The sequence below is a fragment of the Phoca vitulina genome, unplaced genomic scaffold (genome assembly GCF_004348235.1).
Source record: "Phoca vitulina isolate PV1807 unplaced genomic scaffold, GSC_HSeal_1.0 scaffold9, whole genome shotgun sequence".
Classification (NCBI taxonomy): Eukaryota; Metazoa; Chordata; class Mammalia; order Carnivora; family Phocidae; genus Phoca; species Phoca vitulina.
Window position 1 is genome coordinate 3,888,812 of NW_022589712.1, and position 57,004 is coordinate 3,945,815.

General features: G+C 42.8%; 1 protein-coding gene across 1 annotated transcript; it reads left to right on the plus strand.

The window, feature by feature from the left end:
* The first annotated feature begins 7,119 nt into the window (after window positions 1–7,119).
* On the plus strand, window positions 7,120–42,504 carry CUNH6orf118 (chromosome unknown C6orf118 homolog). The gene is made up of 10 exons (XM_032407508.1): window positions 7,120–7,191; window positions 13,714–14,387; window positions 15,234–15,356; window positions 16,162–16,221; window positions 25,682–25,806; window positions 28,569–28,627; window positions 32,686–32,867; window positions 40,331–40,384; window positions 40,935–40,996; window positions 42,330–42,504. Exons 1-10 carry the CDS (start codon window positions 7,167–7,169, stop codon window positions 42,433–42,435), a joined length of 1,470 nt encoding a protein of 489 aa, XP_032263399.1. The 5' UTR covers window positions 7,120–7,166; the 3' UTR covers window positions 42,436–42,504.
* The last annotated feature ends 14,500 nt before the right edge of the window (window positions 42,505–57,004 follow it).

A 57,004-nucleotide genomic window follows, 5' to 3' on the forward strand; every position in this document is an offset into this window, starting at 1 on the left:
AGGGGGCCAGCGGGGTGCGGCGGGGGTGCGGCGGGCGGAGGGGGCCCAGCGGGGTGCGGCGGGGGTGCGGCGGGCGGAGGGGGCCCGGCGGGCAGAGGGGGCCAGCGGGGTGTGGCGGGGGTGCGGCGGGCGGAGGGGGCCGGCGGGGGTGCGGCGAGCGGAGGGGGCCCGGCGGGCAGAGGGGGCCAGCGGGGTGCGGCGGGGGTGCGGCGGGCGGAGGGGGCCCAGCGGGGTGCGGCGGGGGTGCGGCGGGCGGAGGGGGCCCGGCGGAGGGGGGGCAGGTATGGGCCACGGTGGGGGGAGGTAGAGGGGGGCAGAGCGGGCCCAGTGCGGGGGGTGGGGGCAGAGGGCCCAGCGCCCGGTCGGCTCTCACCCCCGCTCCGCTGCAGGGAGGCCTCAGCCGCACGCGCCGCACCGCGGGCCTGGCTTCCCTCCGCCTCGCTTACACACTTTTCTTCTTACAGTGACTTAAACCCTGGCCCGATGTCTTATTGCAGTAACAGTGTTCCCCCCACCTCAGGAGAATAATCCTTTCGCTGCCACGTTGCCAGGAAAATACCCCTTAGAAACACAACACGAAGAACTACCTCCCCTTCTCTTCACACTCACACCTCCGCGGCGGCCACATCTGCCTTCGAAGGAAAGCATCTGCTCTCGGAAAGGTGGAGAAAACGGCCTTACTTGTTCGGCTTGCAGAGTGGGGCGATCACACCTACACCTCTAGCGAGCTGGGGTCACCACGCCTGCCTATTGTTGCATTCAGGGACGAATAGGCCATCATCATCATCATCATTATTATTAATGTGAGCAACTCGGTTTCCAATTAAAATACAAGCAATGCAAAGTAAGGTTAAGAAACAGGAAGTGATCAGCAACGCCAAGTAGGTTTTAAAAGAGCGATGGAAAATCACACGTCCTCTGGCGCGCCCCTCCCCCTTCATTTGCTGTGGGGGGCTGGGCTGGTTCAGGGTTCATGCTGTGATCCGCTGTGATCTTAGTGACCTTGGCCGGCCTTTGCGCTTGCTCAGTGACTTACCCTGGGGAAATTAAAAGGCCATAATACCAGGGTCTCCAGTTTCTGAAAAAAGACCCTGGAAAGGGTTTTGTGCCTTAAAGGCGCTGCTTCCACGTAATCCCACTTGGGAGCCCGCAGCTCACTTTTATTTGTACTTTTCCCAAGAACTGCCATCAGAATGGCTGGAAAATGTCTGGCAAACTAGATGGAGTACAAGTCTGGTTTTAGTTCTGTTTTCTGCAGGGACAGGGAATTTCCGCCCCACCTCCCTGTGGCAGGTTGCCCGGGCCTTTTAGAGGTGTACCAGTCTAGAATCCAGTGCCCCCCCCTTTTGTGGTTTTGTGGATCATCAGCCCTCCCTACTCCCTTGGCCGGGTTCCTTCAACAAGCTCAGATCTCTCCAATCATAAAAACTCAAAACTCAACAAAGCCCAAGTCTGCGACGATCCCTGGTCCCCTGCTGGAGAGAGGCCTGACCTCTCCTGACCTGTCAGAGACAAGTTTGGGGGCAGTGGGTCCCTAGTCAGCTCCAGCGCCAGCTCAGGGCCTCCCCTGAAGCCAGCAGTCTCCTCCCTGGCTCTGAGCACAGCACATCAGACTGCAGCCTAAGTGTCTCGCCCCTGGTGCTGCTCAGCTGACTTTAAGATCTTAGGATCAAGAGATCGGTCTGCATTGTCCAGGCGGGCCCAGCGCAGTCCCCAGGGTCCTCGTACGTGGGAGAGGGAGGCTCAAGAGCATCTGTGGCGTGGAAAGACTGGACCAGCCGTGGCTCATCACTTGCTTTGAAGGTGGAGGAAGGGGCCAGGAGCCCCGGTATGTAGGCACCTCTGGACCTGGGAAAAGCAAGGGAGCAGATTGTCCCCAGAGCCTCCAGAAGGAACGCAGTCCTTCGGACACCTGGATTTTGTCCAGTGAGATCTGTCTGGAACTTCTGAACTGTGGAACTCTAGGATAATACATCTGTCTTGTTTCAAGCTACCAAATCTCTGGTTGTTACAGTGGCAACAGGAAACACGGAGAAGCCTCTCTGATCAGCCACCTAAAATAGTAAACCTGCCACTGCTTTGAAAAATTATTACATCTTATTTATTTCCTACACAGTTTAATTGTGGATTTTCCCTCTCTCACCAACTAGTTTGCCACTTTGTATTTGCAAAAATCAGGGGTGTGGTAACATACTGATGCATGTCCCACATTCGGTGGTGAGGAAGTGGGGACAGGCACCCTTGATGGGCGAGAAAGGACCACAGGCCAGGCTTCCCTGTGGCTCACAATCTCCAGGCAGGATTCTTGAGGCTAGCAGATGGTCACACTCCTACCGCTCCCTTAAAGGACTTCCTTTAATGTTTTACCACTAGAGCTTTGCTCCTCATAGTGTTGCTTCCCTCTGATCACTGTAAACACCACCCCACCCCCAAGATACCTGTTAGTGATTATCTTTCAAACCTATGGCCCATACATCTGAGGCTCTCAAGACTAATGTTTTACTAGACAGAAGTAAATGACCTTATCTGCACAGCAGTCAGCCCCTCAAGGTCCTGGAAGCCTTGCTTCTAAATTCCTTCGAGGCTTATGCTCTCCCTAACCCCCACTAAATTATAAATATAAATATATACATATATAAATATATAAAAAGTTTATCTATTAAAATTTTTTTTAAGATTTTTAAAATTTATTTTCTTTGAGAGAGAGAGTGAGAGAGAGAGCACACAAGCAGGGGCAGAGAGAGAGGGAGAAGCAGGTCCCCACTGAGCAGGGAGCCCAAACTGGGGCTCCATCCCAAGACCCCAGGATCATGACCTGAGCTGAAGGCAGACGCTTAACCGACTGAGCCACTCAAGTGTGCCCTCCTTTTTAGATTTTTTAATAATATATTTAAATTTATATATTTACTTATATATTTATATAAGTATAAATTCTATAGTTTATAATTATAAACTCAAGTGTACAATCAGTCACTCCTCCCAGTCCCAGTGCACCTCTACCTGCCTGTGGGTCCCATCCCTGTGCTTTAATAAAAACACGTTTTTTGCACCAAAAACATCTCAAGAAATCTTTCTGGACCGTCTACTGCCAGCCCCACATCACCTTCACTGTGGCGGGTACTGGGTGAATCGGCACAGCCTCTGGTCACAAACCCTTTGAGCCCACCTGGCTTCTCAGGTTTACCCGAATATTCTCACACCGAAGAAGGCACCTGAAGGTGAGCACAGGAGTTTAATACAAAAGAGTGGAAACAGAATAAATGTTGGTTGCCTGTTGATTATACATAAAAATGAAATACAATACAGCTATTTAAAAAGTCAGGATCGGGGTGCTGGGTGGGTCAGTGGTTAAGCATCTGCTTTTGGCTCAGGTCTTGTTCCTGGGAGTCCCAGGATGGAGTCCAGCGTTGGGCTCCCTACTCAGTGGGGAGTCTGCTTCTCCCTCTGTCCTTCATCCCGCTCATGCACACTCTCTCTCAAATAAATAAATAAAAATCTAAAAAAAAAAAAAAAAAAAAAAAGCCAGGCTCTTTAGGTACTGGTGTGGAATGATTTCCAAGACATTTATTTATTTATTTATTTATTTATTTATTTATTTATTAGAGAAAGAATCCAGGTGCAGGAACTGGTGAGTGGTGGGCCATCCTCTGCAGAAGTGAAAGCATGGGGTGGGGGGCCCCGTCTGTGGGTGGCCTGCTAAGTAAGAGACCAGATGTGATTTGTTTTGGGGGAGAGAAACTAAAGGCTGGGGTCGGGGGGAGTTTTCATTACTCATCCGTCACTTAATGGCTTAAATTCTGGTTTTCCAGACGTCATTACATCAAAGATATTTTCATTGTTTTTAATGAAACATCCTGACCCAAGATAGCAATTTTCACAGTTGAGAAAACATTTCAGTGGAACATTGAGATGTTTTAGACAAGTGGTAAACGGCAGTTTGGAAGTAAAGAAATGCGGTTTTATGTACCACTGTGAGGAGATGAAGGTTTATTTTACTTTCTGGAGGAGGAAGAGGAGGCTCGTGGAGGACACGGGTGGGAAGAGACGTGGGGGCCCTTCTGGGGAAGTTGTGTTCTTTCTACACCATTTTCTTCATCCCATTTTCAACCTTCTTGGGTCTCGTAATTATTTTGTCCTCAAATGCCACTTAAAAATAAAGTTATAATGCAGAAAAGTCCCTTGAGGGCAACATGGAGGCTACACGCCACAAGGTGGGAGAGGAGCGGAGACAGCGCCCCTTGCGGCAGACTCAGGCGTGGCGGGGACCCCTCCTCCAGCCTCCGGGGCGCCCGCAGAGCTGCGCTAAGTTGCCCGCTGCGCAGACCCGCCCCTTGCCCTCCCTGTGCGGGTCTCCGACTAGGATCTGTGGTGTCAGGTAAATGTGAGGGCGCCTTTGCCTTAGAGAGATGCAGAGTCAAAGCAAAGGTTTTGTTTTTATGTTTTTAAGATTGGAAAAACAAGAGCCCGTTTGTTTTCAGGGAAATGTGCCATCAGATGGAGAGGGAAAGAAGAGGGGAGGGAGGAGGGAGCCTGGGGCAGACGCTTCCCAGCGGGTACGGCCTTGGAAAGCAGGGGGGCAAGGGGTCTCCCAGCACTCGAGGCCTTCCGTGGACGGAGACTTTGCTTCCACGGCGCCAGGACGCGGGAGGAGAATTTGGGGTGTCACGGCGTGTAGCGCTGGAAATGCAATTCTTGGCTCTCAGCGCCGCCGGCATTCTCCGTCTACGGTGTGAACCAGAGTTATCTTTCTAAAATGGAAACTTGTGGTCTCTCTCTGTGTGTTCAGAATTCTTGGCGAACCCCTTGCAGTCTGCAGGACCGACCTGACACTCCCTCCTGACTCGGGCACACTCGCAGCTTCCGGACTCCCCGTCACACCCCGCGTCTCCCTGTCGGGCTGGTGTAGAATTTCAGTCCACAGTCTACCTGGACTTCCTTAAACGCGTCACTCTGTGTCACTCCAGAGCTTAGAAAGCACAAAGGTGCTTAAAAAGTTGTCTTCACTTTGTCTGTTTTTACACAACAAATTCTAACAGCTGGAAAGGCGGTAAATAAATGTTTATTTTTGACCAGTTATATTTCCAATGCGTTGGTTGTTAGGAGCGCACGGGAGGCTCTCCCCTCCTGCTGCTGGCCCGTCGTGGGACCGTGAACGTGGGGTCCTCCCGGAGCACCCCCCCTCCCCCGCCCCTAGCCATCCCCTCTGCGCCAGTTTGCACCTGTCTCCGCCGGCCCTCTCCCCCGCGTATTGCGCTAAAGTGGTTTGTCTCCTCTCCCCTGAGCATCTTTACAACAGGGAATAAATCGTGCGCTTCTGCATTCTTAGCAAAGTTGCAAGAGCAGACAATACTTCTTGTTTTCTCTTTGAATCCTAGCAGGATGAAAGGATGTGTGTGGACGAGTGAATTCGCTGGGATGAGCTCCTTAGGCAGCTTTCAGTAACTCCGACGAGTGTTTTAAGGTGTATTCCAGCGCCACCTAGAGCTGAAAAACAAAATAGCATAATACGAATTCAAATATCTGCTCGCGCAATTTGCATGGTGATCAGTTCTTGGGGATTCCTACATAGAAATCTGGCCTCAAGGTAGATCTCCTGGTTTTGGCAGATCAGTTCATTTCACTGATAATAATATCTTTCTGCCTCAAACACTTTGTTGACATATTTAGCAGTCGGAGAGCTGTAGTGGGTTTTAATGTTTGGTGGTGATTTGACCATTGACTTCCTGAACTTTAGTCTGTGAGAGACGGTTGAATTTAACTGTATATGGGTCCTATCATAGGGATGACTTGGGAGAAATACACTATTTTCTTTCTGATCTGTAATTCCATGCAGAATGAGCCAAATCCATTCTCGTGCCAATGAGCAGTGTGAGTACCACACAAGCTGAACTCTTGGAGGTGCCCCACTGGTCCTGGGGCACACACTTCCATGGCCGTCTCTCCCAGGGCCAGGAGCTCTGTCCTCTGAGCCCATCTGTGGAAGGAGAGAGGAGAAAACCTCTGTCACCTGTCTGCCTGCCACCCAATCACTAAACAATGTGGAGCAGAAAGGCTCATTGTTTCATCTCTAATAGTTGGTAATACAAAAACCTGGATTGCCACAATCTGACCCTAATTTGTAATTAACAGAATGTGGGGAACACTTTTCCCGTCCTGGGCCAATGCTTAGATATCCTTATGCAATGTGGGCATTTTCATGTCAGCATTTCTAGTTATGGTCAGATGCCTAAAGACTGAATGTTGGAGAGAGAAAACTGGGAAACACTTCTGTTATTTTTTTTTCCAGGTCAAATCCAAATGCTCCTATTTATGGAGCCACCTGAGCAACGGTAGAGTCAGGGCAACGTCATGATTTCCAAAACGTTCGCCTACAAAGTGTCTGACCAGCATCAGTGGAGGTGAAAGATTGTGTGCCCAAATTTCTCACACACTCCGTCTAGCCTTATCATCACTTCCTCCCTGAGCTGGGCAGCAGTGAGGGGCTGCCCAAAGTCACGTCTGAGAGTCGCAGCCACCATGCCAGGACACTCGAATCCTCCCTGGCTGGAAGAAATTTAAATAGAGCTACAGTTTTCAAAGATAGGAAACGTAGAGATTTTTTAGCTTTTCTTCCCTTCCCTTCGCTTTTCTTCTTTCCTTAGCAGAGCCTGAGGAAAGAGCACAGACTGCAAAGAGATGTGTGTTTACATTCTTCTACTCTGCTAACTCACTGATCGTGGCCAAGTTATTTTACCTCACGTGATCTCATCTCCCTACTAGGAAAATGACTAAATGATAATTTAGTGACTGACACCTACGATGTGCTAGAACGCCAGGTACAGTTGCATGAGGTGTGCATCGTGCAACCCGAATGTCTCTATAAAGATGCCCAGCCAAGGACCAGTTGCCTTTTCTGTTCCCCAGGCTTTGGTAAAGTATTAGAGTACAAGGGTATTTTGATGTTTCTCAAATGACAGAAAGTGTTTTAATTTAAAAAGTAAAGTAAGCCCGGAAACCTGGTACTCCCCGTTCAGAAGGCGTGCGGGGGGGCGGGGCGGAGGGCGGGGCTGGGGGGGTTGCCCGGCAGCGGAGGAACCCCGCCCCCGCCCCCCCAGCGGGGGGCCTTCGAATGTTTGTCGGTCTCCGCGGTAACTGCGGCCTCGGTCCGGAGCTGCGGTGCCGGAGCCATGGCCGGGGCTTCGGGGCCCGAGTGTAAGTGTGCGCTGAGCGCGCTGTCTGCGTCTGAGCTCCGTCGGACGTGCTCGCCCGGAACCCCACGGCTCCGAACCGGGGGGAATGAAAACCTTTCTGGGGGCTGCACCTCAGCCCCGGGTCACCAGGGTGTAGGACCGCGTCTGGGGACGCCGGGCCTCCTCGGGAAGCCTACCGGTCACACTCAAAGGAACCAGGTCGTGTGCGCGCGCGTGCGTGTGTGTGCGCGCGTGTGCGCGTGTGTGAGTGCGTGTGCGCGTGTGCGTGCGTGTGTTTGCGCGCGCGTGTGTGAGTGCGTGTGCGCGCGTGTGTGAGTGCGCGTGCGTGTGTGTTTGCGCGCGCGTGTGTGAGTGCGTGTGTGCGTGTGCGCGCGTGTGCGTGTGTGAGTGCGCGTGTGTGCGCGTGCGTGCGTGTGAGTGCGTGTGTGTGTGTGTGTGCGTGCGCTTGCGCATGCGTGCGTGTGCCCCGGGAGGAGGAGGGATGAGGGGGCGACTTCCCGACGCGGCTCGGAGGGTGCTTCCTAAAGAGCCTCCCGCCGGCGGGCACGCCCCCTGGCCGCCGCCCCCCTGCAGTCCTCCCGGAGCCGCCGCCACCCACAGGGCAGCCGTCGCGTTTCTTTAGCTTCCGGTCCCCGAAGGCGAGGGTTACTGTTGTGATTTTAGGACCCGGAGGCAGGGGCGTCAGCCGGCCCTTCTGACCCCGCAGCCATCGCGTCCCCCCCCACACCGCGGCCTGCGGGGGAACTCTGAGTTGCGGGAAGGCTTACCGGGGGCAGCAGTACGGTGTGCATGTGACGTGTTGTGACCCAAGTCCCGGGCCGTGCCAGTGCGTGGCGCCCTGCTGCGCGCGCTGCTCGGTGGGCGGCGGGCAGCCCCGAGCGGCCGCCGAGCGCTGACTCCGACCACCTGCCGCTCAGTCCCCCCGGGAGTGAGGTGCCGAGGGCGCTCCTCCGCCGTGAGTTCCCGGCCGTGCGGTCTCTGTGCCTCCTGCGATCGCTCCGCTCGCCGGCTGTGCGCACCAAAGCCCCTTCCCTAAAGCCTGTCCCTGCTCCCGGCCGGCCCGGGGCGCGTGGGCTGAGTTCCCGGCCGTGCGGTCTGAGCGCCCCCGGAGCTCCCCTCGGTCGGCTGGCCGCCCCCGCACAGAGGCCTTCCTCGGGCGGCGCGGGACGCCTCAGCTGCGCAGGGCCCTCGTCTCTGAGCCCAGCGGTGTCTGGTAGCGGGACGGGGGCTGCTGGGTGCGCACAGACGCGGCCCTGTGTGCCCACAACACCCGGGCCCATTCTTGCCTCGCAACATCGGGGGTCGTGGTGCTCAACTTTCAAGAACTGCCCCGTGAGATTTAAATTGCGAGGTGACTGCGTGCCCTCGGCGAAACCTGCGACATGGTGGCTGGAAACAGAGAAGGCTCTCGTCTTATTTTGGTGATTCTTAATAAGTGCATATTCTAGAAAAAGTAGGAGGAAAAAGTAGTCGCCAAATAAATCCCTTACAAGTAAATCGGGTGCAGCGCAAAGGTAAGCACCCAGCAGCCGTGGGGCCCAGGCACCCGCGCCCCGGCTCTGCAGCGGGCCGCGGGAGTACTTTTACAGTCTTCCAGCCTTCGGAGGGTATGTTTTCTTTAATATGGATGGAAAGAAACTGGAGGCTCTCCTCTGTAATGTTGGGCCGTATGACTGCATTCTTCCATTTGGGATCCCTGGGCACGGGGCAGTGGTGTGCTGTGGGTGACCCCCCCCCCCCCCAGGGCTGGCTCTCCCTGAATTGTCAAGACTACTTAGTGATTTTCCTGCCTCTTCTGCTGGCCACTAGCCCTCCCCTCACTGTCATCACCCTCCGGCCCTTCCAGTCCTGGGAACCACGCGCGTATTTGGTTTCTTCTGCTGCTATAACAGACGACCACAGATTTAGTGACTTAAAGCAAACCAAACTTGTCATCGTTCTGGAGGGCAGGAGTCTGGGTTTGCTCTGCTGGGCCCTGCTAGGGTCTCCCTGGGCTGAAATCAGGGTGCCGGCTGGCTACCTTCCTTTCTCAAGGCTCTAGGACACAATTTCCTCCAGGATCACTCAGGCGGTTGCCAGGATCCACTTCCTTGCGGTTGTAGGACTGAGCTCCTGTTCTTGCTGGCTGGCAGCTCCTGGACGCCTCTCTCTAGTGCCTGTGCGTGGGCCCTCCATCCCAGAGCCCCCAACGGCCATGGAACCCTCCTCTCCCTCCAGATCTCTCCGACTCCCCTTCTGCCACTTCTCCCTTCTGAGCCCAGCCAGAGAAGGTTCTCTGCTGTGAGGGACCCATGGGATCAGATTGGGCCCACCCAGATAATTCTGGATAATCTCTTTATTCTAAGGTCATAACTTTAATGAAATCTGCAAAGTCCCTTTGCCAAGAGCATTAATCTGCTTTCCACGTCCAACCAGTTTAAGATAATTAACGTCCGGTGTGGTTTTCCCTTCCTCGCTCCAGCACCGTAGATGTGTGCTGCTCCCACAGCTCCTACCTTCTCCCTATCACGTAGCTCATTCCCTACTGGACTTTCAGATTGCTGCTGGGGAATCCGAGGGAGACAACAGTGTGGTACAGAGTAAAATTTGACCTTATTATTTAAAATTCTAAAAATATGACTTCTTTTCCACATTTATTCATGAAACAAAACAGATACTCTTGGTCTTTTTCTGAAGATGCCGATGTTAATAAAAGAGTTTCTTCCCTTGAGGAAAAGTAGAAATCACAGGAGAAGAGCATTACAGTTGGTGGCCAGTACAAAACCATCCGCAGAATTCAGGGAAGAGAGCTTAAAATCTTGAGAAGAGTTGTAAACATCCTACAGGTGATTAACATGGGGGAGGACCAAACAGCCACAGGGAGAGGATCTGCACAGAGGGGCCCCACATGGATTCTTTTAGGAGTTCAAGCACCCAGCCTGGCCTGCCCTGTTCCCCAAGGCTCTGGGGCTCTCCTCTGGCCATACCTGCCCCACAGGGCAAGGAGTCTGTGGGGCTGGGGATTGGCCTGCTCTTTTCCCTGAATTTTTGCCTCTAACACATACCACAAGGATGTTTGCTGACTTAAGTCTGGAGGTGAGGGAGACAGCACAAGAAGATGTCTGTGGGATTCCAAGGTTCCCTGAGATCACATAACACAGGAAAGTGACTTGTAATAATTTTGACATTAAAGACCTACTGCTTCTGTCTTGGAAAAGGTGAACCACCAAAAACAACATCCTGTATTTAAAAATGTCAAATGCTGATGTTTGAAATATTTATTAATTTAAACCTAGTCCAAAAAACCTATTACTATGTCTTATCAATATCTATTCAACATTGGTTTGGTTTTACTTAAAACAAATTTGTTTCCCAATTATTTGGTAAAGAACGACATTTTCCATTGAATTATTTCAACCTTTTCTGTTCTTTTTCTGTCAGTTTGAGATGGCAGAATATGCAAGTAAACAATGTTTCCAGGTAGAAAAGAAATTAAAATATTTATTGCCAGTATGGGATCCCTGGTACCTACTGTAAGAACTTGGCAGAGAGAAATGGAATCCAGATTCTCTAAATCTAGTGAAGCAAGTCTTGTTGCAATCTAAAGAAAAATATTCTAAGTAGGAAAATGATTTTGCTAATTTTCTGGTGGTTTCAAATCCTTTCCGGAAATAAAATAAACACAACTGAGCTGCCTCCTTCTCCCACTTTCCAAAGAGAATTGGAATAATGCATGTGATGGTGGATTTTAGGTGTCGCCTTAGCTAGGCCACAGTGCCCAGATATTTGGTCACATTTCATTCTGGATATTTCTGTTGAGGATGTTTGTTGGATGAAATTAACATTTATATCAGTAGACTTTGAGTAAAGCAGATTGCTCTCTGAAATGTGGGTGGGCCTCATCTAATCTGTTGAAGACCTTATAGAATAAAGACTGACCTCCCCAGAGCAAGAGGGAATTCTCTAGCAGAAAGCCTTGGGCATGAAGTGGGTATCCAGCATGCTGACCATCGTGCAGATTTTGGACTTGCCAGAGGGCATAACCATGTGAGCCAATTCCTTATAACAAATCTCTTTACATATTCTCTCTCTCTCTATCGTATTGGTTCTGTCCTCTGGAGAAGCCCAACAAGTACAATGTGTGTTTAGTATCTTCTTTAAGTGTTTATGCCTTTGATGAATTATGATTAACTGTCTTGAAAGATGGTTCTATTAATATTTTAACATTTTATAAGTGGTTTCTTTGAAGTAATAAGCTGATCAATAAGGGGAAATTCTCAAGAATCCCACTGCTGGAAGTATTTGCTCTAATATCTGACCACACAGATGGGAAAGGTTGATTTTTCTCTTCATGAGACAAGGCAAAGGGAGACTGTGCTCTGGGTTTGGCAACATCCCTGAGATGGGGAGAACTCTGGGATGGCTCAAGTTTCCCTGACCTCTGGTGTGTACTTGGCATAGTCCTCAAGACTTTGAACATGAGGAGAGAGTGCTCTGTGATTGTGCTATGTCCCATAGCACTAGTGACCTCAAGACAGGTAGTGTGTTGGGTGGGCCTGACCTAATCACATGAAGCTGGTCCTAGAGGAGGGTCAGAGGTTAGGGGCATGAGAAGTATGTGAAGGGGACTCAGGGATGAGGAGTGCATGTGTTCAGGGATGAGGGTAGTCACTGGGAGCTTAGAGTGACCCCCACCAACAGCCAACCAGGAAGTGGGGACCTCAGTCCTACAACCACAAGGAGTTGGATTCTGTCAACAACAGGAATAAGCCTGGAAGCAGGTTTTCTCCCAAAGCCTCCCAGACCTCAACCAGGCCCACATTTTGTTATCTGTGTTGTAATATCCTGAGCAGAGAACCTAACTCCTTCATGCTGGAGTTTGGTCCCATAGAACCGTGATCTAATACATGGGTTTGAAGCTACTTAGTTTATGATAATTTGTTACACAGTGATAGAAGTGATTCTACTTCTTCATATTCTCTGGGCCTTTCTTTTCTTAGGTGAAAACAGAGGAAATCATGTGTCCTGATTTATTGTCATTAAATGCATTGGTCAGGAAAAGGGTTTGGATGTGGCATACGTCCCAGAAAGTCCTCCCCTGCATTACTCAGGTGCTAGTGGAATGAGAGAGATGATCCAGCAGTTTGGGTAAAAATGTTGTATTCAGGAATCAGTTCTGCCACTTGTTAGGTGTCTGGACCTGAGTGGGTCCCAGAACTCCTTCTCAGCTTCCCTTTTACAAAATAGGGACAAAACCAGTTATAGATGGAATCCTTGTGAGGACCAGCGGGTGTGACAGGGTTATGGGCCTGGGTAATGCCCAGTCTGTGGGAGTTCAGAACGGGCCCTTGAGGGCTCCGATGGGCCTGCTTTACCACTCTGCTGCCAGTGTCCATCCCAGCTTGGGTGACATGGTGGGACAGATCTGCTTATTCTTTCCTCCAGGGTTCTCTGGGAAGGTGAAGCTGTGGGCTAGCTGCTCCGTGGCCCTCACAGCACATGGCCAAAAAGAAATCTCATGTTGAAGTCTGGGCCAACTCATGTTCTACCAGAAAAATTTCATAAGGTGTTTCTTGTCCTAGAGTCCTTTCTTAAAATAGATACCATTTATGGAGTATCTGTTCCAGGCCATGGGCTTCTCTGCCAAATGCAGTTCCATTTAGCTGTCAATCAATCCTTTTGAGTAGGATGATTATCCTGATCTTGCAGAGGAAGAAATTGTGATTCAGAGAGATTATGTAAGCTCTGTGAGATCACATGGTTAGGAAACTGACTCAAAAAGCCATGTTTTCCAGTTTTATGTCCTGGACCATGTGCCCAAGTGGAGCCCTACCACTGGGACATGTGAGAAGCAGGGACCTTTGTGGAAGGAGCTGGGGTCCCCATCAACTTACCCACAGGTTTTACTCTGTGGCTCCTTATCTTCCTACAAGTGGGGGTGGGAGCAGAAGGGGTGACTGGCTCAGCAGTCACTGAGGGGTTTGATCAGGGACTCTGAGACCTTTCAATATTAAGAGAGAAAGAAAAACATTTTGTAGGGGTGAATGTCTTTAAGTGCCATCATTATGAATCGTAATTACATTGTTAAAACTTTCCTTTCAGAACTTTTGCTAATATGGTAAGAAACCATCAAAAGTCCCTCCCCCCTTCTTCCTGGCTTTGAAGGGCCCTGGAGGGACTCCTTCCCTCCCTCCCTCACTCCCTTCCTCCCTTCCTTCCTTCCTTCCTGGTTTTATTTTTAAGTAATCTTCACACCCAACATGGGGTTCAAACCTACAACCCCAAGATCAAGAGTTGCATGCTCTATGGACTGAGCAGGCCAGGTGTCCCTGCAGGGCCCTGGGCTTTCTGATCAGAACTGCACTTCATGTGTATCTAGCAGTCCTCTGTTTGCAGCCAGGCCTGGCCTGTGTGCTGTTTTCTGTCTGTGTCTGTCGGCTCCTCCTCTGGGAATGAGATATGCCAGCTCAGCAAATGCACACAGCTGTCTTACTGTCTTATTATGGAACTAATATTTAATAATCTTATTATCTTTTCTGACCAGTTTACATGAGGTGGAAGCACTGTGAGGTGCAAGGTGATAGGACTTTATGCAATCTAACGAAACTACTGAACAAACTTCAGAAAGATCACAGAGATGACATCTATCTCTACACCTCTGGGCACTTGAATTCCAATAAGCTCTACAGGCCACCTGAGACAATCCTATATCACTGGCCCAATGCCAATAGACCAAAAGGGGAAAAAATCTTCAAAATAGAAAAGCCATCTGATAAGAAGATTGCAAAGATGAAAGATGCTTTGGCTTATTTTGCCATCAATACAGCTCTGAGTCCAAAAGATGCCCAGACCACACCACTATTCAGGTATTTGAACCCTCTGGAGCATATTTCCCACACTTCAGAAGAGGACTTCTTTCCAAGGAAGGCTCCAGGAAGAGAGGCTTCTCCAGAACTGCGGAGGAGAGAAGAGCTGAGACTGCCAGAGATGAAGGTTCTCAAGTACAGAACAGTGGAGTCCAGCCGTCAATGTGTGATGTCTCCCCGACCCAAGGATGAGTACCGGTACATCAGCTCCTACTTAGCTGGCATAACAAAGGCAGACAAGTATAAGAAATTCCTGCGTTTCCAAAAAGAAGTTCTTGCAAAGCAAGATCTCATGAAGCACGATTTCACTGGGAGCAAGGCAGCAATATGCCATGAAAAGAAGTTGGAACAGGTAAGGAGGGTGATTTTGCAGTGCTGTGGGGAAACTGCTGTAGTCCTAGGTGTCTAAATGTTGTGGGTGGAGATCCACATTCAGGCACCTCCTTTACATTTCCAGCTAGAAAATAGTGCACCTACCAGTTCTGACATGATGTAGATGATAACAGGGAGAAGTAAAGGAAGGCTAAGTCTGGAAACAGGTCAGTTGGAGGTGACTTCATAGGCAGAGTATCAGATGTTGCCTGGCAGCTGTGGTACATACAATGTTCATGGATAGCAGACATATCTGACGAAAGGTTTGCCTAACTCACTGTGGAAGCATGTGAGGGGAGAGTGAGGCAGGAGTAGACGGTTAGGTAATGTAGGTACAGTCTGCTTGGAGTCACCCATGTCTGTGGAAGGTGGTTAGCATGATGGGAGGAGCTTTGGTGAACTCCCAGGGGCTGTGAGTCGTGCACAGTGACCGCAGATGTGATGCAAGGGTGAGAATGCCAGAATGGAAGAAATAGCAGCATACCCGAGAAATAACCAAACCTGATGAGGGTTTTGGCTGAGAGGGCTAATGGAAAGAGGAAGACCCTGGGGACATTGTGGACAAGTACAGGGTGTAATGGAGTGAATAAAGAAAACATAGACCAACTCCTTTGAAAACAGTGCAATCAGACCTTCTCAGCACTGCTCAGAGGGAATGAGATGCACCTTGGTTTGCTGCCTGGCTCTGTCCAGACCCAGTTCTGGAGTGGTGGGAGATGGACCCTCTGATAGAAAGCCCCGTGGAAATTCTTATTACTCTACCGAGAAGCTATTTGGAAAGGAAAATGAAGACATCTTAAAATGGCTGGTTCTCTTTATCCACCAGGAGCTCCAGAAAGTGTGCGTGTGTGACCCTCAGCAGTTCAATAGACTGCACGTCTTCAGAGAAGTCTTTGAAGATATTTGCAATAGTTCTTTGATATTTGGTGATATCTTGAAAGAAGTTAAGGTAATAAAAAATGTTCATTTCCCACATAACCACTGAGAGCCACACATGATGTTCTGCACACAGGATCGCATTTCTCACAGAAATTCTGCCAAGTATCATGGCCTCCATTCTATAGATGATGAAAATCACTTGCAGACTCAAAGTAACGTGCATATAGCCACATAAATCACAAGTGGGCCCATGTGAATAAACAACCAGCTAGCTCACTCCTTAAGCCCATTTTGCCCCCACTAAAGCTTCCCAATTATTTATAGGCTTTTCTAAATTGTACATATGTAACATATAAACTTTTATAATTATGCATAATTATTTCATATACATTCCTATGGAATTATAAGTTTGCTGTGATTTCATGATGAAAGTGACCTTCATCTCAAAGCTGAGTTGAAATGAGGTTGCTTCCATATCTTTCTATTGCCTAAGGCCTAAATAAGAGCAGCCATACAGTGGCCTGTTCTCCAGAGAACATCCCCAAACCTAGGGAGTAATCCCTGGCAGGTGAGCAGGACCCACAGAGCATCTGTATGGCAGGAGATCATGTGTTGTATGTGTGTCAAGGTATTTTAGGATGCTATTCTGAGGTGATCAACAGTTAACCCTCAAATGTGCTTCAAAGTTAGTGGGGTTTTATACACTTTATTGTATGTATTATTGGTTTTATACTGAAGGAACATTTTATAATTTTTGAAATGATCTAAACCGACATCCTTAACTTCCATATTATTTATCCCTGCAAAGAAACTTACCTTGTGGTGATATAATACATTTTCAGTGGATTTTTTTTTTTTTTTTTTTTTTTGTACAGGATGAATATGAACTCTACATGGCAATACTTCTGCAGTCCCACTCCCCATCACAGTGTAAGGTAACAGCTGATCCTCCAGGTGTCTAAATAAAGCCTATTTCTTCATTGCTTCATATTTCATGAGTAGGAGAAAGCATTCTGAATCCAAAAGCCCCATTTGTGCCTCTACAGCTGAAGGACACCGTGGGTAAAGAATTTACCTCCTGCCCACAGTGAGAGTGAGCGGTGGGGTGAGGGGGGGCATACACATTTCCTGTGTTTTGCCAATGTCTCTGGCCACCCACTGTCAGTGATCTCTCTGGCTCATTCCTCTGTAACCCAGTCCTCACCTGACTGTTTTCCTCAGCATTGATCCTCTCTTTTCTCCCTCTCACCCTGGTTATGAGATACATTTGCATACCCTTACACTGATGACCCCTAGCTCTGTATATGTCACCCAGATATTTCCTGGGAGTTCCAGATTATACCTGTTTCCAGCTTCTTGCTGGACGTTGACACTTAGGTGTCCAAAGCAGGCAGATTACAGACCTAAAAATAGGGAGATTATCCAGAATTACCTGGGTGGGCCCAAACTGATCCCATGGGTCCCTCACAGCAGAGAACCTTCTCTGGCTGGGCTCAGAAGGGAGAAGTGGCAGAAGGGGAGTCGGAGAGATCTGGAGGGAGAGGAGGGTTCCATGGCCGTTGGGGGCTCTGGGGTGGAGGGCCCACGCACAGGCACTAGAGAGAGGCGTCCAGGAGCTGCCAGCCAGCAAGAACAGGAGCTCAGTCCTACAACCGCAAGGAAGTGGGTCCTGGCAACCGCCTGAGTGATCCTGGAGGAAATTGTGTCCTAGAGCCTTGAGAAAGGAAGGTAGCCAGTCGGCACCCTGATTTCAGCCCAGGGAGACCCTAGCAGGGCCCAGCAGAGCAAACCAGACTCCTGCCCTCCAGAATGGTGATGACAAGTTTGTGTTAAGCCACAAAGTTTGTGATGACTGTGTAAAACTTAGAAAATACCCCGTAAATATCTCAAAATAGAGTTTCCAACACTGTTTTTAAGCTGTCCTTTATCGAACTTTAGCTATTGTAGGGTGTGCGTGTGATGCTCATCTCTCTGGTGCCTCCCGGTGGCCTGGATTCCACATCTTCCCCGCATTTTCCCCATGAGTCAGCTGTGCTCGGCTGAATAGTGTCCTCCAAAACATTATGTCCACTTGGAAGCTGTGAGTGTGACCTTACTGGGAAATAGGGTCTGTGCAAATACAATCAAGTGAGGATGAGGTCATTGGGCTGACTGGTGTAGTTCTGGTAGTTCTATTTTTTAACTTTTTGAGGAATATCCGTACTGTTTTCCAGAGTGGCTACACCAGTTGGCATTCCCACCAACAGTTTAACAGCGTTCCCCTTTCTCCACAACCCCACCAATATCTTGTTTCTTGTGTTGTTGATTTTAGCCGTTCTGATAGGTGTGAGGTGATATCTCATTGTAGTTTTGATTTTGCATTTCCCTGATGGTGAGTAGTGTTGAGCATCTTTTCATGTCTGTTGGCCATCTGGATGTCTTCTTTGGAGAAATGTCATTCATTTCTTCTGCCCATTCTTATAAAAGATTTATTTATTTATTTATTTGAGAGAGAGAGAGAGAGAGTGCACGAGCAGGAGAGGTAGAGAGAGAGAGAGAGAGAATCTGAAGGAGTCTCCATGCTGAGCGTTGAGCCGGATGTGGGCCTCCATCCCATGACCCTGAGATCACGACCTGAGCTGAAACCAAGAGTCAGATGCCTAAGTGACTGCCCCACCCAGGCACTCCCCTTCTGCCCATTTTTAATTGGATTATTTGGCTTTTTTGAGTATTGAGTTGTAAGTTCTTTATATATTTTGGATACTAACCGCTTGTTGGATATGTCATTTGCAAATATCTTCTCCCATTCCGTAGGTTGTCTTTATTTTTGTTGATTATTTCCTTCACTGTACAGAAGCTTTATTTTGATATAGTGCCAATATTTTATTTTTGCTTTTATTTCCCTTGCCTCAGGAAACATCTAGAAAAACGTTGCTAGGGCCGATGTCAGAGACCTTACTACCTGTGCTCTCTTCTAGGACTTTTATGACTTCAGGTCTCACATTTAGGTCTTTAATCCATTTTGAATTTATTTTTGTATATGGTATAAGAAAGTGGTCCAGTTTCCTTTTTTCCAATGTAGCTGTCCAGTTTTCCCAACACCATTTGTTGAAGAGACTATCCTTTTCCCATTGGCTATTCTTTCCTGCTTTGTCAAAGATTAATTGACCATATAATTGTGGGTTTGTTTCTGGGCTTTCTATTTTGTTCCATTGATCTATGTGTCTGTTTTTGTGCCAGTACCAGACTGTTTAGATTACTACAGCTCTGTAATATAACTTGAAGTCTGGAATTGTGATACTTCCAGCTTTGCTTTTCTTTTTCAAGATTGACTTGGCAATTTGGATTTTTTGTAGTTCCATATAAATTTTAGGATTTTAAAAATTCTAGTTCTGTGGAAAATGCTATTGGTATTTTGGTAAGGATTGCATTTAATCTGTAGATTGCTTTGGGTAGTATAGACATTTTAACAATATTTTTTCTTCTAATCCATGAGCATGGAATGTCTTTCCATTTCTTTGTGTCCTCTTCAATTTCTTTCATCAATATTTTAGTTTTCAGAGTACAGGTCTTTTACCTCTTTGGTTAGGTTTATTCTAGGTGTCTTATTATTTTTGGTGCAATTGCAAATGGGATTATCTTCTTAATTTCTTTTTCTGCTGCTTCATTATTAGTATATAGAAATGCAACAGATTTCTGCACATTGATTTTGTATGTTGCAACTTTATTGAATTCCTTTATTTGTTCTAGTAGTTTTTTGGTGATCTTTAGGGTTTTCTATATAGAGTATCATGGCATCTACAAATAGTGAGAGTTTTACATCTGCAGTTTGGATGCCTTTTATTTTTTGTTGTCTCATTGCTGTGGCTAGGAATTCTAGTACTGTTTTGAGTAAAAGTGGTGAGAGTGGACATCCTTGTCTTGTTCCTGACATTAGAGGGGAAGCTCTCAGTTTTTCCCCATTGAGTATGATGTTCAGTATATATTTTTTTATATGTGGCCTTTATTATGTTGAGGTATGTTCCCTATAAACCTACCTGAGGGCTTTTATCATGAATGAATGTTATACTTTGTCAAATGCTTTTTCTGCATCTATTGAAATAATCTTATGGTTTTTATCTTTTCTTTTATTGATGTGATGTATCACATTGATTGATTTGCAAATATTGAACCACTCTTGCATGCTGGGAATAAATCCCTCTTGATTGTGGTGAATGATTTTTTAGATGTATTGTGGATTTGGTTTGTTAGCATTTTGTTGAGGATTTCTTTTTTAAAGGTTTTATTTATTTATTTGACAGAGAGAGACATAGTGAGAGAGGGAACACAAGCGGGGGAGTGGAAGAGGGAGAAGCAGGCTTCCCATGGAGCAGGGAGCCCAATGCAGGGATCGATCCCAGGACCCTGGGATCATGACCTGAGCTGAAGGCAGACGCTTAATGACTGAGCCACCCAGGTGCCCCGAGGATTTTTTTTTTTTTAAGATTTTATTTATTTATTTGTCAAAGAGAAGGGGAGAGAATGAGTGGTGGTGGGGGAGAAGCAGAGCAAGAAGCAGGCTCCCCGCTGAGCAAGGACTCCCATGTGGGACTTGATCTCAGGATCCTGGGATCATGACCTGAGCTGAAGGCAGATACTTAACCAACTGAGCCACCAGGCGTCCCTGCTGAGTATTTTTTTTTTTTTTTAAGATTTTATTTATTTGAGAGAGAGAGAAAGCACAAGCAAGCACGGGCAAGGTGAGGGGCAGAGGGAGAAGCAGACTCCCTGCTGAGCAGGGAGCCTGATGCGGGGCTCGATCCTGGGACTCTGGGATCACGACCCAAGCTGAAGCAGACACTTAACCAACTGAGCCACCCAGGCATCATGTTGAGTATTTTTTTTTTTAAAGATTTATTTATTTATTTGACAGAGACACAGTGAGAGAGGGAACACAAGCAGGGGGAGTGGGAGAGGGAGAAGCAGGCTTCCCATGGAGCAGGGAGCCCGATGCGGGGCTTGATCCCAGGACCCTGGGATCATGACCTGAGCTGAAGGCAGACGCTTAACCGACTGAGCCACCCAGGCGCCCCTCATGTTGGGTATTTTTACATCTATGTTCATCAAAGATACTGGCCTCTAGTTCTTTTTTGTTGTTGTTGTTTGGTGGTGATGTCTTTATCTGCTTTGGGTATCAGGGTAATGCTGGCCTCATACAATGAATTTGGAAGTCTTCCCTCCTCTTCCATGTTTTAGAATAGTTTGAGAAAATAATACTAACTCTTCTTTAATATTTTGGTAGAATTCAGCTGTGAAGCCAAACGATCATGGACTTTTGTTTGTTGAGAGTTTTTTGATTACTGATTCAATCTCCTTTCTGGTACTTAGTCTATTCAAATTTTCTATTTCTTCCTGCTTCAGTTTTGGTAGGTTATATGTTTCTAGGAATTTATCCATTTCTTTTAGTTTGTCCAATTTGTTGGCATATAGTTTTTCATAATATTCTCTTATAATTGTTTGTATTTCTGTGATGTTGGTGGTTCTTCCTCCTCTTTCATTTGTAATTTTATTTATTTATTTATTTAATTTATTTATTACAGATTATTTATTTTGAGAGAGAGAGGAAGAGGAATAATCTCGAACAGACTCCCCACTGAGCACAGAGCCTGACGTGGGGCTCAATTTTACGCCCCTGAGATCATGACCTGAGCCAAAATCAAGAGTTGGAGGCTTTAAAAAAAAAAAAAAAAAACGGGAGAAGAAAAAGAGGGCGCCTGGGTGACTCAGTCGGTTAAGCGTGTGTGTTTGGCTCAGGTCATAATTCCAGGGTCCTGGGATTGAATCCCACGTCGGGCTCCCTACTCTTCGGGGAGTCTGCTTCTCCCTCTTCCCCTACCCCCCACTTGTTCTCTTAATCGCTCTCTTGCTCTCTCACTCTTTCTCAAATAAATGGGTAAAATCTTAAAAAAAAAAAAAAAAAGAATTGGAGGCTTAACCAACTGAGCCACCCAGGCATCCTCTGTAATTTTATTTTATCAATTTTTGTTGTGCTGTTTTTCAAAGAACCAGCTCCTGATTTCATTTATTTGTTCTACTTTTTTTTTTTAGTTTCTATAACATTTATTTCTGCTCTAATCTTTATTATTTCCTTCCTTCTGCTGGTTTTTGGTTTTGTTTGTTGTTATTTTTTCTAGCTCCTTTAGGTGTAAGGTTAGGTTGTTTATTTGAGATTTCTTTTTGCCTTTTGAGGTAGGCCTGTATTGCTATAAACTTCCCTCTTAGAATAGCTTTTGCTGCATCCCAGAGGTTTTGGACCGTGTGTTTTCATTTTCATTTGTTCCCATGTACTTTTGGATTTCCTCCTCGATTTCTTGGTTAACCTATTCATTGTTTAGTGGCATGTTATTTAACCTCCATGTATTTGTGGTCTTTCCGGATTTTTTCTTGTAGTTGATTTCTAGTTTCATAGCATTGTGGTCGGAAAAGCTGCATAGTATGACTTTGATCTCTTTGAATTGTTGATACTTGTTTTGTGACCCAATATGTGATCTATTCTGGAGAATGTTCCATGTACACCTGAGAAGAATGTGTATTCTGATGTTTTAGGATAGAATGTTCTAAATATATCTGTTAAATTCACCTGGACCAATGTGTCATTCAATGCCATTGTTTCCTTGTTGATTGTCTGATTGGATGATCTGTCCATTGATGTAAGTGGGGTGTTAAAGTCCCCTACTGTTATTGTATTGCTATCAATTAGTTCCTTTATGTTTGTTATTAACTGTTTTATGTATTTGCATGCTCCCATGTTGGGTACATAAATATTTAAAATTGTTGTTATATCTCCTTATTGGATTGTCCCCTTTGTTACTATGTATTATCCTTCTTTGTCTCTTGTTCCACTCTTGGTTTTAAAATCTATTTATTCTGATGTAGTATTGCTATTTCAGCTTTATTTTGACACTCATTTGCATGATAAATGTTCCTCCATCCCCTGACTTTCAATCTGCAGGTGTCTTTAGGTCTGAAATGAGTCTCCTATAGGCAGCAGATAGATGGGTCTTGTTTTTTATCCATTCTGTCATCCTATGTCTTTTGATTGGAGCATATGGTCCACTTACATTCAAAGTAATTATTGAGAGATAGGTATTTATTGCCATTTTGTTACTTATTTTGTCTTTGTTTCTGAAGTTTTTTTCTGATCCTTTCTTCTTTCATGGTTTGTTGGTTTTCTTAGTGATATATTTGGGTTTTGTTATTCTTTGTATATCTATTACTGATTTTCGATTTGTGGTTACCATTAGGTTTGTATATAATATCTACATATAGCAGTCTATATTAAGTTGATGATTGTTTAAGTTTGAACACGTTCTTTAGTCTCCTCCCCACATTTTAGGTATATGGTGTCATAATTCACATCCTTTTATTTTGTGAATTCCTTGACTGACTTCTTACAGAAATATTCATTTTTACTGCTTTTGTGTTTCCTACCTTCATACTATCACTTTTGGTCTTTTCTTTCCACTCAAAGTGTCCCCTTTAATATGTCTTGTAGGGCTGGTTTAGTGGTCATGAACTCCTTTAGTTTTTGTTTGTCTGGGAAACTCTTTATCTCTCCTTCTATTCTGAATAATAGTGTTGCTGGATAGAATATTCTTGGCTACACATTTTCCCCATTCAGCACTTTGAATATTTCATGCCACCCCTTTCTGGCACAAAATTTCTACTGAAAAATCTGCTGATAGCCTTATGGGGTTCCCCCTATATGTAATTGTCTACTTTTGTCTTGCTGCTTTAAAATTTTTTTCTTTATCCCTACATTTTGCCCATTTTAATTACAATATGTCGTGGTATGGATCTGCTTTTTTTGTATTTTGTTGGAGTTTCTCTGTACCTACTGGATCTGGATATCTGTTTCCTTCCCCAGATTAGGGAACTTTTCAGTTCCCTATCAGCTATTATTTCTTCAAATAAATTTTCTACCCCAGGGGCGCCTGGGTGGCTCAGTCATTGGGCATCTGCCTTCAGCTCAGGTCATGATTCCAGGTCCTGGGATCGAGCCCCACATTGGGCTCCCTGCTCGGTGGGAAGCCTGCTTCTCCCTCTCCCACTCCCACTGCTTGTATTCCCTCTCTCGCTGTGTCTCTCTGTCAAATAAATAAATAAAATCTTAAAAAAAAATTTTTTTTTCTACCCCATTTTCTCTCTCTTTCTTCTGGGATCCCTACAATATGAATGTTATTATGTTTGATGGAGTCACTGAGTTCCCAAGTGTATTCTTGTTTTGCATAATTCCTTTTACTCTCTTTTGTTCAGCTTGATTACTTTCCCTCATGGAAATGAGGGAATGTGCTCATTCCATTGAGTGTGTTTCTCATTTCGTTCATTAAACCCTTTATCTCTGCTATGTTATTCCTTATCTCTGTGTTAAGGGTTTCCCTTATGTCTTCTACTCTTTTCTCAAGTCCAGTGAGTATCTTTATGATCATTACTTTAAATACTCCATCAGGCATGTTACTTTATCTGGTTCACTTAGATCTCTGGCTGTGGCCTTGTCCTGTTCTTTCAATTTGGGACAAATTCATCTGTCTTCTCATTTTGTCTAAGTCACTGTGCCTGTTTCTGTGTGTTAAGAAGGTCAGCTATGTCTCCTGTTCTTGAGGTTAATGGCCTTATGAAGAAGAGGTCCTGCAGCACCTTGCAGTGTAGTGTCCCCTGTTCTGCAGAGCCTGGCACTTCAGAGAGTGTGTCCAATGTGTGCTGCATGCACTCTGCTATTTTGTCCTGGCCACTTTATCCTTCAGGCCAGTTGTCTGCAGAGGCTCTCTTTGCCTGTTGTGGGCAGTGTTTGTTCCCTTGCCTAATGTGGTGAACTTTAACTAGGTGTGTTCTACTTTTGAAATGAGACCAGTCACCACCACCGCTGGAACCAATGCCCTGAAAAACTCCCAGATTGGGAGATGTGGTGTTGGCAGGGGTTTGGGCCACTCTTCTGGGGTAGGGGACCCACTGTGCTGGGACCGAGGCAGACGTGGTTGGGAGAGTAGGTCCCACTGAAGCATGGGGGGTTGGGGCAGGGCTTGGTGTAAGCAAGTTAGGTAGAGAGTGTCCAAGTGGCACTGGTTCCTGCAGGTGGTCCTGTGCTTGTGCTGAGGGTTGGCAAAGGAAATGGTACCTGCCAGCTCCTTTGTTCCCAAAGGGGTCTCTCTGTGAACCCTTCCTCTCTGGGACACACTCCAAGACGAGCAAATAACTTCCCCACTGTGTGCTCCAGGTCCTCTTCAGGTTGTTGTTTTCATGCTGTATGTCTGTAGGCTGCTTGCCCTACCTTCTCTCCTGGAGTAGCCCCAATGCCGTTGGGGCTCTCCCTGAGCCAGGCACACTGACCTTTAAATCTCTAGGCTTTAAGCCCCACTAGTTGCAAGAACTCATGAAATTCAGCCCCTCTTGTTTTCTTGTTTTCGTGTTCCCCATGTGGGCTTCCCTCTGTGCTAGTCTGTCTCTCACCCTTCTTTGCGACTGCAGCTCTCTCCCCACCACATTGGCCACCATCCGTTTCTCTCCCAAACCATGTCTCCACACTTCCTACCTTCTTCATTGTGGGCTCTTGTCTGCCTTTAGTTGTGGACTTTGTTCTGCCAGTCTTCAGGTCGATTTCTGGGGGGTAGTTAGGGATTCGATAGTTAGCTAGTTGTATTTGAGGGACAAGGTGAGCCTGGTGTCCTTCTACTCCATTGCCATCTTCCCCATATCTGATTTACTCCTTAATTCAAACTTGCATGTGTGCAAAGTTTTCCTTGTTTTGAGCTTTTCGTGCTGCAGAAAAATAAGCTTTTGTTTGACAGGAATAAACAAACCGCCAGTTGGGGATCTACCCTATTCCTTAGTTTTTGAGGTTGAGTCCAAAAGGAACATACATGCCTTTATCCCAATCAAATATCAGCATGAAAATTTCCCTGGCCAACAGGGCATCCTATCCTCCTTTCTGTTTCTGGAAATGTGGCAGCCTTTCACCTAATGAAGCAGAGACTCTGTGTCTCCACATTTGAGTTCAGCATTGCTTTATATCCATGTAGAATAATCAAATTAAATAGTTTCTCACCAATTCAGAAATAATTCTTGTGCTCATGATAATATACTTGGAGCACTTTATTCAACATTTCTTTTCCCCACACAAACCCACAGTGAACCCCTACCACTTTTTAACTTTCTTAAGAAAATAAAACCGTAAAATTTTAAAAACAATATTTTACCCAGATCTTTGCATGACTAGTTATTCCTTCTCCAATATTTTCTCCCCCCTTTCATCCTATTTACCTATTTTACCTAGAATTTCTATTTTGACTCAGGATATCTTGAATACACTGTAATAACAAAAAAGGAGAATGTTCACCTATCCTGTGTCTGTCTTACCCATTATGACCTTGTCCTTCCTAGACTCTGCTGGCTAATGCCAAGGGACTGGAGAAGAGATCAGTGAAGACTGCAGATATCAACCAGGCCAAGGAGGAGCTGAGGGTGATGGTGATGGCCACCAAAGCAGCCCTGGAGCATAATGACAAGTGAGGGTTAACAGTCTGATTTGATTTATGTTGGGATTATACTATTTTACAATATCTTAAAACCATGTGACAAGCATATATATTTACATTTTTTTCTGCACTAATGGGGGAGGCATGCTGCCTTTACTAATACCCTGCCATTTGGCCTCTTTCATAAGCCATCACATCTGTGACTGGGAAATTCAGCCAAATCTGGTGTTTGTATGGCGGGGGGGGGGGGGGGGGGGGTTTGGGATGGTTTCTGAAAGCATCTCATCTTCTTTAGTGGTCCCCTGGGGACCTACTGATAGGTGACACTGCTGCAAAGTCAAGACACCTTTCATGAATGATCTTGTTTTTATGTTTTTAACTTAAAAAAAAATCTTTTAACTTTTCTGTGTAGTCTTTCAGATGAAATCACAATTGGATAGGGCATATGTTTTATAGAGGATTTAAAGAAGACTGAGGCAAAGCCAGCACACCCAAAATATTATCAAGAAAACAAAACAAGAAACAAAAAACAAAAAACAAAACCATGTCTTCAGTATAAGTAGAGGACAAAAAGCATCCAAACTTCAAAATACTTGAAATTAGAAAAATACACATCAAATGCCAGTGAATCATTATCAGCTCTCTTTCTGCAAACCTTGGTGAGAGCAAGGGCAGTGGGGGAAGAGAGAAGAATGGAGCTGGTAGAAGGCCTATCATGTTCTAAAACTAGTTCCAGAGAGAGAGAGAGAGAGAGAGAGGAAGGGAGGGAGGGGAAGAGAGAGAAAGGAAGAGTGGGGGAGGGAAAGAGAGAGAGGAGGGAAGGAGAGAAAGAGGGAAGGGGGGAGGTCGTGAGAGGGAGGGAGGGAGAGAGGAGGAGGGGGGAGAAGGGGAAGGAGAGGTGGAAGGGGAGGGAGGGAACAGGGAGAGAGAGAAAGGAAGGGAGGGTGGAAGGGGGACAGGGGAGGGAGGGAGGAAAAGAGAGTAGTTTCCCTAAATAATGCCACAGAGTTTACTGGTCTGTCTATCAGAGCACTGACTTAGAAGGAAAGGACTTTGAAGTGAGCATGGAAGCAAGGAACCAGTGCTGAAGTGATAATGATATGGTGGGAAGAGCTTTAAAAGAAGTGATCAACATCTTTTAGAACTGTGCATTGAAGAGAAAAAGAAGCAAGGGAGGGGAGTTTAGAATCCCATAAAAGAAGAAAATTGAAGGGCACATGACCCTTTCACTATTGTTCTTTCTTTCCTCCAAAAAAAAAAAAAAAAAAGTTATCCAGTAAAAAAATCAAAATAAAACACCCTAAAACAACAACAAAAGCATACTTTGCTATTCTGACAAAAATGTGTCCTCTTGATTAGGAACCTCACACACTACCCAAACTGTTATCCCTACCTACAAAAATGCAGAGGTGCAAATGATCTCTGTCTGCACAAGCAACTATCTCTCTTGATAAAATGAGGACCCAAACAATTTAGCTGATGAAAATCCCTGCCATCCAACAACAACAAAAAGTTGAAGAAAACTGTACCACAGCATTCCAAACTTAAATATTCTCAAAAGAGCATTTCTAGCGATGAAAATGACCTTGAGTTAGAAATGTAAACACGAAGAAAGCACAGCAATCAACAGCAATAAAAAGGAAGATGTGAAGCAAGATTTGACCACTCAGGAAAGATAGTTGAAAAAGTCAAAATTATGTCATAGATCCAGACGAAATTATGACACACCCAAGGAGGGATACTCTTGAGTGGACACAATAAGGAGCATTAGAGAAAAACAAAAAACAAGCCAGAGAATGAAGATGAGATAACAAAAGAAATAAAAAGACAGAGAAAAACTGGTTGAAGTGGAAGACAGGCAAAGAAGATCCAATTTACATATAATTAAAGTCTCAGAAGAAGAAGAAAAAGCAATGGAATAGAACATAATATTTAAAACTATAACACATTTAACATTTCTGGAAACTAAATGCCCTGACTCTGCATACTGACAAGGCTGTTACCATTATTATTAATTCATTTAATCTCAGTTTCTTAAAATTGGGGGTCATAATACTTTTCTGTTTCTTTTCATCTCTGATAAAATGAGCTAATGTATGTGAAGCTACTTAACCACTAGGCTCCTGTAGACAGGCAGCATTGACTCATTTGTGGCACTGATGTTTTTAACCAAATCATAGGATTTCTGTACAAGCAATACATATTAGACTCCCCCCCGCATGTATTAGAAATAAGACAGTTGATTTAGTTTTTTTTTTTTAAACCAAGGAGAGGATACAAAGAGATTACAGATGTTTTCATTTCCTTTTAAAATGTCTTGTATTTTATTTTTAGTACAAACATAGTGGGATTTGTGAATTGTATCTGTGGGAGGAAATCATGAGGCCCGGGGAACATGCAGTGTGCATTCTAGCTGCAGGGACCTGCCTCCACTGCCCCTCATCTGTTGTTCATCCCGGAGTGTAAATGCTGATTTCTTTGTCTCCCTGCTTTGTAGAATTTAAAGTAACAAAATAATGTTCATAACACTATAGGAAATAATTTACTTTATATTAACCAGCTTCTTCAACTAGTGGTTTACGCAATCTTGGTAAGAAAGTATTCTTTTGTTTATTTAATTTGACTGACTTAGGCTTTCATTTTATATAGAGTTTCAAATTACCTTTTTTGATAGAAACTGAGATGACTTTTTATTTCTCAATTTTAAAGAAAGACTTGTGGCATAAAATAGACAAAAGAAGAAAGGTATGAATGGAGTTCTGATATTTTGCTGTTTTTTACCAAACCTGTAGACTCAGAAGTGAACTAGAGATGGAAAACACATTGCTGCAATCTGCTAAGGGAAAGTCAGGCGAGTAATTGTATGATGATGTTGTTCTTCTGACCTCTGGGTGAAGAATCGTCATGTCCTTGTCTATGATTATCTATGATTTATGGCCTCCTGCTATTATTTGTTTGAAAGGGTTCTTTTTTTCCAGATAACTTATTAAATTGTATTCATTTATATTTTTTTCCATCAAGTTCTTTAGAAATACAGCAAGTTTTCATTTAATCGGAAGTGGTTTAAATGAAATACTTTAAAGGTGTGGGAAACAGTTCATCTCTTTAATAGATCCTGTCAGGGTGGAGATTATTACTCCAGTTTCTGTTGCTTTGGGCACCTTTGGTTTTTTAGTTTTTCTGGAACCAGATACAACATGTATACCACGTCATTCTTCTCTAAGATCTTTGTGGTTTTTAGCAGAATAGTGAATTAAGTCAAGACCTCATGTAGAAAGAATTATGTCAAGTTTTAGCTGTAGCCTCTTGTGGTTTCCAGGGTAACAGCAATGAAGACAGTCTATTCTGGATTCCAGAACCTTTGCATCTCTTTTCCCAGCTTGAAGAAGTCAGCATTTACAAACAACACGTTTCCCAGGCTCTCTGAGTTTGTGATGTCCTCTGTCTTACAGACACGTTCTCTGTCGGGTTCAGCCTCACTCCCATGGTGTGCAGGTGGTAGAGGGCTGCCAGGGCTGGACGAGTCTCTCTGGCAGGCCACGGGGCTGGTGGTTCACCCAGACTGCCAGCTTTGTTATTTCAACTCTGTTAGTCTCAGCTGCCTGCGTGTTAAGTGGGGATAATGATGGTACTTCCCTCTCAGGTGTGCTGTGAGGATTAAATGTAAGAATCCACAGGAAGTAGGAGCAGGGCGCCTGGCCCAGGGGAGTAGGAGCAGGGCACCTGGCCCAGGGGAGTGGCCCTGCCCATTCCTCCTCCTTCTCATGGCTGTTGTGAGGAAGAATACACAGTTTGTGGGAATCTAATTACATTTATGAATACTTATGCATTAAATAAATACTAAAATTATTTTAAAATTAGATACACAATTTAGAATATGATTAAGTAACCAAAATAAGTTCCATACTGTTAATGCAATGATTCAGCCAAATGCCATTTTTCCTACAAGTTTGTTAAATACTAACTCATACTGGAATCACTCCCCCCCCCCCCCCCCCCCCCCCCCCCCCCCCGCCCCCCAGCAGCTTTTAGGATATACTCACAGATCTAACCTGTTTTAAGTTCTCAGCAGAACTTGGCCTCAAAGTTTCTTACTGGGGCCTTTTGCTTCCTTCTGCCATTTATTTCCTCTCTGTGAGCAACACCTGTGTGATTTACCTGCTGGCCATGTTCCAAGGGTTTCTTGTGGCCTGAGTCCCGGCTCTTTTTTGTCCTAGGCTGGCCCAGTGCTTGTCTTCTGATCACGTGCCAGGACTTACAGAGAGGTTGGGTCCATCTTTCTCCTGCACCCACATTGCGTATTCTTGGGTTCCTCTTATAGAAAAGTCATGCATGGGACTCAAGCTCACTGTTTCCTTGCTGTATCCTAAGACAGGCCAACCATTTTTTTTCTTTTCTTTTTTTTTTTTTAATTTGAGTATAATTGACACACAATGTTACATTAATTTCAGGTGTACAACGTGTTGATTTGACACATTTGACGCTTTATGTGATGCTCACCACAAGTGTAGCTACCATCTGTCCTAGTACATTGCTGTTACGGTATCATTGACCATATTCCTTATGCTCTGCTCTATTCCTGTGACTTACTCATTCTGTAACTGGAGGCCTGAGTCTTCCTCTCGCATTCACTTATTTTGCCCCATCCCTCCACCCCATTCCCTCTGGCAACCATCGCTTTGTTCTCTGTAGTTATAGGTCTGATTCTGCTTTTTGTTTGTTCTTCTTTTTTTTTTTTAAGATTCCATTTATAAGTGGAATCATATGGTATTTGTCCCACTTTTCTTTTAGATTTAAGGGCTTCATTGCTAACTGCTAACAGGATAAAACATCAGGATTTAAAAGATAATAAATAAGAAGACATTACTAATTTCTAGAACTGTAGTAAACATTTCTTAGTAGTTGATTCTAGCTGTTTCTGACACTTTTCCTGTGCTATTGAAGAAATCTGGTGGCTTGTGTTCATCCTCTATTCTTTTCCTAAAGCTTTCTCGTTCAGGAGCCTCTCCTCCAAATGTATGTATTTTCTGTGGGATTTCCGCCTTTTGGTACCTCAATCTTTCTCTCTCTCTCTTTTTTAAAGATTTTATTTATTTATTTATTTATTTATTTATTTGAGAGAGAGAGAGAGAGAGAGAGAGCGTTAGCATGAGTGGGAGGAGAGGGAGAAGGAGAAGCAGACTCCCCACTGAGCAGGGAGCCCAATATGGGGCTCAATCCCAGGACCCTGGGATCATGACCTGAGCCAAAGGCAGACACTTAACTGGCTGAGCCATCCAGGTGCCCCTCAGTCTTCCTTTTTAGGTAGAAAAGGGGTAACAACAGTGGGGTCATTGGAGTGTCCTTATACTCCTTTTGGCTTCTGTGCCCCCAGTTAATTGTAGGTTAAAACCTTCAGCTTAGGTTAAGGTGGGGATCAGACTTCAGATCATAGTTCCTGTTTGTGCAGAAGCTTAACTCTGGCTGTTTCTGCCTCCTTGGCTAGTTCATTGTGTATCTACTTAGCTAGTTCCCCCAAATTTCAAAACTCATCTTCAAAGTTTTCCCTTCTTCCAAATTTGGCAAGTTTGAATGATGGCAATTGTTTCTGTGTTGTTTACTATGTACGGGTAAGTATTATCACTCTTTTTAGTTGTTTTTTTTCGTATCAAAAAGGATTAGTTTTTCTTTCTCAAAAAATTCTTACCACTAGTAGTCAGAACTTAACTGTGCTGTTTGATGATCAAGTTCCTTCAGCAGTGAGTTACTCTCAATATCTCCATCTCCTTTCTGAATCCTTAAATATTGACGTTTGTTGGAGCCCAGCATGTCTTTGGTTCAATGCACACATATTTAATTCCAAATCTCTTTCCTGCCCAAATCTCTTTTTTAGGCTTGAGATCCCTATATCCAATTGCCTACTGGATAAGGCCACTTGAGTATCCCATAGGTGCCTCAGCTCAACACGTCCAAGATTAAACTCTCTGTTTCAATGAATGGCATCACCAAACACATGGAAGTCAAGTCAGAAAGCCTGCAGAAGAAATCTTTCCCTCTCCGCCCTATCAATCACTTTACACAGCTTGTAGTTAGTGGCTCAGGTGGGATTCGAACCCAGCTGTCTTACCTCTCTGCTGCATTGAACTCCCTTCCTTCCTACTGCATCTGTTCCTAGCTGTAGCAAAGCTGAAACCTAGGGATTATTTTGATACCTACCTGTCCTCTCCATCCAGATCCAGTCAGTTACCAAGCCCTCCTTATTTCCATTCCCTAAATCATTTTTGTATGTCTTCACTTCTTTTTATGCCACAGCTACTATCTTGATCTGATCTTGTTTGAATGAGTGTAGTAGCTTTCTGACTGGTCATCCTGTTCCAGCTTCACCCTTTCTCATCCACTTTTGGTCCTGCAGACAGAGTGACCATTGTGTGTGTTGATCCCAGCTTAAAAGCCTTCAACAGCATTGACTGATTTCCTAACATATGTTATAAGACCTTTTCAGTTCTCCCCCCTGCTTCCTTTCTAGTATTCATTGATGTCACTCCCTGGCCCTCAATGTTCCCACCCTACCATATAACTTTCTTTTTACCAAAATGTGCCAAGTTCTGCTCTTCTGCCCCTTCTTTACCCCCTTTCTCTTGTCTAACTCCTTTTCATCCTTTGGGTCTCAAGTTCATCACACTTCTCCTGCAAAGTCATCCTTGCACCTTCCCCACACTACGTTAGGTGCTCAAATTGGGCACTCAATAAATTAGGGGAGGAATATCCCAATTCTTGGATCAGATAATTTTTATTGATGTGCTTGGAGCTTGAGTTACATTATATTTTATAGCTATATATAACATACATAATACAGTTAGTAATGCATAATACTATTAATAAGAGATGACATATTAAACAGTAATACTTTGCTTTTAAAAATATTTGCAGAATTATCTAAGAAAGATGTAATGAATGAAGATCACCTTACTCTTATTGAGAAGGTTGAAAAGAAGAGGTGTGAAATACTTAATAAATGGGATGAAATTCAAGCTCTTGAAAGAGAAATTAAAACAACTTTGATTCATACTGGAATTTTGCATATCACTGAAAATAGGATTAAAAGCATAGAGGTATGTAATTTATTTATTTGAATGTTTACATTGTTCTTTTGCTTGAAGATGTTGGCAAACACATGAAGCAATTTCATTTTGCAAATGGGTAAGCAATAATGGAAAAATTGGTCCAAATATATTTTCATTATAAAACACTTGTGGCAAATGGTTAGAATAATTAAGAGATCTAGCTAAAACAACAAAAATAAAGGTGATAAAAATTCTGTAGAGTTCTGTTAAGGTTCAAATTGGATCTCCTTCAGGTCAGTTGATGTCTCTCACAGTTTAACAATTTTGTATAGAAAATGCTTGTCATAAAAATAATGACAGCCAACGTTTAGTATCCAATATGTACTAATTAGCTTGAACTGAAGCTCAGAGGATTTAAGTAACCTGACCTATATGACATAGTTTACAGGATTCAAGCTTAATTCTTTTGGGGCTCCAAAGACGTTATTATTTTCATTGTGTCACATTGAAACTCCATAGTTAGATTTTCAGTGAGTTGTACAATTATGTTAGAAGATACAAATTAGTTACTACCATTGAAAGAAGAGTCTGCTACATTAAAAGTAGTCTTTAACAATTATTACTAACCAATTTTTTGATGAACAGTATAATATAGATTGTAATCTATGTTTTGAAATGTTATGCTGCCCTACTTTTTATATATTGTAACATAATTTTTTATTTGTGTAGAATCTGACTCAGTGTTACCATTTAGTTATAGAGTTTGTAAGTGATGTGTGATTATTCTTTTTCTCATGGTTATATAGTTACATGTATTTTCCCAGCACTATCTTTTTTAAATCTTTTTTTTTTTTTTTTTTAAAGCAGAAGTATACAGTGTACAGGAAGGTGGTGGTGGTATAAGCTTGTTTTGACTTCTCTCTCTCTTTTAAAATAATATGTAAGATTTCCTTCTGTGTTTTTTGTTTACAGTCTGTTCTTATTTATTTATTTATTTAAAATTTTAAGATTTTATTTATTTATTTGAAAGAGAGCACGAGAGAGAGAGCGAGAGTGCACAAGCGGGGGTGAGTGGCAGAGGGAGAGGGAGAAGCAGACTCCATGCTGAGCAGGGGGCCTGACGTGGGGCTCCATCCCATGATTCTGAGATCATGACCTGAACCAAAATCAAGAGATGGACACTTAATTGACTGAGCCACCTAGGTGCCCCAAAATTTGTATTTTATATTGTATCCAGCCACCTTAACAAATTCTGTTATCAATTATGAAAATTGAGGAACTGCTCTAGAATTTCCCTAAAATTCTCTAGGCTTTTCTTTTTTTTTTAAATTTTATTATGTTATGTTAGTCACCATACAATACATCATTAGTTTTTGATGTGGTGATCCACGATTCATTGTTTTCATTTAACACCCAGTGCTCCATGCAGTATGTGCCCTCCTTAATACCCATCACCGGGCTAACCCATCCCCCTACTCCCCTCCCCTCTAAAACCCTCAGTTTGTTTCTCAGAGTACATAGTCTTTCATGGTTCGTCTCTCCCTCTGATTTCCCCCCCTCCATTTTTCCCTTCCTTCTCCTAATGTCCTCCATGCTATTCCTTATGTTCCACAAATAAGTGAAACCATATGATAATTGACTTTCTCTGCTTGACTTATTTCACTTAGCATAATCTCCTCCAGTCCCATCCATGTTGATGTAAAAGTTGGGTATTCATCCTTTCTGATGGCTGAGTAATATCCCATTGTATATATGGACCACATCTTTATCCATTCATCTGTTGAAGGGCATCTCGGCTCTTTCCACAGTTTGGCCTCTGTGGACATTGCTGCTATGAACACTGGGGTGCATATGGCCCTTCTTTTCACTACATCTGTGTCTTTGGGGTAAATACCCAGCAGTGCAATTGCTGGGTCATAGGGTAGCTCTATTTTTAAATTTTTGAGGAACCTCCACACTGTTTTCCAAAGTGGCTGTACCAACTTGCATTCCCACCAACAGTGTAAGAGGGTTCCCCTTTCTCCACAACCTCTCCAACATTTGTTGTTTCTTTCCCTGTCCATTTTGGCCATTCTAACTGGTGTAAGGTGGTATCTCAGTGTGGTTTTGATTTGGATTTCCCTGATGGCTAATGATGATGAACATTTTTTCATGTGTCTGTTAGCCATTTGTATGTCTTCTTCGGAGAAGTGTCTGTTCATCTCTTCTGCCCACTTTTTGACTTGATTATTTGTTTTTTGGGTGTTGAGTTTGAGAAGTTCTTTATAGATTTTGGATACCAGCCCTTTATCTGTAGTGTTATTTGCAAATATCTTCTCCCATTCTGTGGGTTGCCTCTTTGTTTTGTTGACTGTTTCCTTTGCTATGCAGAACCTTTTTATCTTGATGAAGACCCAAAAGTTATTTTTGCTTTTGTTTCAGTAGCCTTTGGAGATGTATCTTGAAAAAAGTTGCTGTGGCTGATGTCAAAGAGGTTACTGCTTATGTTCTCCTCTAGGATTTTGATGGATTCCTGTCTCACTTTGAGGTCTCTCATCCATTTTGAGTTTATCTTTGTGTATGGTATTAGAGAATGGTCAAGTTTCATTCTTCTGCATGTGGCTGTCCAGTTTTCCCAGCACCATTTATTGAAGAGACTGTCTTTTTTCCATTGCATATTTTTTCCTGCTTTGTCGAAGATTATTTGACCATAGAGTTGAGGGTCCATATCTGGGCTCTCTATTCTGTTCCATTGGTCTGTATGTCTGTTTTTGTGCCAGTACCATGCTGTCTTGGTGATCACAGCTTTGTAGTATAGCTTGAAATCAGGCAATGTGATGCCCCCAACTTTGTTTTTCTTTTTCAACATTTCCTTGGCTTGATTCGGGGTCTTTTCTGATTCCATACAAACTTTAGGATTGTTTGTTCCAGCACTTTGAAAATGTCATTGGAATTTTGATCGGGATGGCATTGAAGATATAGATTGCTCTGTGTAGCATAGACATTTTAACAATGTTTATTCTTCCAATCCATGAGCATGGAATGTTTTTCCATCTTTTTGTGTCTTCTTCAATTTCTTTCATGAGTGTTCTGTAGTTCCTAGAGTATAGATCCTTTATCTCTTTGGTTAGGTTTATTCTGAGGTATCTTATGGTTTTTGGTGCTATTGTAAATGGAATTTTTTCTCTAATTTCTCTTTCTACAGTTGCGTTGTGAGTGTTTAAGAAAGCAACTGAATTCTGTGTATTGATTTTGTATCCTGCCACATTACTGAATTGCTGTATGAGTTCTAGTAATTTGGGGGTGGAGTCTTTTGGGTTTTCCACATAAAGTATCATGTCATCTGTGAAAAGAGAGAGTTTGACTTTTTCTTTGCCGATTTGAATACTTTTTATTTCTTTTTGTTGTCTGATTGCTGTTGCTAGGACTTCTAGTACTATGCTGAACAATAGTGGTGAGAGTGGGCATCCTTGACGTGTTCCTGATCTTAAGGGAAAGGCTCTCAGCTTTTCCCCATTGAGGATGATATTCGCTGTGGGTTTTTCATAGATGGATTTTATGAACTTGAGGAATGTTCCCTCTATCCCTATACTCTGAAGAGTTTTAATCAGGAAAGGATGTTGTATTTTGTCAAATGCTTTTTCTGCATCAATTGAGAGGACCATATGGTTCTTCTCTCTCTTATTAATGTGTTCTATCACATTGATTGATTTGTGAATGTTGAACCACCCTTGCATCCCAGGGATAAATTCCACTTGGTCGTGGTGGATGATCCTTTTAATGTATTGTTGGATCCTAGTAGCTAGGATTTTGTTGAGGATTTTGGAATACATATTCATCAGGGATATTGGTCTGAAATTGTCCTTTTTGGTGGGGTCTTTGCCTGGTTTGGGGATTAAGGTAATGCTGGCCTCATAGAATGAGTCTGGAAGCTTTCCTTCTGTTTCTATTTTTTGAAATAACTTCAGGAGAATAGATATTATTTCTTCTTTGAATGTTTGGTAGAATTCCCCAGGGAATCCATCAGGCCCTGGACTCTTGTTTTTTGGGAGGTTTTTGATCACTGCTTCAATCTCGTTACTGGTTATTGGCCTATTCAGGTTGTCAATTTCTTTCTGTTTCAGTCTTGGGAGTTTATAGGTTTCCAGGAAGGCATCCATTTCATCCAGGTTGCTCAGTTTATTGGCATATAGTTGTTGATAATAGTTTCTAATAATTGTTTCTGTTTCCTTGGTGTTAGTCATGATCTCTCCCCTTTCATTCATAATTTTATTAATTTGGGTCCTTTCTCTTTTCTTTTGGATAAGTCTGGCCAGTGGTTTATTGATCTTATTAATTCTTTCAAAGAACCAGCTTCTAGTTTCATTGATCTGATCCACTGTGTTTCTGGTTTCTAATTCATTGATCTCTGCTCTAATCTTAATTATTTCTCTTCTAATGTGTGGCTTAGGCATCGTTTGTTACTTTTTCTCTAGTTCTTTAAGGTATAGAGTTAGTTGGTGAATTCGGGATTTTTCTGTTTTTTTGAGTGAGGCTTGGATGGCTATGTATTTCCCCCTTAGGACCGCCTTTGCAGTATTCCATAGGTTTTGGACTGATGTGTTTTCGTTCTGATTGGTTTCCATGAATTGTTTAAGTTCTTCTTTGATTTCCTGGTTGACCCAAACATTCTTGAGCAGAGTGGTCTTTAGCTTCCAAGTGTTTGAATTTCTGCCAAATTTTTTCTTGTGATTGAGTTCAGTTTTAAAGCATTATGGCCTGAGAATATGCAGGAAATAATCTCAATCTTTTGGTATTGGTTGAGACCTGATTTGTGACCCAGTATGTGGTCTATTCTGGAGAAAGTTCCATGTGCGCTTGAGAAGAATGAATATTCTGTTGTTTTAGGGTGGAATGTTCTGTATGTATATGAGGTCCATCTGGCCCAGTGTGTCATTCAAAGCTCTTGTTTCTTTGTTGATTTTCTGCTTAGATGATCTGTCTATTGCTGAGAATGGAGTATTGAGGTCGCTTACAATTGACTTATTGTTATCAATATGCCTCTTTATTTTGGTTAACAGTTGGCATATGTAGATGGCTGCTCCCATGTTGGGGGCATAGATATTTACAATTGTTAGATCTTCTTGTTGGATAGACCCTGTAAGAATGATATAGTGTCCTTCTGTGTCTCTAACTACAGTCTTTAGTTTAAAATCTAATTTGTCTGATATAAGAATTGCTACCCCAGCTTTCTTTTGAGGTCTGTTGGCATGGAAGATGGATCTCCATCCCTTCACTTTCAGTCTGGATGTATCTTTAGATTCAAAATGAGTCTATTGTAGACAGCATATGGATGGGTCCTGTCTTTTTATCCAATCTGCAACCCTGTGCCGTTTTATGGGAGCATTTAGGCCGTTCATGTTGAGAGTGATTATTGAAAGATATGAATTTATTGTCATCATGTTGCCTGTGAAGACGTTGTTTTTATAGATTGTCCCTGTAAATTTCTGTTGTAGATCACTCTTGGGGTCTTTCTCCTTTTATAGAACCCCCCTTAATATTTCTTGCAGGGCCGGCTTAATGGTCACATATTCTTTCATGTTCTGCTGGTCTTGGAAGCTCTGCATCTCTCCATCCATTCTAAATGACAGCCTTGCTGGATAAAGTATTCTTGGCTGCATGTTCTTCTCATTTAGTACCCTGAATATGGCTTGCCAGGCCTTTCTGGCTTGCCAGGTCTCTGTGGATAGGTCTGATGTTATTCTGATGTTCCTTCCTCTGTATGTAAGGAATCTCTTCCCCCTAACTGCCCTTAAGATGGTTTCCTTGGTTCTAAGATTTGCGAGTTTTACTATTACATGCTGGGGTGTTGGCCTGTTTTCCTTGATCTTGGGAGGGGTCCTCTCTGCCTCTAGGACACGAATGTTTGTTTCATTCCCCACATTAGGGAAGTTCTCAGCTACGATTTGCTCAAATATATCTTCTAGTCCTCTCTCTCTCTCCACCCCCTCAGGGATTCCAATAATTCTGACATTGGAATGTTTCATGGTGTCACTTATTTCTCTAATTCTATTTTCATGGATTCTGAGTTGTTTTCCCTGGCCTCCTCTTTTCCCTTTTTGTCTATTTATTGGTCTTTGAGGTCACTAATTCGTTCTTCTGGCTCACTTACCCTAGCTGTTAGATTATCTAGATTAGATTGGATCTCATTGATAGCATTTTTAAGTTCTGCCAATTCAGCTTTCATTTTTGCCCTTAGAGACTCTATGTTGCCATTAATTGATTTCTCCACTCTAGCCATTGTCTTTACAATTGCTAGCCTGAATGCCATCTCTGACATCTTGGTTATATCTGCATCCATTTGTAAATCTGCAGCATAAGTCATAATCTCCGAGTCTTTCCTATTTTGGGAGTTCCTCCTCCTAGTCATTCTGTTGAGGGATGGTTGAGGGAATGTATAGAGTCCAAATTATTGACCACAGCCCAAGCAAGATGCACCTGTTTTATAGGGACCTTAGGGTTGCTGGCCTCTTGTTTTCCTAGCCTATCTTCTGGGGGAGGGGCCTGCCGTGCCCTTACTCAGGCAATCCTGTTTGGGCAGAGTTGCCCTGCCCCCTATGGTGGGGGATGGGCTCAGTGAAAACCGGTTTTGGGGGCTTTTGTTCTCTGGTGGCTTTCCCTGGCGGCTTTCCATGTCTCTTCTGAGAGTCAGAGCAGAAGAGACCATTTTCAACCCTCTGCCTCAGAGCAGAGATCGCAGTCTGTTCTTCAGTGAGCTCTCCAGGCCACACTATTCTCCGTTTCTGTCTGTGCTGCTATGAACTGCAGCGTCCTGGGTTGTGTGCCCCTCAGCAGCACTCCCAGTCCTCGCCTCCAGGACAGGGCTCGCCTCTGCCCTTTGTGCTTCTAAAACCGCCAGCCACCCCCAGTTCACACACATGGCCCCACTCCGGGTTTCCATCCAGGGGGCTGCCCTAAAGTCCTTTCCCCATCGCTACCAGTCTGCGAGTCTGTGCCCAGTCCCCAGCCTGGGAGGCTGTCGCTCACCGGTGGTGTAGGATCCCGACAGCTCAGCTCCCTCCCCCTTCCATTTATCCTCTGATATCTGCCCATGGAATCACGGCTCCCCACTTTGTACCTCGAAATCAACCACATGAGATATTCTGTTTGTAGAGATCCAGATCTATCTTCTTACATCTCAGGCTGATTTCATGGGTGTTCAGAGTGGTCTGATAGATATCCAGCTCAATTCCAGGGACTGGTTGGAATAGGGACCCCTACTCCTCCACCGTTTTTTCTGCCCTCTCTCTAGGTTTTTCTAATATCAACCCTTATCTCCTCTAGTTTTTGACCTAGAAGGCTAGGATCTTTCTGTCTTTACCATATGTCCTTCAATGCTGTGTTTATTCGTGTTTTTAAATGGTGTGCTATTGGGTACTTTTGAAATCAGAATAGCATCATTTACATAATACTTTTTGTTCCATAAATGGGGAAAAGCACTTAACAAATATTCTTAACCAAGTATCTTACTTTAAAAACCATTTCTTCTTCAGACTGAAGCTATAAAATTGGAAACAGCAAATAGAATTTTAAAGAAGAAAATACATGTAAGTTTTTGTGAATCAATGTTTTTCAATAGAAATATTTCCTTTAGTGATGTGTGCTTCTTGTACCATGTCCTAAGCAAAATAAGAATATATGCATTATCTTTCTAAATGATAACTTTCTGTAATGCTGAGAATATCTCACTATGCAGATATTAGCTTAAAACTGGACAGGTGTAAGCTAATGTATTAATGAAAAAAATAAACATCCTTTTTTAAAGTCGAATATGCCAAGCAGAATTGACCATTTCTGTAACCCTTGCACATGTAACAATGAGTTGTAATGAGTTTATTTGGTAACAAGAGATATAATGAACTGGTTCCTCTAATGACTTTCAGGATACCCTTCCAGAATACATACTAACAATTTGCTGCTTAACAGATTGTAATTCTGTTTCAATTAGATATGTATATGCCTCTGTATTATATACAGTATACATTAGTATGTTATACCTGATTCTAGAAGTAGTATTCCATTTAGACTCAATCTTATTATCATATAAGATCAGTATCATGCCATTATACATGACCAGAGGATTTTGATTCTTGGTAGGTTATTGAAAACCAGGTGAAGCAGACCATGGAGAAGAATAATATGAGTGAGGAAGAGCAGCAGTAAGTATTGATGACATGATAAAAAAGTGGGACAATCTCATGCTATTCTCAAAACCGTCCACTCAAATCTGCATTAGACAAGACCATGCTTCTGAAATGTTTATATTCACAAGAGTGTTAACTTTAAATATACATGTTACATCCTTTCCTGTGCTCAACAATGCTGAGCCCAAGATTTAAATCTCAATCACTATATATTACTTAGCAATGTAGAAATAAATTCTTTGGAAAGAACTGAAGAATTGAGGGTAAATTCTCACGGGCAGGGATCAGCAAGGTGGGGAGGCAGGTGACTGTGGTGGCTTTCTTTTCTCAAATTATATGGCTTTAGTGATACTAAATTTTTGAAGGACCCTGTACATGTATTACTCTGATAATTTTAATTTAAAAATGAAATGGCTGATTTATATTATCAATTACATAAATTTAGCTTTATATAGTTAATTTTCTTAGAATTGGTACTACAGTTCAAATTTTAGGATTTGATAAGGCTGGGAGCTACAGAAAACCATTGCTGGTTTAAGTATGGAAAGTGCTAACTTGTAACAACAGTAAAAAGACATTTAGTTGTAGGTGGCCTTGGTTCAATAATAATATCAAGGAACCAATGTTCTTCTATCTTTCTTCTCTGTTTTCCTTGAGTATGGTTTTCCTCCTGGAGGCCTCAGTATGGCTATCTTCAGGCATGGGTCCGCATCCCATAGAGGAATAATGGGGGAAGGGGAGGACAAAAGGCAAAGAGCTTCTCATCAGGAGGTTTTTCTGTTTTATTTAGAAGGCAAAGCGCTTCCAGGGACACCCATATCTCATTGCCAAGCACCATGTCCCAAGACCATCCTTAGCCACAAAGGAGTCAAGGAAATAGCACACTCTACTTCCCAGCTCACATGGTAGAGAAAGTCATGGGAGAAAGGTGTTAGAATGGTTGCTGAGTGAACCACACAGGTGGATTATATTATGTTGGGTGTCCTCAAAGAAAAGAATATAGAATTACAAATACAAAATTGGGAAGGCTTCTTCCATAGTTTTGGCAATGAGAGTGAATGGACCTAAAGTTTAAACATCATTATCTTCAAAGTAAATCTACCTCTGCTGCCACACTATACTTGGTCTGGAAAATACTCCAGGGGATTGTGCCCATATACAGGGAGAATCTTTGCTACATTCAAGGCCAACATGCTACAAAAATCCTTTAAAATGGAAGTGGAAGATTACGAAGTCTCACTTTGTGTTTTTGAGTAAATATGTCCTAAAATAAATGCTTGTTTTAAAATTTTCTCTTATGCTTAAGGCACTTTTGTCTAATCTATTGTGTTCATTTGTTGTGTTTAAGGAACCTTTGGGATTTTATTAAAGAATTTGTAAACTTAAAGGAAACAGACCATAACTCAAGTGATTGGAAAATGACCTATGAAAATTCACAGCCACCATGTGCATAGCACGAATGTTTGCAGATGTATAAATTAATGAAGATACATCTCATTTTGTCAGTTTTAATCTCTAATAAAGTTAACGTAGTATATATATCCTACTCAAGATATTGGAATAAATACATGTATGCATGTGATTAGTTTTACTTTTGTATACGTATTCATAACAATAGTAGTTCTTAGGGTATTTTCTGCTTTCCTTCCATAATTTTCTCCAAGGAAAAATACTTTCAGTTATTTGATAGGAATAAGAAATTCAGCACTGCTACAATACAGATCAAATATGTTTCTTATTTGCCAATGCAAGTTTATATATAAACATTTAATAAAATGTAGTAATCATAGAATTAACATTCACATAACTAAATAATCTTTACTGATTGTAAGTGATGCAGTGCTCTGAAACGTTATAGCTCTGGCCTGGTGCTTTGCAACACATGTGTCTTGACAGATTGTGATCTTCATGACAACATTGTAACTTGGATTTTTTAATGCCCACTTTGCCTATAATCTGGTCTGAGCACGTAGAGTAAATACAAGTCCAGTTTCTTTGGGCATCCATATACGGGGCTGTGGTAAGGATCAAAGGTAAGGGTGAAGTACACGAGGGATTTGATCCTAACCTGGGAGAGTACAGTTTGAGGTCAGGGAGAGAGAGAGAGAGATCAGCAGGGTTTGCTTCCTATGGACCAGGGGCCCAATGTCAGGGTGGTGTGTTCATCACAGCTCTGTTTAAATTCAATAGCTCTCTCTGGGGAATGATTCATTCTGCTTTTAGAGATAAAATGGTTGCAGCTGAAACTGCAAATGTTCACCATATATAGAAATAAATTGGGCTTTATTAATGTTTGTTGAATTCTCTATGTTCAAGTTGCCTTCTCTTGGTTATTTATGTTCACTAGAATCTTATTAAGTAGGCACCATTATTTCCCATTATATGGGGGAGAGAATGAAAATGTAAAGGGGTGAATTGATTTGTTTAAACTACACTGTGAAAAATAGAGCAGGAATCCAATCCCAGATTTAGTTTGCTCAATTCCTAAACTTTTTCCACTGCATTATGCTGTGTCATTTATATATATCACTGGTCAAGATATAGGGAAACACATTTATACATCGTCAGTGACATAAAGACCATTAGAAGTAAGAAGAAACAGACCAACAATCAAAGCTGAATTTACTTGCTTGCCAAGCAAGGGACAGCCATTCACTCAAGAGGCAAGATTCAGGGCTGATCCAATTAGAAAGTAGAGGAGGCTGGATATAGAGCCAGAAGGGTGTGCTGTTTTGTTTAAGAGGACTTTAGACATTAAGGACTGAGTGGATTTGCTGGGGAGGGGGATGGGGACTGGAAGGTCCTTTTGTTGTTTGGTCTTTATTCTGGCTGTCACAAAAGCACTGTTTTTGAAGAGATATGACATCGGTTGTAATCAAAACTTGTCAAGATCAAACTCTTGTAGCAGGCACTTTGTTATGTGAATTCTTTGGACTGATAAATTTTTCATTTAAAAGCAATATAAGTAATCCTACCACTCATTCATGTATTCAACATTCATTAGATCCACATTCAGGTACATTTCAGACAGTCACTAGTTGCTGGAAGTATGGAATGGAGACATGGCCCCAATCCTCAAGGAGTTGATAGCTTGTTGTACAGACTTGTGAAAAGAATACCAACAACAAAAAAGAAAGCCTGATAAAACTAAAGGCATACAAGGATGTGGGTAAGCACACTCTTACCCACTGCCAGAGCAAGTGTAAATTGACACGAACTGTTTCGGATGTAACTTGACAACAAGCTCACCAAATACCTGTGCGTTCCCAGAATCTTGCAGCCCTGCTGGCCATGACGGCCATGGAACTTGTTTGAGCCAGTGCGGGATAGTTGTGATAACACATGACAAGAAGGGTGAACTCTGGAAAGATCAACTTATTTGTAAAAAGAATTAAAAGGGAATACAGAGAATCAGAAATGTGATTTCTCAGTGTGGAAAAAGCTGACTGATTTCAGTTTACAGATTCAAGAGATGAGATTAAAATCTACAACCAGATTATATGTCTGAAAGTAAAGACTACATTATCAGTATGGCCTTTTTACCAAAGCCCATAGCCTCCTGTCTGAATGGACAATTAGGGATGAGCCATGAGGAGGAGGAAGGAAAGAGATCTGAGAGCAACACTAAGCAAACCATGGGCACATGGAACTGAATGGAAGCAAATGGATTGGAGGTGCACTGAGTTTTTGAGGGAGTTTGACTATTACAGGCAATCAGAAACCCAAGGTAAGTTAAGTCCATTGCTGCTCAAAAGCTTTAACAGCCCTGAGTCCCCTGAACATCCCTGAAGAGGAACAGGAAGGAAGCTGAGGGAACTGTATATCTCCCAAGAGAACATATTCCCCAAAGCCCACTTTGGATGTGCCCAAGGAGGACAAAGGAGGGCCAAACCAGTGACAAGGACAATGAACGAGAGCTCCGTCCCAGTGCAGTCAGACTTCACCCTGCTCCTTGGTAGGGGACCCTTACAAGGTCTTCTCTGTAGGGCTTCAGAAATGCTACAGACCATGGACTGTTGTGTGTGTGTCCTCACCCTTTTATGCATATCTATTTGTAAATTTATTGCAATTATCCTGGTTCACAACAGATGGAGAAAGCGCTGTGTATCCTTTAGGGATCTTGGACTTTGAGCTGGATGTAGTGACTGGGTGGGATTTGTCTCCCTTGGAGAGGATGGCACTGTGTTTTATGCAAAGAAATAAGTAAGCGAAGAGATTTGTTAATCAGAATGTGGACCGTGAAAGAGATATTTCTACTGTAGAAGTTGTAAAGGCTTCCAGGTGAGGCTTCCTTCCAGGTATGCAGGTAGTGTATTCCTTCCAGGTAGTGAGGCTACTGGGACCCTGAATCTTCTGTGTACCTAGTTCTTAAGCAGAGCCCACCATTTTGGATATAGAACACGAGTAAGACATAAACTTTGTCAGATCAGGCCAGTGGATATTAGGGTTAACTTGTTATTGCACCATAACCTAGTCTATATTGATTTACCCTGTTTACCCTAAAGAAACTCATGTACATGTACCTAAGGAGATTTCTCTTTCTCATTTTCTCTTGTTCTCTATCTTGTCCTGTCTATCTGTCTATTATCTATCTATCTATCCATCTATCTATCTAAATATTTTATCTACTGATGTTCAGCAATTAACTCTGATATTAGAAAATAGAAAAAGCGTCATGGTTTCTGAGTAGGGTAGTAATGGTCCTGGTTGTCGTCTTTAAATGGAACACTATAAAGCAGATAAAAGAAATAGATCTAAATACATCAACATGAGTAAATATCAAAAACAATGTTGGGTGAAAAAAGTAAGTTTCAGTAGAGTACATACATGGTAGTATTAATATAAATAAAAGAGGAGGGGGAAAAGAGAAGGCTCAAGGTGGCTTTAATATTTTAGTAGTATGTATAGTGTTTTATTTCTTTGAAAAAATATGAAGCAAATATTCTGAAACCTTAATGTATGTTTAATATAGATAGTGGATTCATAAGTATTAGTTATATTATTTTCTATAAAGTTCTATAAGTATTATGCTAACACTTGTTAAACACTTATCATATACTAGACACTATTCTATACACTTAACCTATATTCATTTAGTTCCCATGTGATCCTATATGGTAGGTTACAGTTATTATTTTATAGATTAGGAAATTGCTTATTTAAAATTTTTAAATTTTAATTTTAAATTTAAATTCCAATTTAAATATATTTTAAGAAGTAATGAATGCAATAATTTATCATGAGGCTATGGTGTAAGTATTTGTAAATGGTATAAGGAAAGTACAAAGATGAGCTCACAGAACTCAGTACTATCCATGGGGGAGAAGGGAACAGAAAGGCCAAATAAACTTTGTGAGTTATTGACCATTAAGTTCCCATGAGGGGAGTGGTGATTCAAGGTAGAGGGAACCATGTGAGTGAAAGAGCAAGTAGACTGGCATTGGTGCAGAGATTGTTGTTGTTGGTGGTGGTGATCATGATGATGATGGTGGTGGTCATGATGGTGGTGGTAATGGTGCTGGTGGTGGTGATGGTGGTGATGGTGATGGTGGTAGTGATGGTGATGGTGGTCATGGCAGTGATGATGGTGGTGGTGGTGATGGTGATGGTAGTGATGGTGGTGATGGTGTTGGTGGTGGTGATGGTGATCATGATGATGGTGGTGATAGTGATGGTGATGATGAAGGTGGCATTGGTGTGTGTGTGTGTGTGTGTGTGTGTGTGTGTGTGTGTGTATGTATGTGTCTTCAGACCCTGGCGGCTGGTGGTGCTGGGAAATGAAAGGATGGAGTCAAATAAGGTAGCTCATTGAAAGTCTTTAAGCAATAAAGGATCACATTTTATATTTAGAAAGATCACTCTAACATCATTGTTAAAAAAATTAAGTATTGTAGGAGGTAGGACCGGAGAGAAGGATACCAACTAGGAGACTACTATGGGAGTCTGGGCTGGAGGCGATGTGAGTTTTAGCTGCAGGGGAGGCAGTAAGGAGGCAAGAAGGACCAAATGCAAGGGGGTCTAAGTCAGTGTAAGGGGCTGGATGAAGATAATAAGGGGTGCAGGAGTCCAGGCCGACTCCCCGGTTTCTGGCTTGGATGACAACTCAGATGGTGCAGTCATTCAGTAAAATAGGGAACACAGAAGAGGAGTAGATTTTGAGGGTAAAGATTAGTTCATTTTGGGATATTCCAAAGCTTAATGTCTCTAGGGAATTACATCCATAGGGAGGTGTTGGGTGGAGTTGAGTCTGTGGACCAGGTGCTAGGAAGAGACAGACATTTGGGAGTCAGCAGCAGCGGGTGGAAGTAGAAACAGGAGGAGGAGGGAAATCACCAAGGAGGGTCTCTAGAGGGAAGAGGAGGCAAACAGGACTAGAACCCAGAGCCCTGAGCCCTGAGGGTCAGGAACAAGGGAGGGGGAATGAGTGAGAAGAGGACAGGGCTCCCATGCCCGTGTGTGCAGGAGAGCAGCTGGAGGTGGGCACAGGTTCAAGTGAGCCTACAGGCAACACATTTGGAAGCTGAGAGTTTATGCCTGTGAGTTATGATTTTCTTTGTAAGTACGGAGGTGAAGCCACGAGAAACAGAACAGGTTGAGTTTAAAGGCAGGGTCACGTGAAACCTCTTTCTTCCAGGTGTTGGCTTAGGAGTGGTCCTATCATGTCCCCGTGTTTCCTCCACCTGCTAGGCTGCACTGTCTCTGTGCTGCTCTCTGCACACTCAGAAGCTTTTTGGATTCTGACTTGAGAGTGGTTTGCAAGAACACCCTCTCTTCCCTCTAATCCAGAATTCTGCCTCCTGATGCTTCTGAACTGCCTTTGCTGCCAGTCTGTATGTCTCATGTTTGAGCAGCTGACCATTCCTCAAGTTAATGTAAGTCTTCTCACATCTACTGATAAAGGACATTTTCAACCTGTACTGTCCATGGGCCTTGTCTCTGGGCTTCCAGGGAAGCTGTTCTTTAACGTTTACCAAGGTCAGAATGGTTTCACCAAACTTCAAAGCATGGGCTCGTTTCTGCGCTGAACACACATTGTACATCTGTGTACATACAGCAAATAACCTAAAAGAAACATTTCAAACTAATGAAAGAGTAAAAAATCTCCCTTAGTTCCCATATCTCCCAAGCCTGCAACTTTGCATATACTAAAAGCATAAGACAAGTTTGTAATTTTCTGGGATGTCCTTCCTCATGATGATTTGTAAGTCTCGATGTCACAAAACACATGTAGGACCCTGTGTTAACACATTCCCTCTCCTGAGCTCTCTACTTTTTGTGAAGATTGTGTATCCCCGGCAGCTGTCCTCACTTGGGCTCGAATAAACCTCTCTTCCTTTTTTAAAAGAAATTCTAAAACGTTTGTTCATTTGGCATTGACACTGTGACCAACCGAGGCCTCTGGGGTCATGCAGCACCCCAGACATTTACCTTTCTGTTGCTCTGTCTCTAAGCAGACCGACTCGACTTCTTTTCTTCTTCCAGTTTTATTGAGAGATGTATTTGACATGTAACATTGTGTAACTTTAAAGTATACAGCCTGTGGATGATGTACGATCACCACCACGGTGTCAGCTAGGACCTCTAGCACACCACATGGTTACCATCCTTGTGTGGTGAGCACATGCCAGATTTACTTGCAGCCACTTTCAAGTATATAATACAGTATTAACTGTAAGCATCATATTGTACATTATACCCGGAACTTACTCATAACTAGAAGTTTGTACCCTTTGACCAACATCTCCCCTTCTCCATCCCCCACCCCACGCTGGTAGCCATCTTTCTGTTCTCTGTATGGGTTCAGCTTTTCTAGATTCCATATGTAAGTGAGATCATAAAGTATTTGTCTTTCTCTGCCTGACTTGTTTTACTTAGCATAATGCCCTTAAGGTCCATCCATGTTGTTGCAAATGTCAGGACTTCCTTCTTTCTCATAGCTAAGTAATAGTCCACTTGGGATAAATGGATACATATATATGAAACATAAAATATATTTATTTACATATGTATTTATATATGATATATCATATATTATGTAAATATATATTATATATGTATATTATATACATATATTAATGGAATATATAAAGAAAATGTGTATTTTATATATATATTTATTTTATATGTATTATATATATAATATACATATATATAAGAAGATGTGATATATATATCCATTCATTCCATTCATTTGTTGACTGACAGTTTGTTTCCATATCTTAGCTATTTTGAATAATACTGCAATGAACATGGGAGTGCAGATTTCTGTTTGACGTACTAATTTTAATTTCTTTGGATTTATACCCAGAAGTGGAATTTCTGGATCATATGGTAGTTCAATGTTTAATTTTTTAAGGTTTAATTTTTAAATAATCTCTTAACCAACATGGGGCTCAAACTCACAATCCCAAGATCAAGAGTCACATGCTTCACCAACTGAGCCAGCCAAGTGCCCTCAGTGTTTCATTTTTTTGAGGAACCTCCATACTGTTTTGTGTACCAATTTACATTCCTATCAACAGTTCATAAGTGTTCCCTTTTTTCCACTTCCTTGCCAACACTTATTATTTATTTATTTTTTGCAGTATAGTTGACATAAAATGTTATATTAGTTTCAGGTGTGCAACAGTGATTGGAAAATTTTATATATTACTCAATGCTCACCACGTTAAGTGTAGTCACCAGACAATGTTATGACAATATTATTGACTCTATGTCCTGTGCTGTACTTTTCGTCTCTGTGACTCATTTATTTTATAATGAAAAGTTTGTGCCTCTTAACCCCCTTCACCTATTTTGCCCACCCACACCCCCTTTCCTTCTTGCAACCACCAGTTTGTTCTCTGTATTTATGAGTCTGTTTCTGATTTTTCGTTTGCTTGCTTTGTTTCTTAGATTTCACATATGAGTGAAATCATATGGTGTAGAAAACAAAAACACTAATTCAAAAATAAGGATGCAGTCGTATGTTTGCTGAAGCATTCAGAACTCTGCCCATTTTTTAAACGACGTGGATGGAACTGGAGAGTGTTATGCTGAGCGAAATAAGTCAATCAGAGAAAGACATGTATCATATGACCTCACTGATATGAGGAATTCTTAATCTCAGGAAACAAACTGAGGGTTGCTGGAGTGGTTGGGGGTGGGAGGGATAGGGCGGCTGGGTGATAGACATCGGGGAGGATATGTGCTATGGTGAGCACTGTGAATTGTGCAAGACTGTTGAATCACAGATCTGTACCTCTGAAAGAAATAATACATTATATGTTAAAAAAAGAAGAAGAAGAAGATAGCAGGAGGGGAAGAATGAAGGGGGGGAAATCGGAGGGGGAGATGAACCATGAGAGATGATGGACTCTGAAAAACAAACTGAGGGTTCTGGAGGGGAGGGGGTGGGAGGATGGGTTAGTCTGGTGATGGGTATTTTTTTTTTTTTAAGATTTTATTTACTTATTTGACAGAGAAAGAGACAGCAAGAGAGGGAACACAAGCAGGGGGAGTGGCAGAGGGAGAAGCAGGCTTCCCGCTGAGCAGGGAGCCCGATGCGGGGCTCCATCCCAGGACCCTGAGATCATGACCTGAGCCGAAGGCAGTCATAACCAAATGAGCCACCCAGGCGCCCTGGTGATGGGTATTAAAGAGGACATGTTCTGCATGGAGCACTGGGTGTTATACGCAAATAATGAATCATGGAACACTACATCAAAAACTAATGATGTAATGTATGGTGATTAACATAACATAATAAAAAAAGAACTCTGCCCATTTTTTAATTGGATTGTTTGTAATTTTGCTATTGAGTTAAATGAGTTCTTTATGTGTTTTGGATATCAACCCTCACCTGATATATGATTTATGGATATTTTCTCTCATTCAGTAGGTTGCCTTTTCTTTGTGTTGATGGTTTCTTTTGCTGTGCAGAAATTTCTTAGTTTGATGTAGTCCCACTTATTAATTTTTACTTTTGTGGCTTATGCTTTTGATGTCTTATCCAAAAAATCTCTGCCAAGACCAATGTCAAGTTGCTTTTCCTGTTTTCTTCCAGTTTTATGGTATCGGTTCTTTAAGTCTTTAAACAATTTTGAGCTAATTCTTGTGAGTTTTGTAAGATAGGATCCAATCTCATTCATCTGCATGTGGTTACCCATTTTCCTGACACCATTTATTGAAGAGACTATCCTTTCTCCATTGAGTCTTCTTGGCTGCCTTGTCAAATATTAGTTGACTGTGTATGAGGGTGTTTATTTCTGGGATCTTGATTCTTTCCATTGGTCTATGTGTCTATTTGACTGTTTGATTATAGCTTTGTAGTTGGTAAAGGAAATTTTCAACTTTTCATGTCTGTGGGCCCTGCTCCTGGGCTCCCAGGGAAGCTGTTCTCTAACGTTTACCGAGGTCAGAATGACTTGGCAAAACCTCAAAGCGTGGGCTCTATTTCTGCCCCAAGCACACATTATAGGTCTGCTTGTTAAAGAAAACAACCAAAAAGCATCCTGAACACAAAAGATAAGAAAAAGGAAGAAACTTCCCTGGTTTCCATAAGATTAAAGTCACACAGCCCTGCATATACTAGAAGCTTAAGATAAGGTCTGCCACTTTCTGAAATGTCCTTTGTTTTGATTTGTAACTAATGTTAAAAAAAAAAATGTATATAATCCTACACCAAATGTTCCTTTCCTGGAGCACTCTCTTCTTTGTGAAGATTGTGTATCTTGGGTAGCTGCCCTAACTTGGGCTTAAATACAACAAATAAAAAAATAAAAGTGGGGGTGGGAGAGAGTAATGAGCTTTTAGTTGTTAAGATTCTTACTCATGCTTTTAAAAATATTTTAATTTCTTTGCCTATTAACAAGATTGAGCATCTTAAAATATACTCATTAGCTCTTTCTTTTCCCCCTCTGTGTATTTTCTGGCATGTAGTAAATATTCAGTAACTATTTTTAATAGCTTATTGACTATCCATTTATATCACACCCATTTGTTTTATGGGTTTTTCATCTTAACTCTGTGCAGTTGGTAACTTGTGTTGCATTCACCAAATACAAAGCATTGATTTCTATTTGGATAAGAGCAATTTAGACAATTGGATTCAAGGTTCTAAGTAATCATGAATCTATTCACCTGTCAATAATATACAAGAAGTATACTATTAGTGCTACTTTGTTTCTTTAATTAAAACAAGAAAGTTGAAATTGTTTTATTTGTAATAAAAAAAGGTCTTAGTTTTTTTTCTAAGGCATGTGCCTGCTTGAGTAGGGTTATAAGGTATGTATGGTTGTGCTAGTTTTTACCATAATAAATCAGTCTTTTTGTCCAGTTTAGTTGTTGAATGCCAATTGAGTGAATCTTTACTTTGGGGACTGCCAATTTGTAAATTGTTGCTAGATTCTGAAGGAGGAATGAGCAACATAAACTTGTCATTATTCTCAGAGCTGATTAGACCTTTTTTTTAAGATTAATTTATTTATTTTAGAGAGAGAGAGCATTTGCGAGTGGGGGGAAAGGAGGGGCAGAGGGAGAGAAAGAGAAAATCTCAAGCAGGCTCCATGCTCAGCATGGAACCCAATGGGCAGCTCGATCTCATGACCCTGACTGAGATCATGACCTGAGCTGAAATTAAGAGTTGGACGCTCAACTGACCGAGCCACCCAGGCGCCCCTGATTATACTTTCGTGAAAGCATCTGGTGAGCCCCTTTCAAGAAAGTCATGTTTTGTCCCCATTTTACAGATAAGACTACTAAGGTTCAGCCATGGGTGGCTAAGAGCCCAGGTGTGAAAAGTGATGCACTCTAAAGAGCACACTTATCATGAGTGTATAGAATTGTTGACTCTGTCTATTGTACATCTGAAACTAAGACAATACTGTATGTTAAGTACACTGGAATTTAAATAAAAACTTTAAAAAAAGCAATGCGCTAGAGGAATCTATGTCCTTAACCTTCTACTGGAAATCAAACAACACGTATCACCATGAAGTTCAGCACTGTGCCTTTCACAGACAAAAGAGCTTGATGTGGGCCAGTGATTCAAAAGGAAGAACTTCTCTCTGTCCTTAGCCATAGGAGGCAAGAAGCCCGGAGGTAGGCAGTTCCAGAGGTGACCGGTGTCGTCAGGTATCCAAGCTCCTTCCCCGGTTCTGCCATCCTTGTATTTTGACTTGATATTTAGATTTGTTCTCTCATGGTAATTGGCCAAAGAAGAGAGGCATTTTGTGTTATTCCTTGCTTTTATCAGGGAGGACTTTCCCAGGAGCTGTCATCAGACTTCCCATCAGATCTCATAGAACAGAGTCAGGTAGATGCTCAAACTCTAACTGCAAGAGAGCCTCGTGCAACCATCAGGGTCCTTACAGGAAGGAGGCACACTCAAATTAGGAGAATCTCAGAACAGTTTATTTACAGAGAACTAGTTTCTGAGGTGTGGGAGTGGGGACCCACAAAGGCTAGGGCAGTACCCCACAGCTGGTACTTTTGGAGCATCAGCATACTTGGCCAAAGGGATGAGGGGACAGAGCAGTAACTGGACCTCAAAAGGAGGGCATCATGTAGGAGAGACCACCTAGCAAGGAGCAGAGGCACAGCCCGACCAGGCTGATCTCCAGGGAAAAGGGTCAGCAGATGCTCTGGCCTCACGCTCATGCTGGGGTCTCCAGCACGGCCCATCCTCAGCAGACCCCAGCAGGAAGAACACAGGTAGGGCTTCTCTGCCCTTCCAGGGCAAGGCAGAGAAAGAAGGAAAGTGGATCTGAAAGGGCCCACAGGAGGATATGTGGCACAACTGGGAAACTGAGAATCTGGGATTTCCAGCCCAGATACGGGAGCTGGGGAGTGCCAGCAAGCAGCGGGCGCCCTGTAGGCAAGCAGCGTCCCCAGCCACCGCCTGCTCGAGCTGCTCTCCATCTCCCTGTGAGTGTCTCCATCTGTGAAATGGCAATGATGCTAATCCCTCCTTCATTTAATTATTTGGGGATTAAATGGGAAAATAAAGGTTAAACCCTTAACGTACTGCCTGGACTAGAGTAAATAGTGTCAGCTAGTGTTAGCATTACTTTTACTGCGTCTCCTTCCTAACCTATTTCCCCTTCCCGTGCCCTCACCTTGGAATCCTCATTCCCAAGGGATGCACTAGCAACCTGTGCTGTGGTACTTTTCCAGGTCTGGTCCTTGACCAGCCACTTGGGCTTCACTGGGAACTTGTTGGGAATGCACATTCTGGGAACCACTTCCAACCTACCGAACCCGGGGATGGGGCCCCCCGGTGTGCGTTCATACCACACCTTATTCGTGCCTGAATAAGCCCCAGCATCCGACTCTCCTGGCGTGCTCTCCAGGCTCAGCCGGAGCTGGCTGGCGTCAGGCAGAGGGGACACTGGGGGGGGGGGGGTGCGCTTTGATGTCTTGCACGTAGCTCAACTGCTGAAGGCATGTTCCCTGTGTGTGGTGAGAGGGGCGCTAGGATGAAATCAGACTCGGGGACACACCCAAAAATCCTTGGGGAGCCCCAAACCTACTGGGGGAAAGGGAATCCCCCAAAGTCCTAGAATCCCTGGGAGAAAGTGTGAAGAGGCGGGATGCATGCACACAGGAGGGCAGGTCTCCCTGGGATCCCAGCACCCGCACCCGGGGCATGGAGGCGTCCGGAAAGCGTGTGGTGCTCACAAGGTGGGAATGCCACTGGAGAGCCATGTTCCTAGTCGTCCCCGTTGCAGTGTATTCCGTTAAGACATCATCTCACTTGCCCTCTGCTTGGTTTTTTGTTTTGGAGATGAAGGTGCGGGGCTGAGGTTGGATACTGAATCCGCTCCCGCCCCCACCCCACAGCAGTCTGTGCGCACGAGCACCACCTGCGCGCCACCTGGAGGAAAAGGTGAGAGTGTATTTTCTAAGGAATTAAATGAATTTTCGATTTACATTAGAGCAAAGTTTATAGATCAAGTTACATGAAATGCAAACTCTAATTATAAATATAAATATTGTAACTATTGCAAGCGCCTGTTTTCTAGGCATTTCAAGCTCATTGAAGAAAGGTTCCTTCCGCTGCTGAGCATCGGCACAGTGAGCTTAAGTTTCAATTGCTACGTTACTTAGCTTTTACGAGAATTTGTGTTTTTGAGAATAATCTACTAGGACTCTTTAAAGTATAGAACTCTTTTCAAGGGACAGCAAGCAACTTAAATTAGTATCATTAGAAAAAAAAAAAATCTTTTATTGGCCTGTTTTATAGATAAATCCAGGCAGGTATTTGGTCCCAGGATGGTGGTAGGAGTGGTGGGTGAGGCATCGGGGAGGGGGTGGAGATGGGGGGGCAGGGGTTGGTGATCCAAAGGCTCCAGCAATATTCTCTTTATAGATCCTCAAGATTATTCCCCAGGCTTCTCCTCTATCTCCATATTATTCTTTGCATTAAAAGCAATGATTTAAAATTCCAAGGACAGAGGCAGTTTATTTATATTTATAAGTAAAGTTATTCAGTTTTTTAATAGACTTCGTTTTTTTAGAGCAGCTTTAGGTTACAGCAAAATTGAGCAGAAAGTACAGAGATTTCCCAGGTAAACTCTGCCCCCACAAGTCTATAATGACTTGTCACCATTTTAATACCAAATAGAATAGATTCGCTGCCCTAAAAGTCTTCTGTGCTATGCATAGTCATCCCTCCCCCACTCACCTATGGCAACCATGGATCTTTTCGCTGTCTCCATAGTTTCGTCTTTTCCAAAATGTCATATAGTTGGGATCATGCTGTCTGTAGCCCTCACAGACTGACTTTTTTTTCACTTAGTAATATGCATTCAAGTTTCCTGGATGTCTTTTCTTGAACTGATAGCTCATTTCTTTTCAGTGCTGAATAATATTCCATTGTTTGGAGGTACCACAGTGTATTTATACTCTCACCTGCTGACGAACTTGTTGGTTTTGGCAATTATGAGCAAAGCTGCTATCAACATTAATATGCAGGTGTTTGTGTGGGCATGAGTATTCAACTCATTTGGACAAATACTAAAGAGTGCAGTTGCTGGATCATTTGGTAAGAGTATATTTTGTTTTGTAAGAAACTACCAGACTATCTTCCAAAGTGGTTATACCATATTGCCATGTGCATTCCCACCAGTGGTAAACGGGAGTTCCTATTGCTCCACATCCTCGCCTTGGGTGTCTCTGTGTTCTGGAGTTTGCTCATTCTGATAGGTGTGTAGAGACACTTCATTCTTTTAATTGGTATGTCCCTCAGGGCACATGATGTGGAGCATCTTTTCACCTGCTATTTGCCATCCATATGTCTTCTCTGGGGAGGTGTCTGTTTAGGTCTTTTGCCCATTTTTTTAATTGGATTGTTCATTTCCTCATTGCTGAGTTTTAAGAGCTCTTTGCATATTTTGGATAACAGTTCTTCATTAGCTATGTCTTTTGCAAAAATTCTGTCTCAGTTAGTGGCTTGCCTTCTCATTCTCTTGACGGTCATTCACTTTTCACATAAAATTAAACTACCTTGAAAATCTTTGAAAAATGGATTAAGCAACTGACAGAATTTTCACCTACTCTTACATTCCCCTAATTTGGAAATTAAGAAGTTGAGCTTTTCTGGGGAGAGAAGGGTAAAACTTCAGAATATGTATTATTTTCTGAGTGTAGTGTTTTGCTCTTCTAAAAGTAATGTTGACCTCTTAGAAATTTTGGACAATACTCAACAATGTAAAAAAAGTAGGAAACTGTCTACAATTCTGTACACCCAGAGGTTATCCATGTTCATACTTTGGGGATGTTTACTTATTCCTGCCAATGTTTTTTATTTTTCTACATGTTCTATTACAAAAATAAATTTTCCGGCCTTTTTCACTGAAATTATTGCTTAATGTTTTCCCATACTACCGCTTTTCCATAATAGATAGCTTTTAAGCATCATTTATTAGATAATCCTTTCAGAAGAATAAAAATATAGCTTTTCATAACATTACATGCACACGATGACGTGGATGGAACTGGAGGGTATTATGCTGAGCGAAATAAGTCAAACAGAGAAAGACA

Excerpts from the sequence above, each read along its gene's own strand:
- CUNH6orf118 (XM_032407508.1), top strand. The coding sequence starts at position 7,167 with ATGGCCGGGGCTTCGGGGCCCGAGT. Across the intron at positions 14,388-15,233 it reads ATGAAAAGAAGTTGGAACAG|GAGCTCCAGAAAGTGTGCGT; the intron begins GTAAGGAGGGTG and ends TTTATCCACCAG. Across the intron at positions 28,628-32,685 it reads ATCTGCTAAGGGAAAGTCAG|AATTATCTAAGAAAGATGTA; the intron begins GCGAGTAATTGT and ends AAATATTTGCAG.